This window comes from Nesoenas mayeri (genome assembly GCF_963082525.1).
Source record: "Nesoenas mayeri genome assembly, chromosome: 11".
Taxonomy (NCBI): Eukaryota; Metazoa; Chordata; class Aves; order Columbiformes; family Columbidae; genus Nesoenas; species Nesoenas mayeri.
This window is the reverse complement of record NC_137563.1, coordinates 13,027,388-13,091,958: the sequence shown is the minus strand read 5'-3', so window position 1 is coordinate 13,091,958 and position 64,571 is coordinate 13,027,388. Positions and strand designations below refer to the sequence as shown.

The 64,571-nt window shown below is 57.1% G+C and overlaps 1 protein-coding gene across 1 annotated transcript; it reads left to right on the top strand.

Annotated features, from left to right (window-relative positions):
* Positions 1–31,865: 31,865 nt before the first annotated feature.
* On the top strand, positions 31,866–64,059 carry RASGRF1 (Ras protein specific guanine nucleotide releasing factor 1; the record flags this gene model as incomplete). The annotated part of the gene is made up of 27 exons (XM_080351553.1): positions 31,866–32,141; positions 42,470–42,576; positions 43,353–43,500; positions 45,966–46,058; positions 46,456–46,709; positions 47,024–47,103; positions 47,550–47,743; positions 48,114–48,223; positions 48,952–49,070; positions 49,543–49,703; positions 50,468–50,531; positions 51,403–51,539; positions 52,546–52,628; positions 53,299–53,547; positions 54,153–54,523; positions 55,317–55,442; positions 55,986–56,156; positions 56,503–56,609; positions 57,258–57,370; positions 57,726–57,786; positions 59,667–59,770; positions 59,947–60,031; positions 60,612–60,809; positions 61,572–61,651; positions 62,408–62,525; positions 62,867–62,935; positions 63,967–64,059. The coding sequence occupies 27 exons, from the start codon at positions 31,866–31,868 to the stop codon at positions 64,057–64,059; spliced, it is 3,771 nt and encodes a 1,256-aa protein (XP_080207679.1).
* Positions 64,060–64,571: the final 512 nt, after the last annotated feature.

The window sequence follows — 64,571 nt, the reverse complement described above, 5'->3', positions numbered from 1 at the left end:
ACTGCCCGCAGTGACTGCCCGCACCCCACTGGTTCCCACCGCTCGAGCCCTGCAGACACTCCCCATTCACAAATTTCATAACCTCAGTCCCCTCCCTGCGGGGTGGGACCGTCCCCCTGGGCCCCGCGCCCGCTAGAGCTGAGCCCGGCACCCCGGCCCGGCCGGGCGCGGGTGGAACCTGCCCAGCGCTGGATTAAGCTGTATAAATCATGGGGTTTCAGCCGGGCAGATTTGTCTGACACTGCAGAAAGGCACTGACAGCTGCTGCCTTCCCCAGCCCGCTGCTGTGGCGGGGCTGGGAGGACAAGCCTGGTGGTGCCCCCCTTCCAAAAGACAAGAAACCCCATTGCCCGCTGCTGAGAAAGGTCCTTGTAACCCGTGGTGCCAACCCATCGCGTGTCCCAAGGCCCATGTCACCATGTCCCTGCACTGTCCTCCACTTCTCATGTGTGATTCCTCCTCCTTGGCACACTTGAGGGCAACGGCTCAAGCAGAACGACCAAGCCGGGTCTGTCACGGGGGGTGGGTGACCCATGGGCATGTGCCCACTCTGCATCAGCTGTCGGGACACCAGGCAGGTAAGCACCAGTCGCTGCTCGCTGGAGCTGACCCCACCGGGATGGCCGGGGGCTGTGACTGGAGCACCCCAACCCTCCTGTTTTCAGCTCCAGTGCAGCTGAGGCCGCAGCCGAGGAATCCGGATCTCCACTCCCCGTCCCAGGTGTGCGCAAGCTTGTCACAGCCGCTCTGCGCAGGGATTAGCGAGTGCTCGGGGACGGTTCCGCACTGGCATGAGGGATGTGCAGGCTAACCCAAGATCCTTTCCTGGTGTGAGTCACCCACAAAACAGCCTCCGACTCCTCCAGCTTAACCTACTCAGGGCCAGGGTCCTCCTGTCCTGTGGTCACAGGCATCCCCGAGGTGGGAGTAAGGGGTCTGGGGCCTGGTGATCGCCAGTGCTTGGCAATGATGGCAAACGGGTGTATTTGGTACTGTATTGTATTTAGCAGATGGCAGCGGCCACAGCCCTTGGCCACCCAGCGCTGGGCTGGGTTGTGGGGACTCACCACAGGTACATTTGGGCTGAAATTAGATCAGTACAACATCCAGAGGGTGGTGTTTTTCACTTCTGCTGAGTCAGGCTGTTGGAGAGCAGTGAGCTCTGGGGACTGTCACAGGTGAGGCCTCTGCAACTGTGAGCTCAGGGCAGCTGCAGCTCCCACTCATTTTTCTTTCAGTCCAGGTTTATCTGCTACCAAACAAGAAACAGTGACTGCACTGGCCAGCCTGCTGAGCCCCCCCTCGCTGTCCCCTTGGTCTCTGCAGTTTTGCAGGTAGCTTGACTGAGGCTGTCACCTCAGGGAGCAGCAGCCGTCCCTTGGGAAGGTGCTGGGGGCTCCAGGAGCTCAGCAGCGGCTCCACAAAGCCCCTGGAGCTGTGTTGAGCCCTTTTGCATCTGCTGCTCCTGGCTTGGGCACAGGCACACTCAGGAACCTGCACACGTCCCGATGGCTCAGGAGCCTGCCTCACATTCCAGCCTCCCTCTGCATGGAGAACACAGCTGGGGAACATTTCCAGTCGCTGGGGTCAATAAAAGCCTGTGGGGACAGGTGACATGCAGGGACATCCTTGCTGCCAGCCGGGAGCATGCAGCTACCTGACGCATGGGTGGCAGTGAACAGCACCGCGGCCCCTCAGCTGCGAGCCTGCAGAGCTGTCGGCCTGGGCTGTTGGACCAGAATTCTGACTGTGCTGGAAGGTACAAACTGTCCCATTGAAAACATCTGCAAGGGGAGGAGGAACAAGAGGAGACAGATGTGTCCCTGCATTGTGCCAATGCCAGCGGCACTGCATGCTGCCAGGGACACCAGGGAGAAGCACCCTCTGCCCGCAGACCCCAGCTGTGGGGTCAGGTGGATGTTCAGGTGACGATCTCACAGAGTTCCCACCTGCCACAGAACCACCATGCCCTGACCAGTGCCATCACCCTGGCACCACCATGCCCTGACTGGTGCCACCTCCCCGGCGTGGTGGGAAAACAGACTGGGCTAAGCCAGACAAAGCCCACGGGAGCAGCTGCGGCCAGAGCCAAGGCTTTTATCTCTCTGAGCGGCCAGTGGGCAAGTACAAAAAGACAGACTGGTCCTGGGTCCTCTGTTGGTTTTGGTGATTGTGCTGCTGAGTAGCTCCCAGGGATGTGAATATTTGTTTCAGAGTAAACAAGACTTGCTCCCAAAATGAGTTTCTTTGCGGAAGCTCCTCACTCACAACGTGACACTGTGGCAGCAGGACTGATGCCCCTAATGATGCCCCCAGAAACGGGGTCCCTAGTGCTGAGCAGCACCAGGAGGGAGGCGGCACCAAAGGACCTGCTGTTTCCAGCTGTGCCAAGCTGGATGTGCCCGGGGCGAGCCCAGCCTGGGGCAGGGTGACAAGGAGGAGTCTGGCAGTGTTTGATGGCACGTGGGAATTCAGACAGTGCGGTGCCAACACAGTGGGTCCTGCAGCTGCCTGTGCCTCGGCAAACGCTGATCTGTTGGAGGGGCCGGGGTGTCCTCTCAGGTCCCAGCTCTGCAGGGCTGGGGTGTCCCCTCAGGTCCAGGCTCCCAGCAAGCCCCAGGTGCAAGGTGAGCTCCCTTCACTGGTGCTCCTGTCTGTGGGTTTATTTGTGCTCACAGGCCTCTCCCACATACTTCTGTTATTAAAGTAGCTCTTGGAGGGAGATGCAAAGTGAGGTTTCTTCTGCTGCCCTCTGGAGAGGGGAGAGAAAATCCAAAATCCCCCTGGGGTGGGAGGAAATTGCAAATACCTCCCAATACACCTCACCCCCAGCAGCTCCTATCTCTAAGCAGCTGCACCCTCTGGCTGGAGAGGCTGGGGAGGCCCTGGCACGTCCACCCTGCTCCAGAGCCTCATGTCCCTGGGTGCCACGGGGTGACATGCCGGGACACTGGGCTGGCAGCAGACTGAGCTTCCCGAGGCTCCAGGTCAGGGCTGTCTTCTGACTGATTTTCACTGGTCCTGACCTCGCACAGACACCCAACTTCTCCCTGTCTCAGAGGCACCCCACGGTGGGTCCCCATCTCCTGTGCCAGCATGACTGTGCACTCAGGGTCTCCCTCCAGGGCTGGGTCCACGTGGGTCCCTTGTCCCTTTGCTCACTCAGCAGCAGTGACATGGCCCTGTGGGCACTACTGGATCTCATGGGTGGTGCAGGACAGACGAGAACGGGCTCTCCTGGCAGCTACCGCACCCCGGCAGCAGCACGGCCCTGCTGCGAGCAGTGTGGGATGTCAGCCCCATACAGCACCTGGGGGCGCTCACCGGGGAGCAGCGGGCACGGCTGGGGCTGTGCAGGACTTTGCACACTCAGCCCCATCCTGCCCGGTCCTGTCCCAGTAAGGTGCAGAGCTCGGGCTCGGCCACGCACTGTGAGGCTGTGGGAGGCAGAACAACGCTGAGCATGGGAGCGCCACACTGCCGGTGTGGGGTTTGGCAGCTCCCCACGAATCAGCCCATTGCTAGCCTGACACCCACGCAGCCCTGTGAGCAGAGCGGCCCCTCAGAGCTGTGAGCTGCGTGCCTCGGTGCGGGGGCCGGGTGTGGGGTGCTGCAGTGGCGATGGGGCTGCATTGTCTGCCAGCAGCCGCTGGATGTCACCTGCAATATGGACTGTGCGCGACCGGCACCGCACAGCTCCCGGTACAGTTCGCCATACAACTCCTCACACAGCGCCCCGTACAGCTCCACACATGGCTCCTGCACCCGCTGCGGGAGCCATGGATGCTGCCTGTGGCAATGCTGCGGTGAGGGCACTGACCCCGACCCCAGCACTGTCGGGGGATGAGAAAGGACCTTGTGAGATCCGAGGAGTCAAAGCCAGCAAATCTGCCTGCACTGCATCCACAGCTCCACATCCAGGGCTGGGACACACAGAACCACTGCCCCCTGGCACACCAGAAGGTTTCATCAGGGGTCTCAGTGTGACACCCCTGATGTGTCCTGGCACCAGGGCCATCCTGGGAACAGCCAGCTTGGGGACAGCCTTAGTGTGTGCTGGTTATTCACTGGGAAAATCGCTGCAGCATTCAGACCCAGCAGCACAAGCCTTGCCAGCCTCTCACCTGCAGCCCATGGCACATGGTGCAGCTCCCCACGGCGGGGGCAAGGAGCAGGGCTGCCCCACCAGAGCTGGGGCTGCAGCCTGGCAGCTGGACAGGGCTGTCCTGTGCCACCACGCTGGGGAGGAGCAGAGTAATGCATGGGACCTTCCTGCCTGGTGTCCTGGCGCCGGGAGGACTGAGCCTTGAGTGGGACTGCGGTCCCGTGGAATGTGCCGGGCTGGTTTGGCTGTGACACATCTCTCTGCTCAGCTCTTTGCCTGGAGCAGCCCCAGCCCCACAGGCTGCCAGGGCTTGGGAGCTGGGGTGCTCAGCCCAGCTCACCCCTGGTGAGAGATCCCTGTTAAATATTAACGCATGACCAGAGCCTAATGAGGACGCTTGTGGCAGATGCAGCATTTGTTAGCATGATTTATCAATTTCAATGACGCGGCACAAACCGAGTTGTGTCTCGCCCGGCTGCCTGTGTGCTCCCTGCGGGCAGAGCGCATGGCCGCGGGCAGCGAGGGGTCCCAGGGGACCCCAGCAGGGACGTCTGCCGGGCACCCACAAAGCTGCACCGGGGCTCTGGGTGCTCCCTGCGCTGCAGGGGAAGCGGCTTCGACAGCAGCTGGTGCCCAGGAGCCACTGGCCAGGGGACCAGGGACCACCAGCCTCCCCATGGCATCCCTGTCCCAGGCAGGGCCCCCTCCACCCCTTCCGTGCTCTGTAGATGGCAGCCTTGTCCTGCTCCCAGCCCTCCCTGAGCCCCCGGCTGAGCCCCCTCTTCTGCCTGGCAGGGCCGGGACTCTGGGGTGTCCCCTGGATGTCCCAGCAGGTTGCCGTGCGTCCAGGCTGCTAATCCTTCTCCTCTGCTGCTGACACCTCCACACATCGAGCCTTGGCTCCCTTTCTGCTGTTCCTGGCTCATTATTCCCCCTCTGCTCCTGGTGACACATTTACATTTCATTTACCGTTTGGGATTCCTGACACCCCTCCAGCAGCCCCCGGTGCGGAGAGGCTGGGGTCCCGAGGGCTGGGAGAGCCTGCTCAGGAGTGCTGCTGTTTGCGGGAGGGTTTGGCAAGAACCACAAAATTACTACATCTGTAATGACATGACTGCAAGTACAATATACTTCCCTTTGGCATCTTTTTCCCCTAGAGAGCAAATTATTCATTATTAAGTTTCATTTTCACATCCATATTGTTCTGCTGTTGTGGGATACATCCTTTTAATATTCGAGATGGGTAATTGAAAGAGCTGCGTGCAAAACTGTTTGCAGTGTGTCTTCCGCACCGAGGTGCTTTTGTAAAGTACCCAGACCCCAAGCATGTTTTACTGCGCTGCTGGTGTGAAAGGGCCTGATCCTGTGGGTCATGGGTCACCCCCCTGCCTGACAGCAGTGCCAGAGGAGGGTGCAGGGCTGGTCCTCACTGTGCATTAATGCTTTCTGAGAAGCTGTTGCTCCAAGTGCTGTTGTTTCATGAGTGTACCCCACTATCTGACACTATCTCAGCTGAGTGACACCTGTGTCCCCATGCTGGGCTGCTGCCTGTCCTGGGGAGGAAATGGGCAGGCCTGCAGACCTTCCTGGGGGCTGCCAGTGCCACCAGCCTCAGCTGTTCCAGTCACTCCTGCACCTCCCTGGGCCACCCATGAGGCTCCTCTGGAGCTGGGGCTTTGTCAGTGCCACCTGCCAGGATCCGCTCCTGCCACCATGAGCCACCTGAGTGGGTGTCAGCCTGGGGGTCACCACATGCCTCCCAGCCTCATGGGGCGGAGATAGTGCATCCCCCAACACTGCGTGCACCCCTCAACGGTGCATGTACCCCACAGCAGTGGATGCACCCGCCATCTCTTCTCCTTGTCATGAGCAGCCGAATTGCTCAGGCCAGTTCTGACTCCCAGTGTCTGCTCCCACATTCCTCACCCCTACAGCTGGCAGGACCTGGAGTTTCACCCCCGGTGCAAAATCAGCTTCACCCCCAGTATAAAACCAGCTTCATCCCCAGTACAGACCCAGCTTCACCGCTGGTACAAAGCCAGCCCTGTCCCACAAAGCCCCTGCTCTGCTGGCACACACCTGTGTGCACATCTGCTGGGGAATTAGCCCCCTAAAAGCAATTCAACATCAATAAGCGTGAACAAAGCTGCGCTCCTGAAAGGTTTCCAGCACAACTGAGGAAAATGCTGACTAAGCACAGCTGGGGATTTTCTGTGGTTTGGGCTCGCTGTGTCCCGGCAGCCCCTGGGCTGGTGGCACAGTGGGGAGGGAACAGCAGTGGCACTGCAGGAGGAGGCAGCGGTGGCACTGCAGGAGGGGACAGCAGTGGCACTGCAGGAGCCCTGCGGCAGCCCCCTCCCTGGCTGTATGCAGAGCAGATGGTGCATGACAGAGGGGGCACCTCAGCCACATTGCCACCATGGGATCCTGCCTGTGAGAGGGGAAACCAGTGCCAGGCCGGTTCAGGGAGCGTGCTGAGCTGCATGCGGAGACGCAGGTGGAGCCAGAGCCAAGTGCTGCAGCAGAAAGTGCTGGGGATTTGGGAAAACATGTTTTTTCCATCATCTCCTACTCAGCTGTTTCGGGAGGAGAGCGCAGAGCTGCAGCTCGCTGCTTCCTCCCTAACACAGCGAGCAGAGCCCAGTGGCCTCTCCGCTGCACAGGGAGATGCTTCACTCCGTGATGAGCCAGAGGGCGGCAGCTGCAGAGGGGCTGGCTCCTGCAAAGTCCAGAAAACGCAAAATAAGAGGCCCTGTGCTCTGGAGCCCCCTCCCTGCTTATCCCTGTTGTTAGTTTTTACAGGCAGGCAGCACCGTCACGTTTGCAGCCTCCTCCCTGACGGACAGCATAAGGGCATCCTTTCTGTCTCTCAGTTTTCCAGAAGAATGCAAATTGAATAAAAGATCAAAGTTCAGTGAACGAGAGAGCAGAATATTTCTGGAAAGCCCGCGAGCAGCGATTGCTTCCAGCCCGGCGCATGTGGTGGGCGCTGCCTGGGCACAGCTCGACGGGAGGGGACACGAGGGGCTGCCCACACAGCAGTGTCCCCAGCCTCCTGTGACAACGCTTACGAGGACAGACCTGTGTCACAGGGGGATCAGCAAGCCCTCGAGTGGTCTTTCAGAAAACTAGATATGATGGCAGGTCTGGGCATTGCTATGTGGCAGAGACTGAGTTTCCCCAGCCATGAGAGCCCATCTCAGCCAAGCTGTCAGGGTCACCAGTCATTTTGATTTAATTTCCTGGCCAAGAGCATCCTGGCCTCCCTCTGCCCGCATGGTAAACGAGGCCGATCCCTCCAGCTGTGCAGGATGTGGTCCGGCAGGTGACACTGCGCAGGATGGGGTGACTGTGGGGCTGCCCCCCAGGGTGACCCCCCCACATCCCACTTTCACCCCCCGGCTGGGGCACTGTCTGCGAGCAGCTCAGCCCACGGGCACCAGGGCAGCCGCGCGGGGGGATGAGCGCCTCCTCATTCCCGTTTATTTTTGGCTCCCAAGTTGTCATAAGTGATTTGAGCTCAACAGTTTTTAAAATTTGAACTCCAAGCAACTATTTAAAGCTCTGACAGGATGCAAGAGTGTATTAAAAGCTTGTTTTTAGAGCCTTTCTTAGTGCGAGAGGCTCGCTCAGTGCCAGTTTGGTCCTCCCTGTATCCCCTTAAGGTGACCTGCAAATCCCACCAGGGCTGCAGGGGGTGATGTCCTGGGGGGCACAGAGGGACCCCCTGGTTTCTCAGCACCAACAGCTCCAGACCACAGCAGAAGCAGCGAGCGGGCGCAGGGGGCAGAGTTACTGGGTTCTTTGGGGCCAGCTCTTTCAAAATAGAATGGATTTGTTTCCAGGAGGTTTTGAATCTGCCAGCGTTCGAAGTTCTCATGATGAATATAGACATTAATTAGAATATTGCAGATTTTAAAAATTCTGTTAATTAGGGGTTTATGTTGCAAAGTATCCCAATGCTTCAGGATGGAAGAAGCTTTCTGGGCAGCGCTACATTTCTGCACATGCTGTCCAATGAAAACCTTGCATGGGTCTGTCCATCCCCAGTGTCCCGCAGTCCTGCTGGCCTCACAGATTTTACTCTCCGTGGTGGATGACTGTAGTTCTGATCTGGGATATTTTTTGACCTGCACTTAATTAGTCATAATTCAGAGGTTTTCATAAGTCACATACTGCACATGCTTAAGTGATAATGAGCTATTTCCATGCTGAATCACCAACTAATGATTTACAATGATGCTTTGGTTATTAAATCTGCAACCCCGGCTTTGGAGAGCAGTGCTTGGGAGCAGCTTGTTTGCTAATACATGGGGACAGTGGAATGCAAGCAGAAAATATTATGAACTCGTCATCCGAGCGCTGACATATTGATGTGGCACCTGCACCTGCCTGCAGGGTTTTCCAAAAAACGCTCAGGAACGAGCCTGACAGATTGGGTATTTTCAGATTCGGGCTGCCTGTTTCACACACGGCAGGCGAGCTCGTCACCATTGGAGCAGCTGACATGAGGGGAACATGCTGCTGTGAAGGGCACAGTGACCCCCCAGCCCTTGAGGAAACAGGGTTTTGCTGTTGCTCTGCACCCCCTGCCCACAGGGATTCCCAAGCCCCACGATACCCCAGCACACCCTGCCAGGGAGGGGGACCAACCTGTGCTCCTGCCCAGGGGCAGCCCCGGGAGGTGGGAGCAGCACCCCAGGACCCATGGGTTATTTCCTGCTAGTGACAGTGCAGAAACACTGCCACTTGCCATCTTTTTCCTGTCGTTGCTGCTCCTTTCATGGTCTAAGGCAGAGATCTGCTCCCTGGACAGAGCCAGGAGACAGAATAATTTTGTAGGCTTCAGCAAAGCTGCTGCCTTGGTGAAATGAGCTGAGCTCTCCCCGCTGCCGCTCTCCTTGAAAAGGTGAGCGAGATGGGATTTTAAAAAAAATGCAGTAGTTATATTCACACGCGGCAGCCCAGCGGTTTCTGTTTGTGGAAACATCTCTACGGGGGATCAGGGAAGTGATGCATTTAGAGGGTTTCTAGCAAGAAATTGCAAAAATGCTTCCCCAGGGGCCAGCATAAACCATGCTGTTAGTGGTCGTGTTTATTCATGAGCAAAGCTGGCCACAGAGCGATCACTCTTTGCAGGCGCCCTGGGCACGGAGCAGCACGTTGTGCATCTCCTGGTCTCCCCACTTCGCCTGCGCTGGGCTGCGCCTCGACACAGGGACAACACCGGGGACAGGGGGTGCTGGGTCCAACACTGGCACGGCTGCAAGGACAGGGAAGCCCAGAGACCTGGCCCTGCCTTGGCAAGATGCTTGGAACAAAGGAAAAGAGCTCCCGTGTCCCTGGCTCTGGCATCCACAACTGGGAGCAGCTGGGTGGTCCCACACATGCTGCTGCTCAGCCCTAATGACCCCCAGCCCTGTATCAATTGGGCTGTCAGGGCCTGTTCTGCTCTGTGGAGCACAAACAAGGTGCCAGGAGGCTTTTAGTGCCCACCTGGGACATGGGTTGTGCATTCCCTGAGGATGTGTTGCCTGTAGCATCCAAGGAGCTGGTGCTTTGCCTTTGGCTCTATTCTCTCTGTCCCTTGTATATGTCAGGGTCACCAGCTGCTTCTCCAGCCCTGGACAATGGCACTTGCCGGTTGAATCTGCTGGTGCTGTGGATGAACCTTGCAGCCTGAAGCCCCTGAGGTATTGGTGTCTGCTGCTTTTGGGGGTTTCTGGAAGTTTTCTCCCTCCCTGCCTGGTGCCCCTCATATGCCATGGCTGTGGGGCTGCTGCCTGAACATGGGCAGCTCTTGGCTTGCAGCCCTGAAGGGAAGTGCTTTTAGCAAGAAGATGTTTGTAGAAGATTCCTGTTGCTCACTCCCAAGCTCCAGTGAGATCTTCTTGTGACACGGTACTGGGCTGGGGCTCAGGGCTACTCCTCCCATGCGGTTCCCCAGGAACCCCACTCCTGGTTCCCATCTGTCTGAAGCAGCTGCTGTTGGTGACGCGCCAGAGGTGCCATTTCTCTCCCAGGTCCCTAGCATGGCTACTGGTGCCTCCCGGTGTGGCAGGGCTGGGAGCTGGGCTGGTGCTGGCTGTGGTCCCCAGCCTGGGTTGCAATGGCGGCTGGACACAGCTGCAGGTGAGGTGGGTTGAGCAGAACCTGTCACAAATGTGTCACCTGGATGGAGCCCTGGCAGTGCCCTGAAGGAGACAGGGAGCATGAAAGGGCACCTGTGCTGCTGAAAAATAACTGGCAGCAATCAGCAAAACTTTAATGGGATTAAAATACAGGTTGCTGCTTGTGTTACAGTGTCTGACACCCCAAGGGTGGGGGTACTGCTCACTCCCAAACAGGGCCAGCACCGGGCTGTGTCCCAGCTGAATTTGCAGCTGGGGGGCTCGGTGGTCCTTGTGCTGGAGGTGAACAGGGACTCCCCCGAGGTGTTTTGCAAACTGTGCCAGCCAAGGATGGCGGCTGGTGGTTTCTGGGCACGGTTTGGAGTTGGGCACAGCCTGGCACGGAGGGTGGGAGCAGCGGGGGGACAGCACCCAGCTCAGGGCAGGGTGGGGACTGTGGTAAGCAGCAGCCGGCAGGGGTATGAGGAGCATCGCGGGGCAGGTGAGAGCTGGGGAGAGAGGGGAATCCACCACCCGCCAGTTTCCAAATGTGGCTCTGCAAGTAGAGCTCAGGATGATCAGGATTGCTGTTTCCATCTGATTTTGCAGCATCTGCTAGGAGCATAAACACCAGAACAGAAACTCTGTGTGATGCCTGATGCATCCACAGCTCGTACAGAGATGTCCCTGGGTGGATGAGTGGAGCAGCAGTATTGGGAACGCATCATCACCTGCTCCCAGTCAGCCTGCTTGAAAATGCTGCATTAGCTTTGGCCTAGCTGACTTTTCATTTTCACATCACCTGGCAGTAAAGGCTGGTTTGGATCTGCCAAGGTGTCTGCTCTGAACTGGAGGTGCTGAGGCAACTAGCGAAACAACACACTGTACCTGTAACGCAAGTACTATCCAAGTGTTCAAATTGTATTTCCCCCCTCTCATTTCCCAGGCCATATTTTTCCTGAAATAACAGCACTGAGCAGTGGAAGCTTCAAAGCAGAAGCACAGTCCCATCACTTCCCCGCGTGCCCATGGGTGGCTGTCACTGTCTGGTCCCTGCGTGCTGAGACAGGGACATCGTGTAGCTTCTGCTGTGCCAGGTGCGGGGACAGGTATACCAGCTTGAGCATCTGGGAGTGTTGTGAGCAGATTGGCATGTTGCAGCTGCTGCACCTCAGTGTCACTCAAGTGTCACTGCAAGTGACCATGACATCTGCATCTCCTGGCAAAACACATTGGTGGGTGCTACTTGCTGGAGGCAGCTGGGTGGGACCCTGAATGTGGGGCAGCAGTGACGTTGGGGTGCTGTTCCCCCTTGGGGTGCGTTAACGCTTTCAGAGCAGCCACTGGGCTGGGCTGGGCTGACACCCCGTGTGGGACACGGCTGCTGCGGCTGGGCATGCGGAAAGCACAGCAGGAATGCAGAGTGAGATGAGATGTGACAACCCGTCTTGCTGGGAACATCTCTGTAATCTGCAACAGAATGAGCTCAGCCAGCTGGAACTGCCACTTGGCTCCCGCTGGATCCCAGCCCGTTGCTCATGCTGGGCAGGTCCCCTGGTCCCCCTGCACATGTGTTGGGGGCTGTCGGGACCCCTGTGTGAGCAGGACATGTGCTGCCCCCCATGACGGGGCAAGCGGTGCCAGGTGCCTGGTGATGCTCCGGCATTGCAGTGGGTGCTGTGCTGGTGCGTGGGGCTGCAGCCTGGCCCTGTGTTGGTTCTTTGACCTGCAAAACGGGCCTGTGCTGCCTGCAGGTCACCCCCAAACCCAGAGCCCCGCACTGGGCTCCCCCACACAATGCCCTGTGGGATCGGGGACAAATCTGGCCCTGGAGCCTGGGAACCGTCCCTGCTGAGCTGCTCAGGCTCAGCTGCAGTCATGGGTGTTCTGTAGGGTTTTTTGAGAGATGAGAGTGTGATTCTGTGAGACCGTTTTGGCTGAGTAGAAATCCAAAATACAGAGACCGTAAGGATGCTTTTGTGAGGACAGGCGGGGGGTTGACCTGGATGTGTTCGCGGTTATGTTTGCTCCATATCTCCTTTCTCTGAAGAGCGTTTTCCTATTTTTGCTTTCTGTGGGGTTTTCAGCCAAGTTTCCCAGGGAAGGTGGCACATGGAGTGCCTGTCCATCTGTCCATCCCCTTGCAGGGGGACTGATGGTGCTGGGGGCTGGCAGGGGGCTGTGGAGGACAGGGGTGCTGCAGGGGTCTAGTCTGCCCACAAAGGGTTACCAGGTTTCTTTAAGGATATTCTATTTCCTAACCCTCTATCCCCTACTGTATTCAGTGAGAAATGCAATGCTTTGTCAAATTTGCATCACTTTATATTTTGCTGTATCTTTTGAAAACTTTATCTGATGCCTAAAGGGTACAATTAAATTCCTGTTTGAGCTGTGGCTCCTGCAGCACACTGGATTTACTGTGGATACGGGTTTATGTCCTACTTGTTAGTGCTGATTTTGTCAGCTGAAACAATTCCCAGTTGAGCGCTTCAGGGCCGCACACGGACCCATCACTGGGCCGGGGAAAAGGCAGCACTGTCAGTAACACATGCAACAGGTCCTGGGCTCCCAGGGTAACTGTGCTTTGGAAACAGAATAAAATACCCCGGAAAACATTGAGTGCCTGGAAAAAATATCTGAAGTTCTGCCAAAGATGAGGCAACAAGTGTTTTCCAGTCTGGGGTTTGTGCGACCTGTTTGCTCCCCACACACCTGGGTTTTGGGGGCAGAAGCAGGACCCTGGGTGTGCAGGGTGTGGGTCCTGCCCGGCCAAGCGGGTCTGGAGGAAGAACCAGCCCAGGGCAGGGGGGTGATGCTGCCCCGTGGGGTGCGATCCCGGCCCAGGGCTGTGGCAGGGGCTGGGGGGCTGCTCTCGCCTCTGCCCCTGGCTGTCAGTGCTGTCTCAAACACTTGCTGTGACACAGGGTATGTGAGGAGGGGGCTCCGGAGCTCCCCATGTCTGCAAAAGGGGCTGGAAGTCTGGGTGTAGGAATCTGCAGCTGAAGTACAAACCCTTCTTGTTGCTTTGGGATGTGACACAGACCAGGGACATGGTCATGGGTGCCCACAGTGTATTTTTAACCCAAGAGGATTATTTTAAGATCCGGAGCTCCTAGAAGTGTGGAGAACTCAGCTGTGGCATAGCCGCAGCCTGTGGACCCATGTCGCTGCTGGGACGTCGGGTGGCATTTTGTGGTGCTGGGGCCAGGCCTGGTGGCCTAGCCATGTGGTCGGCAGCAGCCCTGGCCAGGGGTCCTTGTGCCCACCAGACCCTGCTGCGGCTGTCAGGGACAGGCTGTGGAACAGGGACCCACCGCAGCTCTCGGGAGAGAAGGATGCACAGAGCAGCAGGGAGGAGAATGCGAGTTGCCATGGCAACCGGGTATGGAAACATCACCAAAATGTGTCAAATGAGGGGAATTAAAAAAAAAAAGGAATATCATGTTGATAAACATTTCAGTTTAACACTGCTGCTCTTGACAACGTTCTGGCTGCATCCTTGTGGCAGTCCTGTGGCTTCTGAGATGGAGACATCACCTGCCTGTCCCTTGGCAGGAAAGTCATCGTAAGGTCTTGGGTTTAGAGGTGTCAGTGACCCCATGGCCACCAGTGGGTCAGTCCTGCCCCATGCCCTGCCTGCATCCCCTGTCCTGGCAGCTCCCGTGTGACCCCCTCATTGGTCCCCATCCTCCTGCTGCCCCAGCTTGGGATGTGGCCCTGGAGTTGGGGATGCAGCAGGACAAGGGTGCTGTGCTCCCAAATTACCTGTCACTGGTGTGGGGCTGGCAGCAGTGGTACAGCCAGGCACTGACATGGCGCCGTGACTAGAGTTGCCATCTTGCTCGGGGGGCTCTGTGCCCTCCCAGAGCATCGCTGAGCACAGCCCTATGCTGCTGGTCACCAGCTCCTGCTGCTTCCCCTGCACACAGATGTGCCTCTCGTGTTTGTAGCTCCAGGAGACCATCAGCCTCACACAGGCACGTGCATCATCTCAGCAGCCCGTGCTGGTGTAACCTTTGTGTGAGATCTTCCCTCTATGACTAATTAATTTTTAATAACATGCAGCATGCTTGTGGGTTTTTTGTATGTTCTTTTTTTTTAAAAAAAAAAGTAAATTAATTTGTAAACCATTTGCACTATTTTATCTGTCACTTAAGCCTCTGGGATTTGCAATTTTAATGCATTACATCAGTTAATCAAAATTCTCTTCCAGCAACAGTTTTAATTAAACCCACTTCCAATTTTTTTTTTTTTGCTAATTCAATGCTGTAGCTGAAGGCTGCTAATTAGATCATGCTTCTTTTTTGTTGCTGTTTTACGTTCAGCACTTGTGTTACAAAGCTGTGAAAAGGAGCAGGGATGGTGGCAGAACCAGAGCTGCCTGTCTCGGTCCCACAGCTGTGCTCAGCTCCTGGCTCTGCTGCTTGGGCTGCTGGAGAGGGTCCTGAGCCGAGGGAAATGCCGTGGTGCTGAGGGGTCTCCAGGGGCTGTGGGACATTGGCTAAAGAAAAACTGGGAGAAGGGGGAGGCGGAAAACTAAATGTTATTTTACATGTTTAAAATGTCTTTTGAAGCTATTAACTCTGCAGAGAATAAATAATTAAGGAAAAATAACCTGAGTGTGTCTGGGAGAGTAGCGCTGTGCAGGGCTGTGGATGCTCATCCTGCAGCCAGCCCGGCCTGGGGGTGTAAGGAATGTTTACTGGAGATTATGTTTTTACGAAACTGGAGACCTGGCCCCAGCAGGGGAGAAAGGACTGAGAGACATCAGACCATGAACCCTTAATGTAAAACAAAGTCTCTTTGAACTAATCCTGGAATGCAAACTGATTATTGTATTTAAAAAGTTAAGCTAGGGAGAAGGGTAACCAAAGAGCCAGGAATCCATATTTTAAATAAATCAATAAGGAGAGGGGGTTGTTAGAATTAAATGAGTGAAACAGGTAAACTGAGGCATGCGTTGGGTAGTCTGTAAACTGTGCAGTACCAACCACAAGGGAGAGAATTCGTGGACAGGATTTGGGGGCTTATAAGTGCGGGCTTTTTGCCCTATTCCGTGTGCCTCCCTTTAGGTGGAACACCTGGTCTTGCAAAATTGTTAACAAAATATTCTTTGCTGAGGGATCCTGCCTGGGCCTATTCTACTGGCAAGGTAATAGTTTCCTACAGGGGTATGAGCTTTTCCTCACCAGCCCCTGGTCTTCAGGGACGATTTGGGACAATTCTCCTCCTTGGCACGTGTCTCTTGTTCTGCTTGTCCTGTCCCCTGCCAGGGCAGCCCCTGTGCCTGGGAAGAGCCTTCACCCCCATGGTTTTCCCGTTGTTTTCTAACTGTGCAACCAGCAGAGACTCAGGAGCAATCTGGTGTTTGGAAGAGCATTGCCCTGCATGAATGTGTTCCACCTAACGGTTAAAGCAGGAGCAGCTTTGTCAAATTATGAGCTGTAATGGCAAAAACCTCACAGAGAGCTGACATCATACAATTCTTATTACAGACACAGCTCCTTCTCTTTCAGCTGAATTTCTAAATCCATCCTCAAAACAAACAGCTCGGCAGCCATTGACACCTGATCTGTTATTCAGATTCCCCAGCGATATCTGTTCTGACAACTTGCTAACAAGCTTCCACGCCAACAGTCACCAGCCCGAGATGAACGGCTCTGACAGGCCTGTGCTAAATTAGCAAATGGAAACGCAGCCCAAACCGCGCTGGCTCTGTGGCAGGCGTTTATGGCAGAGATAAATTAAATATATGGTTGCCCTTGCAAGCGGTGCCGTGTATTTGCACCATCTCTGGTGCCCTCCATCACACAACATACCCAACCCCTGCAGTCACTGTGTCCCCTCCTGGGATGGCTGTGGCACTGCTGGGTGTCCCGGGCACTTGAGAGAGCAGGGCTGGTGTGTGCCGAGACCCCACTCCCGGTGCAGAGCAGCCAGGCTGAGCCCAGAGTGGATCCACCACAGATTTTTATTTTTTTTTTTAATAAAATACACTTTAATCAGCCAAGGTGCAGAAATACAGAGGTCATATTTACACCTCCCTCAGTTCTGTTCCAGTCCTGTTGTTCCTGCTAATTTCGTGCACATGCAGAATGGTCCAATAGGTGACATTTGGCATCCACTGATTTTTAACTTAGAAAATGGAAAAAAAATTAAATTATGACAAGCTTATTTATTTGTGCAGCCAATGCTGCCAATTGCTGTATTTTAGTGGCATTTTTTGCTGTTTACTGAAGTCAGCTGAACAGGGAGACAAAATCCAACGCTTGTGACATCTCAGACAGCTTGGAAAGGCTCCTTCGAATGCAGCAAAACTCAGCAGGCTTGACATTTGAAACTCACTGATTTCACTGCCAGGCAAAACCTTCTGCCTTTGTACAGTATTTTTCCTGCTGTTCCTCAGTGCAGGAATTCCTACTTTTTCTGATCTCATACCATTATGAACAGACCAGCTCAGGAAAAAAAAAATCTCTGCTGTAATAATAAAATTGGCTTTGCAATAGCAGCAATCTGGCTGGTCCATGCGGTTCCCAGCTCTGGAGCTCTGGGTACCCACCAGCTCTGTTCCTCTCCCATCCCCGGCAGCGGGGGCGAGCGCAGTTGTCATGTGCTCTGAGCACCTAAACCACGCCAAATGCGAAATTTTAAAGGGTTGCTTATGTTTGACTTTTAAAAAGTAATTCAGCAACTAAATAATAATCTCTGAAGCGCTGCCATCCGCACACATGGCAAACCCCCTCCCCGGCACGGCGGGGAGCGGAGCTGGGAGCGCTGCTGCCCAAACCTGCAGCTCAGGGCAAGGAGCTTTATCCACCCCCGGCACCTCCAGCCCAGTCCTGGGCACTCGCTCGTCCCGAGTCCCTTTCCGCTGCACAGAATTTGTCCCTCGGGGGTTCAGCCCGGAGCCGAAGGCACAGCCGGCACTGGGGGGTGGAACGGGGGTATTGGGAGCAACGGGAGCCCAGCACAGCCGGGCTGGGGCAGAGCAGCTCCAGCAGGATCTTGGGAAGGCATAGGCTTGGAGCTGGAGGGTAATTAGCCCTCATTAGCTGTCAACGACCAGGTGCATTGTGTGACACAAAAGAAAGGCGCAGGCAGCTGGTGGAGATGTTCCTGGGTCATTTTCGGATAAAAGGGGAAAGGGCTGCTGAGTTTGTGTTGGGAGGATTTGTGTGTCTTATATTGTGTCTGTATAGGGGCCACCCAGACCAAATGCTGGTGATTCCTCTGCAGCCCCGGCCTCGGCTGTGGGTGCAAAATGAACAGCAAAACCAGGGAATTTCTCTCTGAGGTGACCTCTGCTTCCCGATCCAGCCTGGCCAGAGCCGGGGGATGCAGCGCTGTGTGTGCCCCAGAGATGCTCCTGTCAGGTAAGAGACCGGGCAGGTGATGTGTGTCACCCACGAGAAACAGCGGGAGAGGTGCCCCAGGCAGTGGCTGCTCCAGCTTCTGATTCATGAGCAACTAGAAAGGCCAGAAAGCAGCGGGGTTTGCTGGAGGGGTTGGGCGTCCCCAGCCGGGGATGCAGGTGTGACCCCACATCCAACGTGCCCGTCCCCGTGGTGCAGTGGGAGACGAGCACAGGGCTCCTGCGGGGCTGGCTGCGGGTCCCGGGGAGGGCTTTGTCGCATCTGAGACAGACTTTGCTCGTCTCCCAGAGCCGCAGCTCACTGCTGCTGGTGCTAACTAGGTCATGCAGGACAAGACATACTTGTCCCTGTGGCAGGGCTTGGTGATCCATCAACACACTGCTAGTGACAAGGGCAGGGGACTGGTGACCTGGGTGAGCTGGAGCACCGGTGAGGACAGTGGCAGAGAGGAGCTGGGAGGGTAGGGGCAGCTGGTGATGGGACAATGCTCTGTGTGAGCCATCCATTCACCTTGTCTGCACAATAAAGCCAGCAGGGATGTCTGCTCGTGTGACTGGGCAGATCCCCAGGGACTTTTAGCAAAGCCTGTGATCATGGGGGCCTGGGACAGTGACAAAACCTGTGGCTGGATCTGAGATGCTGCAGCAGTTACTGTGGCAGCGCTCCTGAGCGGAGGGTTCTGTGCCCTTTGTGAGCTGCTGGTCTGGTGTTGTGACTTGTTAAATGGCATCTGGTGTGATCATGGGCAAGAGAATGACCAGGGTGGGAACTACTTCTGGTCCATCCCTCCACCCCTGTTCAAAGTGGGACAGCTCCAGGTTAGACCCAGCTCTAGGCTCAAGTCAGGTTTCACGGGGCCTCCTGTGGCTGAGCTTTGGGAACCACTAAGGTTGGATGGAGCTCCCCAGCTCCTCCAGCATCCCAGCTCCTGACACTGTGGGCGCTTGTTGGGATTGCTCTTACCCCACTATCCCACCTCCTCCACCGCGTGCCTCTGCTTAGCACCCTTGCTGTGCCCACCTGTGTGGCAGATACAGCAAGCAGATCCCTTCAGTCTTCCCTTCTTAGAACTGAGCAGTATTTTTGCTAAAGAGAGGAATTCAACTATTTAAATGCCAGCTTGGTGTATGATTCAGTGTCTGCTCAGGCAGACATGAAATGATAAGGATGCCAGTCTTCAGGTCTTATTCTAGAGAAAACCTCTCTCCCATGCTGGGTTTCCTCTAGTGAGAACGATGCCCTGAGCCTGCAAACCCCATGGGACACGGGGCTGGCGAGGGATAGGGACCCAACCCAGGTCTGCGAGGACTGGGCAGCTCAGCACGTGTGGGCAGGGAGAAGGTGCCTTTGGACCTGCTGGAACAAGAGCTGGTGGACCGGAGGAGACCTCAGCCCCACAGTAGGCTCACCTTTCCAAACTCCACGGGCCAATGGCCCATCTGTTGGCAAAGTCTCCAGTGTCCCTGCAGCTCCAAAAGCTTTCCAGACCTCTGCAGCTGGATCTTTCCTGTCCTATTTTCATCCTGTTGCTGCTTGTCCTTGCCCGGTGTCTCCTGTGTACGGTCTGGTCGGGGAGGTGGAGGTGCCCATGTTGGGGTGCACCAGCCCTTGTCCCCAGCCCCTCGCTCTGCCTTGGGGAAAAACCATTGCTCCAGCTGCCACCAGAGCTCCTGCATGGAGAGTGCCACCGGGAGCAATAGGATTTAGCAGAAAACTCCCTCTTTTAGATGCAATTGATTTGGGTTCCCCCACGGTCCCGGTTTCCAGGCACCAGCGTCTGCTGGAAACGCTCTCCTGGCGACAGAAAATCTATGGGAAAGCAGGCGGCCTGATGAAGTATTCATGGGAATTTTTATCATCCGTTTTCACCCGCTGCAAAAAAGCAGTCTTTATTTTTAGTGAGCTATGGATAGTGCAGTAACGTAGGGAAAATGCTCTATTTCTCATTGAGGTCTCACACGTGACAATGTGAGGCTGTGGGGTGTGTTGGAAGGGGCTGGTTTAGGGGGCTGTGGGTGAATGGGGTCCCCGTGGGGGTGTGCTGTAGTGTCACTGCGGACCAGTGATGCAGGGACAAACCCCCTGGGCCACTGTGGGGTGTTTCCTACAGAGCGGTCCATGGGTTGTCATTGTGCATTGGTGTAACTCTGATCTCCTGGTGTCTTTGGTCCAAGACAGTGGAAATTGTGTCACTAAATGCACTTTTCAATAACATTTGAGTTAAGTTTTTGATGATGTTCTGAAGTTGCTATGGGGCCACCAAGCACCGTCCCCTGAGTGTTTCTGGGTGCCTGGGGAGGGGGACATGTGCCTGGGGCTGGTGACAGGGGATCGACGCTGTGTGGAGAAGTGAAAGTGGCCATTGGGGTTAAAAAGAGCTGGGTGAATGCAATGTGTGGAGGCTCAAAATAATTGATTGGAGAAAAATGTCAAAATTAATTGGAGGACTTAGTTGTGAAGAGGGCTGAGAGCTGTGCTGATGCTGACCGGTGCCAGGCCGGCACAGGATCCCGCGTGTCCCATGGTGCTGCAGCCTGGCTCGGCTGCAAACAAGGCTTTGGCAAGTGGGCATCACAGCAGCGCTGGCCAGCAGAGCTCTGGGGTATCAGTCCAGAAAACAAACCCCGGGCACTTCCTGGCTCTGCCGGGGCAGCGGGAGGGGATGCGCGTCTGCATCAGCCCCTCAGCTGGGAGTTAATGCCTCATCAATCCTGAAACACAGAAGCTGGACAGGGCTCTTCAGGCAGAGAAAAGTAACCAGCAACATTACTCGAGTGGTTCATTAATCCTTTTGTCTTTATGGCTGAAGAAGAGTCTTCCTGCATTAGCAAATGTTTTGTTTCCGTAACCAACATGAGAACATCCCACAGAGACAGGGATCTGCTGCCATGGCGGTGCCAGCCTGGGCAGCTGCCTGGTCGCATCACAGCCAGCGGTGCTGGGCAAACCCAGCACTGGAAGAACCCTGGTAGGACACTCTCACACCTGGCTTAAAATGACCTTAAAAACATATGTATGAGCCAGCTGAGCTCAGCTGCTGCCTTCCCTGGTGTTTTCCTGCTCCGTTTCCCCTCTGGGCACTGCTCGCTGGAACGGCTGCCCTGACTCTGCAGAGATGTGTTCTGTCAGCAGCAGATGCTTAATCTGATTAAAAAATAAGTCTGTCACTCTTCTGTGACTGATGGGAATCTGTTACAGCAAATCCCATTGCAATGTGGAGCTCAGCAGAGTGTGCCAAACTTGGGCACTTTCTCCTGGTTGAGCTGCAGGGAAGTTTTTGGGTCTCTTTGCTGCAGGTCTGGGGCAGCTCCAGGGCCTCACTGTTGGCTGCGCGTTTTAATGCCCAGTTACTGACACGGCTGCAAACACCATCCGGTGAGGACAGGGAGACCCAGGGCCTCTCCTTGCTCTGCCGGTGGCTGCCTGTATGACCTTGGGCAGATCACTTTGCCTTCTGTGCAGCCTCTCTGCGAGGTGAGGATGATGACGTGTGTGTGCCTGCAACGAGTAGGGTCCCCCCCATCCACAAGTGAACCAACTCTGTCCAGCAGCCAGAAAACCCCCAACAAAGTTGCTGAGGGACTGTAACAGCATGTAAAACCTTACCCCAGCTGGTCTGGTGTTGGTCTCTTCTCCCAAGTAGAAAGTGATAGGACAAGAGGAAATGGCATCAGGTTGTGCCAGCAGAGGTTCAGATTGGATAAAATTCTTCCCGGAAAGGGCTGTCGGGCATTGGAACAGGCTGCTCAGGGCAGTGGTGGAGTCACCATCCCTGGAGGGGTTTAAAATGTGTTTAGACGAGGTTCTTAGGGACATGGATTAGTGCTAGAGTTGGGTTATGGTTGGACTCAATGATCCTGAGGGTTTCTTTCAACAGAAATGATTCTATGATTCTATGAGGAAAGTGGTACAGCTGGAGCAGGGCAGGGGGATGAGGGCAGTGGAGCAAATGCACCACAGATGTGGGTTGTGTCTATGGGACAGCCCAGTGGCAGGGATGCTGCTGGGGGGGGAGGACCCCGCTCCCCCACAGCTGCTAAATGTGCCTGGCAGGAATCTGGCCCCAACAGCTGGACTTCCTCCCAACCCAGGGCTGGTTTTGTCCCTGCACCAGCATCCTGCTGTCTGGGGTGCTCTGTCCTTCCAGCTCACCTGGATACCAGGGCTCCCTGCCCCAAGCACGGCTGGGTGCTGTGCAGAGCCCTGCCCTGCAATGCTGATCGCCCAGCGGTGTAATTACCCAGGCTCGCTGGGTGTCCATGAGGATGGGGACAACAGGGCACTGTGCAGACAAACAGCCTCCGCAGGCGGCTGTTCCCATCTGCAGAGCCCTGCCTGCAGCACGGTGTTGGGATGCAGGGGATCCGTGGGGGCTGTGGCATCCCCACCGTGCCCTTGGGGCGGATAATCCCACCCGCCCACGTAAGCTGCTCCGCAGAGCTGATCAGTTGGTAATCGTGGTGTGTTTGCCACACGGCAAGTGGGGAACTAACTGGTTTAGTGAACAACACCCGCGTCTGCCCACGGCCGCCTGCGTCGTCTGGCATATTTATAGTGTTATCAGCTCTCAGGGCTTGTTTCATCCACTCCAGTCGAGTCCCGTAGCTCCTGCATCTCCTTTAACCATCACCTCTAGGCAGATCCAGGAGTGCTTTGTTGTCTTCCAAGTATGCTGGTAGAGAGATAGAGAAACAATTTCTCCATGACAATAAGTGATTATTTGCTTCCAGAGCTTCAGTTATTAAATTCTTAATTAAAGATGGGCTAAAGGGCCTGATAACTTTAGCCGGCAGGTCCCAGAGCAGCCACAATGTGCAGGGCCCACTGCCAGGGGCTGATCCCTGGGGATTACCCACCTGGGCACGGCATGTCCAGCCCAACGGATTGTCCAAGGTCATCCAGCCGTGTCCCCCATGTCCCCAGCACCTCCTGCACTGGCACACACTGAGCTCAGCAGCACCCAGCTCAGCAGCTGCTGTCCTCAGAGCTCTGTCCCAGTACCTGCTGCCAGCGCCTCTTGGGGCACTAACGCAGCTCGTCTGTCCCAGGCTCAAAGTGGGCAGAAAAACCCTGGTCTTAATTTCCAGTGTCTGCACTGTGCTGAGGGCGCAGAGCTGCCTCCCAAATGGGCTGCACAGGGCACAGCCCAAGGAAGGGTGCTCGGGCACTGCTTTGCCCCTTCTCGCTGTGCCCTCCAGGGGAGCTGGCAGCACCGGGGAACAGCCCCAGCCTGGGGGTCAGGTCTGCCCAGGGTGCAGCTGTTTCTTTCCTCCCAGCTCCACTGTCAGAGCTGGGTTTTCACATGTGTCCAGGGGGATGTCTAAAATAGACTTTGCCAGATCTGCTTTTAGGGTGCTGAATAAAGGTCTGATGGGCTCTTGAGAGACAGGTGGAAGGATTGGAATGCTCTTCAGCCTTTAGTGAAAGCACTGAATTGGAAAAAAGCCTTTTTAGAGGTGTGTGTGTGTGTGTGTGTGTATATATATATATGTATATATATATATAAATATCTTATTTTGGGGATGTTTGTGAGTTTGCTGGGATTGGAAGAATGCTCTTTGAGTGCTGCTCAGCTCAGACCAGGTGCTTTCCACACGCACACCCACATGTGTGCCCACACGTGTGACAAACCTGCACACCCACACATGTGTGCACACAGCCATGCACACGTGGGTGCATGCAGGGCTCCCGAGGCTGCCCCACTTCAGACAGCCTGGTCTCTTATTCAGCTCCTTGTCTGTTCCTGCCTGTGTTGCATTTAACAGCTCATCAAGTCTTTAATTGTTTGTTTACTCGTTGTTCTTTGCTAGTAAGATGCAATATTAGTTTAATTAGAGAACAGAAAGTAGCACAGTCCTCCTTTGGAGAGCTGGATTCAGGGAAGTGTTTAAGGCTGGCTTTATTCCCCAAGCTCCCACCTCAGCCAGGTCTCACCCCGGGGCAGATCCTCGGGACTGGGACCCGTGGGTAAGTGCGGGTCACCCAGCACCAGCCAGGGGCCTGGGCACCACTGCATTGCTTTGGATTTCAGCCTAAAGAAGGTAATTCTGTGTCCCTGTGGCAGCAGCTTGGAGTAGCACAAGCCTTTCTCCCCAGTGTGGTGTTGATTCTGAAACCTAAGAACAGAAAATGTGCAGAGCTGTTCTGTCTGCAAATGTCACTGTGCCATGTGCTCAACAGGCTGGGGGGGCTGTGCAGGGGCTGGGTGCCCACGGCACAGCCCGGGTCCTGCTCTGGTCCCTCAGCAGCGGTTGGCAGTGCTGAGACCTGCAGTGTGGAAACTGTCAGTCAAAGGCAGAGTAACGAAGTCAGGCAGGCACAGGGTGAGCGGGGATGTTTGTACCCAAAAAATGCTTTGTACCTGTAGGGACAGAGAATGTCTTTAAAAGTCTGCAGCTGTGATGTTCAGGGGAGGTTTCAGTGTTGTCGTGTCTATAATATGGCGAATATTGTACGTAACAGTAGGGACCTCTGGCCTGTGAAGTACAGGATCACACAAATATATAGAAAACATTTTAGCTGTAATACATTCAGAGAGGCTTGTAAAACACTTCAGTTTGTCTCAGAAATGCCTAAAAATAACTTTTGGTTGCCAAATCACTGCTGCATCTGCAATATGTGAGCATGCCCACGGCAGCCCGGGAAGCCCAGCCTGGGGCTGCTCTTGGCACAGGGCAGCAGCAGGGGCTGAGTCCCCGTCTCGGAACAGCCCCCGTCACTGATACCGGCACATGGTGCTGCCAGCAGCCAGGGGGTGGCAGCCCTGGCCCCCGCAACGACTGTGTGCTCCCTGGGGAGCTCTCCATGGAGATATCCATGATTCATGCTGTGCGATGGCACCTGCCAAGCGGGGGGCTGGCCATGCACGTCCGCACCAAGGGGCAGCACTCGGGTGCTGCAGTGGATTGGGGTGCTGCAGGGAGGTTGGTGCCTCCCCCTCTGATTGACCCTGCCATGGGACAGGGACAATTTTTGTCTGTGCCTGGTGCTCCTGCTGGGCTGGGCAAACACTATGTCACTGTCCCAGCAGAGCCAGGTGGCACTGGGGATGGCTGAGGCTGGCCGGGACACAGGTGCAGGGCCAGGCTGGTGTCCCCACGGGACTGGCTGCCCCTGTGGTAACCAGAGCTGCCCATCACTGCCAGGAGATGTGCTGTCGGCCTTGGAGCACTGGGCAGGCAGGGACCATCCCAGCACCATGGTGGCTCCAGCGAGCACGGTGGCACCATATCACCCGGCCACTGTGCACTACTGGCACAGCTCAGCAGCAGGTGGCACTAAGAAAGCCTGGGGACACCCAAAGCCGTGGCCATGGCACTGCTGTCCCACTGCTGAGCCGTGAATCCTGGAGCTGCTGTGTTTATTCCCGTCAGTGCCGTTATCCTCCTGGCTGCTCCATCGGCTGCAGGGCTGGAGAAGCTGCAGGGTTTGGTGGCCTCAGAGCAGCTCCCGGTAAATGCAAGTCCCCAATACATAAAAAGCTGCTCTGCAGCCCTTCCAGGAGGGGAAGGACCTGAGCAAAGCATGACTTGATGAAACGTGGGACGGTGGCTCTTGCCCACAGCGCTCAGGTGCAGGAGCTGCGCCAGCAGCCCCTTTCTGCGGGCTCGGCATCGAGCAAGAGCTGCCGGCATAAATTGCCACCTTGTCGTCCCCGGTGCTGATATTCCCAGGGAATAGATTAGCAGTTCAAAGGGCTGTTGAAATAATTTTGCACAGCATAATAGCAGTCCTTAAGCTTTCAATCTAAAAAATGTCAACAAAGACAGGATTTCTGCAGTGTGGCTGACTCGGTGGCACCCGGGGTCACATGCAGCCAGCCCCTTCCTGACACCCAGTGCCCAGAGTTTAGTTCTAAGTGACAAATTAGCCTAATGAACTCACAGCATCTTAGTGCTGGTGAGCAGCCCTGATTTGTACATCCCCAAAGCACTTCATGCAAGTGTTGCTCCTCCATCTGCTCTGCGCCGGTGGCCAGGTGCTCGTGGGGAAGCCAGGTGAGAAGGGAAGGAACATCTGTGCCGGTGACCCTCACCCTGCCCGTCATGGTGGGTGCTCTTCACCCTGACCAGGCTGCACCGAGGGTTTTTATTTCAGCCACTCTCTGGGAGAACCCTTTGGGTCAGGAGCACAGCCCCTCAGCCCAGTGTGCCCAGCATCCCTGAGAGCACTGGGAACTCCCTCCTGACCCATCCTGTCTGAGCCCTGGCTGATGGGAGCCCTTCACCACCCAGCCACATGCACACAAAACCTCTTTTCTGTGCATGTCACCGAGTAGGTTCCAGGATGACGATGCCAGCCCAGGCTGGAGGTGGGTCCTTGGCACTGGAGTGGTGGGCAGGAGGGACATCTCTGCCTCGCAGTGCGGTGCGATGAGCAGAGGCATAGCCTGGGAAGGGCACTGATTGTGTTGCTGCCTGTCCCAGCCCCAGGAGGTGGCTGGAGGAGGGCTCAGGCAGGTGGTGAGGCTGGGAAGACACAGCTCCATTCCCCAGGAGCCCTGCAGGTGTCCATGGGTCAGCCATGGGGTCCGTGGGGTACCTCATCCCTCCTGGAGCCCAGCCCCCCACCAGGATGACAGCATGGAGTCCCCCAGGAGCCACCCTGGGGCCAGGACAGGGTACACTATGTGTCACTCTGCTGGGAAAGGCTCCAGGCTGGCAGGGTCTGGCTGGGGAGAGCTGCAGCTTCACTGGCTGCGCTCGGGGCAGGGAACAAGAGGCAGAGCCAGTAGCAGGAGGAGGTTACGGCTGAGGGCTCTGCGATCACTGAGCTCTTGATCTCCACACTCCCTGGGCAACTGGGACCAGTGGGGCTCAGTTTGGGAGAGGGGGTCTCTGCTCCCTGGAGAGCCTCACACGCCGCTGGCACTGTGCCCTGGTGTGACTGTCCCCAGGCGGTACATCTGTGCCACCTCCCTGTACCCCCTCCTGCCCCCATCTCCCTGTCCCCCTGGCACACACAAAGTTCCCCCGCTGTCCCTCAGCTCACGCTTCAGAAGAGCAACAATTTCCAAATACCTTATGGGCTCCTTCAGCTGAGGACTCCACGGGCAGCTCTTACCAGTGTTTCAGTTTTGCAAACCCTCCAAGTGCTCATGAGCTGTGAGGGAGATCATGGCAGTTGGCCCGGTTGTCCCCGGCACACCGCTCATTAGCGCGGCGCAGCAAAGGGCCCATTAGGGCCGCTGAGCGCACATTGTGCTGCAAGCGCCTGCAAACCGAACTGCGCATGCCTGTGATTCACACGCGGCGGAGCAACGGGCTGTTCCCCACCGGAGCGCTGTGCTGGGCACTTACGGCTCTGCAGCTTCGCGTGGACACTATTTGCATTTTTACATAATATTATGAGTTGCCTTGCAAAAGAAGGAGGAGGTTGCTTCAAATCCATCGTGTTTGTGGAGAACATCTCTCTGCAGGGCTGGTTTTCTGGTTTCACCAGCCACTGAATCAGTGACATTCAAAATAGATGAGGTGCCTGGTAGCTTTCCAGAACCATTTGCTTGTGAAACCAGTTACTACTGAGGGATTTATAACATGGGCGGAGAAGATGCTTTTCCCAGACAAACCGCTTGGCAAATCTATGCTCATCCTACTGTTTATTCCCAGGTGAGGGGCACATTCTGGATTGAAGATCAGCATGGGGCGGTGCTGGGAGCACCCTGTCCTGCATCCTGGTTGTCAGCTGAAGGAAACACAGGTGGCAACGGGCAGTGTCGTGGGTTCTGGAGGGGCAGGGAGCAGCCCCCGGGTGGGCTGTGGAGCTGCCCTGGGCAGCAGGGAAGGCTGGAGGGGCCGGGGGGTGATGGGAGCAGTGCTGCTCCGGGGGGCTGTGGCTGCACAGCTGTGCTCGCTGTGCCCCGGCAGCCAAGGTTTACCTCTCCCCTGGACAGCCCTCTGTCAGGTAAGGTTAAATGTGGAATGGTGTAATGGGCACCTGGCCTGCCAAAATGAAACACTGGATGGGGCCAATTAGCAGAGAACTGTGCAAAAAAGTGCTGGGTCCAGCTCTTCTGATGCAGGTGTGTTGGGGAGGGCATTGCTGGAGCACTGACGTTTGTGTTAACATAACAGACACTGACTTATGCTCTGAAAAATCTCTGTCCTGCTATTGGCCTAGCAATGTTTCTGAGAACACAAAGGACAGAGCACCGGAGCTGCTGGGGAACTGGATGAAGACCAAGGGCACGCTTGAGAGCAGCTCTCAAGGAGGGTGCTGGTGCCTTTCAAACCAGGTTGCTTTGTCCTGTCCACAGATGAGCTGGTACCATCACCTCTGCCAGGCTGCCTGGGAACTGAACGTGAAGTTACTATCCCAGCTTCTTCAAAGTTTCCTGCTGAGCAAATGGAAGAACTTTATTTTTGCTCCAGCCCAGCAGGTTTTTGTCTCTGTGTAGCCCATCCTGGCCCAGGAGCAGCCAAACGCCCCAGGATCCATGGCAGCGACCACCTGCTGCAGCGGAGTTGTAAGCATGTATTTAACCTGCTTAGCCAAGGATGGGATTTTCAAGCTTGCTGCTGTGATTTAGGAGCTGAAGCCCATGGACTTGACTTTGAGTACTTTGAGTGCTCAGTACTGACTGTGAGTGTGTGCCCAGCTGTCAGCAGCCTGGAATGATGCTGTGTCCTGGGAAAATACCTTTTAATGACACAAATGTCAGCACTTTCCCTGGTGGTGCCTCAGCCCTGTGTTGATGCCTCTGAGCCTGACTGGATAAAAATGCCCATTTTTAGTTCCTATTCCAAGTGAAGGAAAGGAGTGTCTCTTCCCAAGAGATGTCACCCCTGCGGGTGCTAAGCCAGCCCTGCAGGAAACGTTTGCGCCCAGGGATGGGGAATGTCTGCGCTGGGGCAGGATGAGCCATCGGGCAGCAGCCTGTGCCCCACCGGAGCTGGTGTGAGAGTGGCAAACGGCTCCTTCCACCCCAGCCTGAAAGAGGAGACTCTGCAGAACGGAGCTGGTGAGGAGGCTGCTGGCATATAACAGAGCCTGTCGCCAGCTGAGTCAACACGCGCCCTGCTCACGCAAGAGGCTGAAGCACGGGCTGAGCGCAGCAAGGGCCGTGCTCGCCACAGCTGATTATTTTATCCTGGAAATCACAGCATGCGTTTCACAGGGAGTCAGTGCACAGCAACCAGCTTCACACCTGCCTGGTGCCAGCAGCAGGACAGGGGCATGGACACATCCCCGCGGTGCTGAAGAAGTGAGCAGGCTGCCTGAGACCTGTCCTGTGCTGCACCGCAGGTCAGGGCTGAACCCCCCAGCCCCCAGCTAATTCCCCTGCAGTCCGATAGCACCTGTACACGGGTGCGGTCACCCACTGTCCTGTACCTGTCTTGTCACTCAACGGATGTTCTACCCTGCTCCCTCAGAACCAGTCACTGTGTGTTCAGAGCTGTCAGGAGCGATATGTCCCTGCTGGTGGCTGTCCCACTCCTGGAGCTCTCCTGCTGCTGGTTTGTCTCTCTGCTGCCCCTGCTGTCCTGCCCGATGCCCCTGGGCAGCGTTCCCGGTCCCCCAGCTCTCCCTGTGTCCCTGGGTGCTGCTGCAGCAGCTGCTGCTGCTGCGCATGATTCTGCTGGGGCTTGAGCCTCGGCTTTGTGCGGGATGCCCACAGGAACCACTTTGATGTTTATTAAACACTTAAATGAAGAGAGAAGAAACCAATGCAATTAAAATAGTTGGAAACTCTGGGAAATGTTAACTCTGGGCAAATTCCCTGTCTCACCGCAGCAGCAGCAGCGGGTCTGGCTCAGCTGAGTGGCAGTGCTTGGGAAAAGGGACGAAGGCTTTGCCCCTGCCTTCCCAGAGCAGAAAGGTCACACTGCAAATACCTTAGAATCAAGTGAAGCAAACATCACATGTAAAAAATAAACCTCCCTTTGCTTTAGAAATCAGTTTCCCCATCTGCTTGAGCCTTGCAAGCTGTTAGATGATATGGAGGGTAATGGAAAAAATAGCTAAGGGGAGCCCAAGCTAAACCAACACTTATCTGGGGACAAGAGCCCAGCTGCTTCATCTAGAACTGACTCTACCTCATCTAAATGCCACTTGTCCTTGGTGCCAAGTGCTGCTGTCCCCATGGCAGCCTGCTCATACCAGCGGGCAGCGGGGACACCACATCCCCGAGCACCCCATGTCCCCAGGCACGGCCCACGGCTGACCCGATGGCTCAGCAGCTCCCAGGGCATGAAATGGCCTTTCCACTTTTGCCCAGTATGGGAATTATTGGTAGTGCTGGTTTCCAAGTTATGATTTGATCCAGGACTTTGGAGGCTTTCTCGGTGGATGTCTCTGCACCATCTCACGTGCAGCAGGTCCTGCCTGTCCCTGCCCTCAAGCTGGCAGCTCTGCCCCGAGCTCACTGTCCCATGAGGAGCTGCCAAAGGCTCAGCTCATGGCCATGGCCACTGCTGCCCACCTGGCTCCGGCTCATCTGCAGAGACACAGAGGGAACAGAGGAGGAGCAGGAGCTGTGCCGGTGGGGAGAGTCCTGGAGTCACAGACCTGCTCACAATCAGGGCGGCAGCGGCGTGTTCGGCCAGGAGGGCAGCAGCCCGTCTGCCAGCGGGAGGGACAGGCGGGCGCAGGGTGCTGGGGGCAGTGTGCGGCCCTGCTTCCCCTTCACAGCTGGGGCTGCTCTGTCCCCAGATCAGCACCCAGTATGTGCTCAGGTCGTGTCCCTTGAGTGTATGTCCTGGTAAGCAGCTCCACCCTGGCAATGCCAACACCCTTCCCAATTTCAGCCTGTTCCCTCCTGTTGCCATGGCAACCTGTGACCTCGCTGAATTCCTTGGAGACCTGCCAGCATTTTCAGCGGAAACAAAGGTAATTAACACAGTTTTCCTGATGCCCTCCCTGTCTGCAGGGTCTTGGTCACACTTGGGGCTGGGTCCTGTGGCACCGCAGGATGGCAGCTGCCCACGGGCAGTGGGGTTGTGTGCCACCTTGCAGCCACCCCAGCTGTCACGTGTGCCCATCCCCGTGGTGTCTGACTGACCCAGCGCTCATGGCTGGATCCTCTTTTCTCCCACGTGGGATATCTGGGAGCAGCTGTGGTTCCTAGGGTGCCCTAATGAGAGGCGGGGGGTAGGAAGGGAGAGGCCAGTGTCAGGGGTCCCGATGCTGCTGCACGCAGAGTAGCCACCCAGCCCAAGGGACTGCAGCAGGAGGGATTGCAGGGATGGGATCAGCACTGCATGGCTGGGTTGGGAGGTACAGGCTGTGTGTGGGACCTGCCACTGGGAAGGCCACAAGTGGGGATGTCCCATGGTCAGCAACACATGCAGGGCTGGACACAGGGGGTGCTCCCCTGGGATGGTGGGGGAGTTGGTACCCAAGGCTGGAGTGCCCAGGGCAGGTGCCCAGCTGAGGACACCCCCACACCGAGCTAGTGTAGGTTGGGGGTCCTGCTCAGTCTGGGGCTCATGGCAAAGCAGGGTTTGTGCCAGCTCAGGGTTGATCTCAGATTTGGGACCCCCACTTGGTCTGGGGGGTCCTCCCTCACCCAGGGGTCCCTGTCTGCACAGGGTACTTCTCTGCCTGGGGGTCTTATTTGTCCCAAGGTTCTTCCTGGCCTGAGGGTCCCTTCTGGCCTAGGGCCCCATTTCACACAGGGCTCTCATCTGGTCTGGAGGTCTCTCTCAGCCTGGTGCTCCAGCTGTGGCTGCAGGTCCCATGTGCCCGGTGGTGCTTCCTGGCCGGAGGCTCCAGCTGCATGCAGGGGCCCATGTGCCCGGGGGTCCCTACTGGCCCAGAGCTCTGGCTGTGCGCAGGGGTCCGTGCCGGCCCGGGGGTCCCGGTGCCCGGGGGTCCGGCGCGGTGCGGGGCAGCGGCCGCGCTGGTGGCGGGGGCGGGCGGGGGCACCGGCGTCCCGCGGCCTGGGGGGCGGCCCCGGGGAGCGCAACGCGGCGCGGCCGCCCCCGCAGCCGGCGGCGGGGCAGGGCTAGCCCCGCGCGGAGCGGCTCGGCACGGCTCGGGGCTGACGGGCTCCCGGTGCCGCCGCCGGCTCCGGCATCACATGACTCGCCCGTCCGCGGGAGACGCGGCTCCGGGACGCGGCGCTCCCCCGGCAGAGCCGCCGCCGCCGCGGGAGGCGAGCGCTGCGCGGGCAGAGCGGCGGGGCTCGGCCGCGCCATGAGCCGCCGCGGCGGCCGCCGGCTCTCCGGGGGCAGCGGGCGCCGCTGATGCGGGCGCGGGGGCTGCGGCTGCTCGCCAGGGACCCGCCCGCCGGTCACCCGGCGGGGACCATGTGAGGAGCTGGCGGTGCCCACCAAGATGCAGAAGGGGATGCGGCTCAATGACGGGCACGTCACCTACCTGGGGCTGCTGGCGAAGAAGGACGGCGCCAGGAAGGGCTACCTGAGCAAGCGGAGCTCCGACAACACAAAATGGCACACCAAGTGGTTCGCGCTGCTGCAGAACATGCTCTTCTACTTCGAGACCGACTCCAGCTCCCGGCCCTCGGGGCTCTACCTGCTCGAGGGCTGCGTCTGCGACCGGGCGCCCTCCCCCAAGCCCTCCCTCTCGGCCAAGGACTCCCTGGAGAAGCAGGTGGGTGCGACGGGGGCCTGGGACCGGCGCCCCGCTGCACCGGTCGCTGTCGGTGGGGGATGATGCCCCGGGGCCGCCTCTGTCCCCGCGGGGGTCTCAGACCCGGTCCCGTCGCCGCACGCAGCCCCGTTCCCCGGGGCTCCCGCCGCGGAGCGGACCTGCCCCGCACCCGAGACCTGCCCCACGCGTGACCGGGGCACGGGATGAGGCAGCCTGTGCCAGGGGAGGGGGGTGCTCTCCGGGGCTGCAGTGCCGGTGCCTCGGCCGCGCTGCCAGCGCACCCCGGGGCAGCGGGTGAGTTCATTATGGGGGTGTCGGGCTCTGCGGGGAGCTCCCCCCCCCCCACACACTCCGCGGCTAATTAGCCGGCGGTAATTAACGGCGGGGCTGCGGCGTGGGGCGCCCCCCGGCGGCCGCGGGCCGCGCTTTGCGCAGCGGAGCCCCGCGCCCCACGCGTGTCCGCGGCGCGGCCCCGCCGACCCGTCCTCGCGCCCCCCAGCGAGGGTTTGGGACTATGGCCCGGAGAGGGTGTGGGAGAAGCGGGGTTCCATGGGGCTGCTCCATGTGTGCTGCCACTCGGCCGTTCGCCTCTGGTATTTCCCAGCTCCACGCAGCTCCCGTGTGCACCCCCGGGGTTGGCCAGGGCGCTGCGGGGCAGCCCGGGTGATGTGTGCACGGTGCCAGCGCGGGGAGGCACAGGGCCTTGTTTTCACAGAGATTTCACCCCGTTCTTGCTCCCTACACATGTGGTTTGTGTTCCTGTCTCAGCCTTGGCTGGGAACGCTGCACATCCCTCCCCAGGTGGGGAGAAGAGGAGCCGGGGCCCCCCACAGCACAGGCAAGGCTGGGACGTGTCTGCAGCACTCCTTGCCAGATGCTAATGTCTGCGGGTGGAACGGCGCTGGAACAGCAAAGCCCTCGTGAGACCCTGGGAGAACCCCGGTTCCCCCCAGCAGCACTGGGGACCCGGCTGCAGGGATGGCAGCCCCCGGAGTACCCAGGGAGGTTTTCTCTCCCTGGCTGCACCTTGCTCAGGTGGGCAGGGTGGCACCGAGCAGCACGATGTGCAATGTTGGCAACCTCTGGCTTGTTTGTCTGGTGTAATTTGCTGGAGCTCGGGGAGCCTGATAGGGAGGAAGGACTCGGGGTGCAAATCCCCATCCGTCGCTGCCGTAGCTTCCAAAATCACCTCCAGTCTCACGAATGGGGAGAGTAGCCTGTTGCGGCTGTATTCGCCCCTTGACAGCTGTACGTGGAGCGCAGCCACACACTTGTGGGGTGCCCATGTCGCAGAGGGCACCAGGAAGCCCCTGGCAGGCGGGAGCGGGGGCGGTTTTCCCAGTGCAGGAGGCCCTGGCTGGTGCTTTCTGAAGCCACTCTTCGTTTTGGGTCCAGCTCTGCAGGTCTTGCATAATTTCAGGCTGAGCAGGCTCTGGGGAGGTGGTGACGAGCAGTGCCGGCGGACTGCAGGATGGGACCCGCTGGGGCATGGGGCAGTGGGAGGGCAGTGAGCCCTTTCATTGCCTCTTGCTCATCTTGGCACACTCAGCACCCCAAAAAGCCCTGCCATGAGAGCAAGGTAGCGCAGCAGCCCTGCTCTGTGGCATATCTCCTTGCTGCTGGCAGGGATCATGGGAATATTTCTCTGTTTGGATCAAAATACCATTTTTTTGCAACAGCTGAGGCTCCTTGCAGCCCTGGCTGTGGCACTGGAGCAGCCCCCTGTGTGTGGCAGGGTCAGCTGTGGCAGCAAGAAAGGGGCTGTGTCTGTGGGGGGGTCACGCTGCTGTCCTGTTTTGTCAGCTGTGGCCCTTTGGGTAGCAGCCTGATAAATATCGTTGCTCGTTTCTGGTTTGGCTTAAAGCAGGTTTGCTAGCCAGGCCGTGGCTTGCTCACCATGTTCTGACTTCTCGTGTTTGTGCAGGAGGGGTTTTTCAGCAGATAAACGTTAAGTGGAGGATGTCACAGCCCCTCTCTGTTTCCAAATGCACCTGGAAGATTTACCCTCTGTAAATGAGAGGCTGCTGTCATGGCGCAGTGAGATCCTGCCACACTAAATATTTACCAGGCCGATGATCTGCTCCGACTTACCAAGGTTTAGCATCTGGCTCATAATTTTGTATAATTCACTAGGACAAATTCAAGTGAAAGCGCTCAAGCGCTTGGATGCCCACTGCTTTGCAAACTGATTAATGGCACGCCAGATGAGATAAGCAGCAGAATATTGATGGTACAGACCCGCAGCGGAGTCTGTGCGGGACGCCGAATGGCAGCAAAGCCGGCAGGTCCCTGCGAGCAAGGTGTCAGGTTCTGCAAACCAGACACAGCCTTTTCTTCAGCTCAGCCCGTACTGAGCTGTGCTCAGTATCACCAAACCGTCTTTTGAAAGGAGTGTGCCAAGGAAATTTCTAGCATTGTCTGTGATCACCATTAATTGTTTTCTGAGGGCATTTATGTCCCCGGGCGGTTACCACTGGAGCTGGAGGACAGTGTTCCCTTCAGCAGGGGAGTTTTGGGTTTAGATTCCCTCTTCACTGGAATAAAACCTGAGAGGTTTCAAATTCTCCACAAGGGAGAAATTTTAAACGGTGGGTCTTTTTTTTTTTTTTTTTTTTTTTTTGCTAGGAAAGCAGTGTATTTTTAGCATACAGCACATGTGAGAATAAAGCAGCAAGGTTTTTGGAAAAACTGAAATGTCCAAGAGGGGATTTGGACACCTCCAGAAACTTTTTCTGTTTTTGTTAAGTTTTCTGCAAATGAGCCTTTCTTCAAACCAGCTTGATTTGGAAGATATTTGATTGTTGAGTGGACTTCAGGCCGTGGCCTGGGGGAAGGGACTGCAGGGTTCCCTGTGCTGCCCCGCTTGGGTGGGAGGTTGGGGTTTGGCTGCTCGGCGTGGGGGTGGGGGTGAACCCCCCCTTTTGTTCTGCCTTGTCTGCAGTGCTGTGCTTTCCCCGGCCCCCGAGGGTGGGGGTTCTGGGAGGCGCTTTCAGACATCTCCTGTCTCTGGGGGGGGAACACAGGGGTTCTGCTGGGACTGCATGGGGGGTGCAGCCAAAGGGGGGCCCCGGCAGACGAGCCGAGCAGGCGTGGGGGTGCGGGCTGACGTGTCCGTGTGCTCCGTAGCGGGAGGGCCCTGGCGTGAGGCGAGGGCTCTACATGGTGCGGGAACCAGGCAGCAGGATCCCAGCTGGGTTTGCTCCATGGATCCAGCCTTCAGTTGGATTTGCAGACCTGTACCCCGGTGCCATGAGTTATTCTCAACCAGCCGCCCTCTGTGCCTCAGACAAGAGCCAACGTGGTGCTCAGTCAAGTGGTAGCACTGTGCAAAACCCTTGATGTGAGACTCAGCAGCTTCTGAAGCTCCGAGTTGTTTTTTCCCACAAAGCCTGGGTTACTCTAGTGAACACGCAGCCTATGACAGGAGACTTTCTTCCCCATCTCTGAAGCATTTGCCAGGGCTGGGTGTAAAATTTATCGTCTGTGGTGCTGTTGAGGGGCACTGAAACATTTTGTACCGTACTGCAAAACTGAGGGCGAGTGGTCAGCGGGTGAACGTGCGTGGCCATAGTCTCCCAGTGGGATGGGAGAAGGTTTGTGGAAATGGTTCCTACCAGCACGCTGGGGAAGGAGTTTGTCTGGAGCGTGTCCAGCCCTGGTACTGCACATTGCCCTGCACAGCTGGGGAGGGAATGAGGGAACCACGGCCCTTCTCAGCACCAGCAGCACAAAGAGAAGTGAGTTCTGAGCAGAGACAGAGCATGGTCACTGAGGGCACCCTGTCCAGTGACACCAGTCCCTGAGGCACTGGGAGAGCTGGAGGGAAGCGGAGCTGAGGGCTGGAGCACAAGTGTGATGGGAGCGGCTGAGGGACCTGGGGGTTTCAGCTGGAGAACAGGAGCTGAGGGGAGACCTTCTGATCTCTGAACTGCCTGAAAGGAGCTTGGAGCCAGGGGGGGTCAGGCTCTGCTCCCCAGGAAAAAGCGCCAGGACCAGAGGAAATGGCCTCAAGTTGCGCCAGGGTTGGTTGAGGTTGGATCTTGGGAACAATTTCTTCCCCAAAGGGCTGTGGGGCATTGGAACAGGCTGCCCAGGGCAGTGGTGGGGTCACCATCCCTGGAGGGGTTGAGCAGACACGGAGATGAGGTTCTCAGGGACATGGGGCAGTGCCAGGGGTGGGGGAAGGGTTGGACTCCATGATCTTGAGGCTCTTTTCCAATGGAAGTGATTCCATGATTCTGTGCTTGGGTTCCTCGGGGACACCTGTCCTCACGGGGTGCTGGGTGTCCGCAGCAGCCCCAGCCAGCCCACCTCCACTCCAGGGGCGTGGGGCAGGGGGTGCGGATGCTCCTGTGCGCGATGTGGGGAAGGGGATGTGGATGCTCCTGTGCGGGGTGTGGGGCAGGGGGTGCGGATGCTCCTGTGCAGGGTGTGGGGCGGCTGCCACCTGGCAGAGCCCAGCACCGGGGCAGGGACACAAATCAGCAGGTCCAGGTTGGTCTGACTGGGCTGCCTGGAGCAGCCCCATGCCCAGGGCCATCCTGCGTTAGCCGTGCCCCCAGATGGGTCTGTGCCAAACCTGCTTTGCACAGGCGGGTAACGCGACTCTTGTTTTCTAGAAAAGTCTGTTTATTCTTCGGGGTGTCAGCCCGAGCGTACTGCTGCCTGATTGCCATCTCTGATTATCCACAGGATGCTCATTGAAAGGGCAGGATAATGTGGTGTGATGTGTGAGTGATGTCGATGGAGTGGTTCCACTGGGCACAGGACACCGTGCCTCTGCGGGAACTGCCTTTGTCATGGGGGAAAAACTATTCCCTGCATTTGGCCTATAAATCCAAATAAGGCAATCTGGGGACAACGTGGCCTTATTACCAATGTTCTGTGGACACAGGAGCTGAAGTCGCGGCAGGGATTGTTCCCCAGCAGCAGCTCCCTCTGGGCAGCGGGAATCCTGCTGGAGAAGCTGTCGGGTGTTGGATGGTTGAAAAAAGTGGGTTTGTGCATCTAAACTCTGAGCTGGAATAGTAAAATAGTTATTGGAATATTTTGCTTGCCGAAGGGCAGGCATCAGCAGAGGTTGGTTTCTGATGAAGCAAAAAGGCCAAGAGCATTTTCACCTGTGAGACAAAAAATCTGAAAAATAACATAGTATTAAAAAGTTTAAAAAACCATTTTTCAATGACATTTTTTTTAATGTGTGGACCAGTTCTGATTAAGAGATCTCTTGGCTTAAGCTGTTTGACTCTTCCCATCAGCTTAATTTGCCTTGATTTGCTCACATGGGTCTTTGCCATGACAGCTGGCCTGTTGTCCTGTTGGATTTTTATAAACTTGAAATGGAAACTTTTTTCCTAAACTCAGGTACTTTTAGCCAGGCTTTCAGCACTGGGCTGAATGCAGCAGTAACTCATGCCAGCAGCATAGAAACCTACATGTATTTACATACAATCTGATTTTTTTAACATAAATCAAAATTTGTGAACCTAAACCTGAACTACTCATAAATTTGAAGATTATCCTGATGGGGTTTTTTGTGTTTTAAATGTGATGCCAGTCCATCCCCTTTATTCACGTGTTCTCATCAATGAAATCTGTTAAAGAAGCAATAGGAGACACGACAGAAACCTTCCCCCAGCAGCCTCAGGTACATTTGCTCAGCTGTGCACATAGAGTTTTGCAAGATTTCTTGCAAATATGAAGGTGCAGAGTCATCACAGTGATATTCATATGTAAAATCTGGCTGAGGTATGAATGTCCAGTATACCCAGGATTAGGATAATGCTGGTTTCTTTATTAATTACTACACAGAGCTATGTATTTCCAAGCAGGGGGAGCTGTTCGTGATGTATATACCATGGAGCCTGTGTGGTACAGGCGATACCTGTGTGGTACTGGCGTTGCCTGTGTGCCCGTCTGCCAGCATCACTGCATAATGTGCCAGAGAGGGGAAAACTTGATTTAAAAAAAATTTTACAAGTATTTCTGCCCAAGACTTGGGGTGGGATTCTCATGGGGTGCAGCATCCTGCTGCAGTGAGTCCCCAGCTCAGCTGGTGCTCGGCTCTGGTGCCCATGCATGAGCATCGTTATGGTCCTTCCTGAAGTAGAGGACACAGATTTCTGCTTCTGGGATTTTTTTTCTTGTTGCAGGAAGCACAAGAGCTGCTCGGCCACCCATCTCCTGCGTCCCGCTCCCAGGTCTGTCTTCCCAGCGCACACGCTATGTAGGTCAGGGAAGTTAAAAGCTGCCAGTGCTGGCTGTGGATTTTTCGACTCATCCATCCAGAGGAGGAAAATTCTCCTCTCTTGCCCTTTCTGTCAGCTGCAATAACCATCAGCTTTGTGAGCAGGCGGCTGTGTACCTATCTGCCATGGGCAGAGGGAGGGGACGCGTATCTCCAGCGCGGCAGGGAGCGTCCCCATTGCAGGGGGATGGCGGGGGACATCTGCTGCGGGGCAGAGAGGCCCCTGTGAGAGCACAACAGAATGGCTTTGTGTGGGAAAGGGTGATGATCACCTCTCCTGTGTTGGTAGCGTTGCTGGGGATGTCTGTCTCAGTCCCCCCAGTCTCACTGGGCACTGTCACCAGCCACCTTGGTCACAGCATCCAGAGTGGTCTGGTGTGGTGCTCTGGCTGAAAAACACCCTGCTCCAGATTTTAAAGAATTCTGGAATCGGTTGATTGTGTATTTTGGAAATAATGCATCATTTTAAAGCTTATTGGAATGTATTTATTGTTTACTTAACAGGAGGCAAAAAGTAAAACCCCTCAAGATCAGCACGGGGCATCAGATGGACACAGGAGCGGGTGAAGCGCATCTTAGGCTGCACAGGGACCCTCGGCTGGGCTGCCCACGCAGGAGGTTTTGCTTCCCCGGCGCTGGGCAGGAGGGCAGAGCCAGCGCTGTGCTGGGCGTCACACCCTCAGGGACAGTTCTGGGAGACAGTCCCTGCACGTTAATCACTTGGGTTGTCTCCTTCACTAATTCAAAGCCAGTTTTTGAGGTTCTGGAAGCAGAAATAGCTCCTGAGCGGTGTTTTGCTGTTGTACTCAGTCAATATAGCTAGGCTGGTGCTGGGGATTTTTTTCAGAAAAAGCAACAGTGTGAGTGGAGTTTGAGGTGTGGGCTCAGGGGCTGGCGCTGCAGTGGGGGCCAGGCCGGGTCCCTCCCAGCTGGGCCACCCTGAGCAGAGCCCCAGACACGTGCTGGCTGGGGCACCCCGGGAGCAGCTGCTGGAATGGGCTGGAGCTGCCGGTGGGCGCTGGCCCGGGTGGTCACGGTGCTGTGGCTGGTCCTGGGTGGGTGTTTGAGCCTTTCCCTTTGGGACCTGAGATGCTCCTGTGTTGTTCTTTCAGGCGGAACCGCTGTGTTCCCCTGAGGTTTGCTGAAATAAAACCCTCACAGCACCGGGGTCTGTGGGTCTGAGCATCCTGCAGCACTGGTGGCTGCGCATCCCACGGTGCATGCTCAGGTGGCACTGGGAAAATGGGGGAGGCTGGAAAATGCCCTGTAACAAGGGACGTCAGGAATCACGTCTGCTGAGTGTGCCAGGAGCAGAGTAAGAGGTGGTGTGAGCCCGGGGTGGCACTGAGCTTTTCAAATGAGCAGAGATGGGCAGAAAAGCAGCAAACTGAAGCTGTGGGTGCTTTGTGCTCTGCACCGGGCAGGGCTGGCCCAGCAGCTCCAGCTGCCCTGGAGAAGCTGCTCTGGGGCAGGGTCTGATCCTGCTGCTCTCCATCCTCTGCCTGGTGCCATTGAGCAGGGAGTCCCGGTGCTGGTGAGTGGGGGGTCCCGGTGAGCGAGGGTCCAGGGTCTGTCCCTGCCCAGCTGGCCGTGCTGCCACTGAGCGTTGGCCCCGACACGGCGAGCGCGGCTGGAAGTGTTCCTGGGCTGTCGGGTTTGATGTGTCACTGCAATGACAGAGAGGGATCATAATTTAGGCGGAGATAAAAGGTGGTGGGAGTTTTATTATTCAAATATAAAATAACTTCCTCCTTTCAAGTGTGCTGCATTTCCTGGGTATTGTGTGGGGACACATCAGAGTGACAGGCAGTGTGCGTGTGTGCTCACAGGAACCGGCTTTAATTGCAGCTGGAGCCGTGGTCAGGACCAAACCGTCCTGCACAGCCCCGCAGCAGCTGTGGAGCTGCCCCCGCTGCAGGACGAGGCTTTTGGCCCCACGTTGCCTGGCATCACTGCTGACAGTGCTGGAACTGCTGCTGGCAAAACATGCAGGAGTTTCTGGGTTTAGAAGAGATGAGCCAGGAGCCACCTGACGAAATGTTTTTGGTGCCAGTGTGTTGAGAAGTGCCTTGATGGACCCAGCGGGTGAAGCAGGGGGGACGCAGCCCCTGTGCCAGCCCTGGTCCCTGTCTCAGTCTCTGCCACAGGCTCTGCTCCCCCTGGTTTAAAACCCAGCAGGTCCTGGGGCTGTGTGAGCTGCTGCTTCTGCAGGGCCCTGGTTGGGATTAGGATGCTCTGACCAGGTGTGATGCGGGTCCTACCCATGGGCGCAGGGCTCTGGGCACGTATGATCACCCATGGGAGCACAGGCAGGTGCTGCATTGTCACCTGCATCCCCTGAGGGACCTGCAGTGTCTGGGAAGCTCAGCCCAGGGTTCACCGTGCCCTCCTGCTGGCCAGGGTCAGTTTGGGGGAGCCACAGAAGCATCTCCCTGTGTTCTTGATCCTGTGGGGACCTGGCCGAGCACGAGCTGTTGGCATTGGTGGAATGTACCAGGGTGAATACATGTGCTGTGGCACATGGTTGTTTGACCCTGCAGCACCAAGAGCTCGTGGGGGCACGGGGGCTGAGATGGGACTTTGCCAGCCCTGGTGTCCTATGTCTGGGACCCCAGGCTGGGGAGTGAGTGCTTGGCAATGCGCTGGCACGGCTGGTGACATTCCTGAGTCAGTGTGTGAGGGGGAGGGTTTCCAGGCTTGCCAATGTGACAAGCTCTTTTGGATGCTGTTTGCCAGGGAGGGGATGTCAGAGAGATGGACATAAAGCAGAGCGACATAACTGCAACGCAGTTTCGGAGACCAAACATTCCTGCTGAATTTTCTATCCGACATGTCTCATAGCCAATAAAAACCTTCAGGGGTGGAAGGGAGAAGCAAAGGGGATGAGAACCGAAGGGCTGTGGAGCTGCTGCAGCCCCAGATGTGTCCCACAGACAGGCCGGCTGCTCCCTAGCTGCCTGGAGCTCTTGCCAGCCTGGCCACAGCGGGACGGGCTGAAGGGGAGATGGACGGTGACACAGTTTATCATGGGAAAGGCTCCCTGAGGAGAAAACTTGTCTGCAGGATCAGCGATAAACATATTTCATTTAAAGGCTCCTGGACAGAAGGAGATGCACCTTCCCAGGGTCACAGAAACAAACTGTTCCCCCAGCCTGCAGCCCCACATCGGGGCAGGTTCCCCTGCACATTCCTGCCTGCCCCGCAGTGCCCTCTGCGTGTTCATGGTGTGCCAGGGTCTGTCCTGGGCAGCAGGGGTGCACACGGGGACCAGGCAGCTGCTGCAGGTTGGGTTTGTTGTTTTGTTGTTGTTGTTTGGTTTTTTTTGTTGCTTTTTTTTTTTTCCAAGATGCCTGTTAGTGCAGATCCCTTGTTAAACCCAAGAAAGGAGCAGAGAATGTCAGGATGAGCTTTTTCTGGTGGGTTTGGCTCCAGCCCCGCTATTCTGGGCAGTACCCAGCGCTGCAGCGTGGTCTGTGTTTCCTAGGAGACTGCAGGAGCAGCGCAGAGCCAGCCGGCGCGGGCTGTGCCGCACAATTAGCACAAATACTGCAAATGTCAAGGGAGGCTAAATATAGCCCAGCGCCCGGTCCTGCACCCCGCGCCCAGCAGAGCCGCCGCCTCGTGCTGTGGGCATGTGGGGCTGGGGGCTGCCAGGGGCTTCCTTTGGGTGCCAAGGATGGTCCCTGCCCACGCAGGCAGGGATGCAGGCAGGGATGCAGGCAGCCTAGTGCTGGGTCCAGCTAAATGCCCTTGCTCATCTGTCCCTGTCCCCAGGTGAGAGTTGTCCCCAGGGCCATGGCCGCAGGCTCAGCCTGCAGCCTGCTGAAGTTCGGTGGGTTTGGGTTTATCTTGGTGGTTTCCCCTCCGGCGGTTCTCAGCCTCGTCCTCCCCCGCCGTGTGGCTGCACGGCCTCCATGGCGAGGAGCAGCCTGTCCCCGAGTGCTGAGGGCAGTCGGTTCCTGTCGTGCTCCTGGTGTTTCAAGACTTTTTTTTTTAATGAAGTGACCTGTGGTGGACCGTAAAGTGCTTTTCTAATGGTCCTGTGTGCGGGAGCAGTAACCTGCCCATTTTCTCCCCCCAGCATTACTTCACCATTAACTTCAACCATGAGAACCAGAAGACGCTGGAGCTGAGGACCGAGGATGCCAAGGACTGTGACGAATGGGTGGCAGCCATCGCTCACGCCAGGTATCGCCCTCCACAGCCGCAGACTGGGGACGGGGGGGTCGGGGGTGAAGTTATGCCCAGGGGCACTGCTGGCAGGCGGAGCAGAGCACCTTTGGTCCCCAACCCCATGTCAAGGACCGTTGTGCAGAGCAGGTGGCTGCATTCAGGCACTCCCGGTCCCATACCCATCCACGTCCCACACAGCACAGCTCCCCGGCAGGCTGGCACTGCCTGTCCCAGCCTGGTGCCAGGGGGATGCCAAATTCTGTGTCAGGTTGAAAGGCCCTCAGGAGGGGTTTCATCTGGAACAGCAGAAGTGGTCAGAAGGAGGTTTCTTCTGCTAATGTTTTCGTGCTGTGCGATGCTGGCCCAGCCTGGGTGTTACCGCAGGCAGTGTGGTCAGGAGCCGGCACGGCAGAGGAGTGTGCCAGGCTGGCAGCGAGGAGGGGCCAGGTGAGTGTCGTATGCAGGAGATTAGAGAAATATCATCTGCTGCTGCACCTGAACAAGAGCAGATGTTCGTGAGAGCTGGTGCCACAAGTGTCCTTCTCGTTAAACTTTTTGGGATGTGGTAGTTGAGAGAGCTTTTATTTTTTTTAAGTCTCCTACTGTTTCCTGAAAATTGGTGTTGTCTCTTCTGTTTGCACCCTCATGGGGAAGCTGAGTCCTCTCCAAACTATTTGGTTCAGAGCAGCAGCATCCCGACCTGCTAAAGCCATCTACTGTTCCATTCACCCTGTGGGTACCCTGAGCAGGGGGAAGGGGAGGAGGGTGCTCACTGCCCTGTCTGCCCACAGCTACAGGAACCTGGCGACGGAGCATGAGGCACTGATGCAGAAGTACCTCCATCTCCTGCAGATCGTGGAAACAGAGAAGACAGTTGCCAAGCAACTCCGCCAGCAGATTGAGGATGGGGAGATCGAGATCGAGCGCCTGAAGGCTGAGGTGAAGACCCCAGCATCACCCCACGGATGTGATACTGCTCCCTGGGGCAGCCCATGGGCTGTGGGTGGGCAGGCGGCATCACTGTGCTGGTGGAGACCGGGGACACGGCAACCAGTGTATTTGTATTTGCTTGAATGATATCGGGCTGCCCCACTGTCTTGCAGAGAAGGGTGAGGGCATCACCTTAGTTGGAGGTTTTCTTGCAGGAGCTGTGCAGTGTATGCAGGGCCCGGGGTGGTCCCCAGCCCCAGGACGCTGCCACCATGGGGAAGGGATCACTCTGGCGCTGGGGAACGGGCAGTGAGCTGTTCCCTCCTGTTTAGAAGGTGCTGGGGGACAGATGAAGACTCCCTGTCTTACTGTTTCACCTCCTTATTTCCACCCTGCACACTTTGATTAGACCCCTCTGTGTGGTTGGCAGTGCTGTGTGCCAGGCAGTGCAGAGCTGGAGCAGTGACTGACACAGGGACTGGCTGTGGCCTTGGGAGGGGACTGGTGTCAGCTGCAGTGTCCTGACAGCTCCTGTACATTGGGGAATTAATGCGCATGGGACTATGAACAGAACGGACCCTTCACTGAGACGGGAGCGTCTCTTTGATGAGCGCAGCCCAGGAAATCTGATGCCCGCAGCTGCTCTCAGAAGCTCTCGCAGCAGTCTGTGGCGTTGGGTTGTAGGAAGGGTGACATGATGCAGGTTACTGCAGACAGCAGCAAAATGGAAAAATGACTCAGCAGTTGGTGCCGAGGGTAGCTGGTGTCCCTGGGGCTCCAGGCTGGGTGCTCCCCGTGCTGCCTGGCTGCCCCCTGTGGGGCTGCACCCGCCCTGGAGACGCTCTCCTGCTGCCCATTGGGCTGAGTTGTCAACCCTGAGTCAGTCAAAATCTCAAAACTACCATGAAGGAGGCAACTGGGGAGGCAGTGAGGGCAGGAGTGGGTTGGTACATCCTTATGGTGGTCTTTTCTTTCGATTTTGAATTTTTAAGTTAAGAAGTGCAGGTCAGTAGCTAGTCCCGAACCATGGGTCATGGGGCACTGAAAACTGCTCTTGTGGATCTGGGGAGCCCCAAGCCTTTCCCAGGGGTGGTGTCGGCACTGCTGTGTTTGTGCGCTCTGAGAGAATGGAATTGGCCCCAAAGCCTCACTGTCTGCAGCCCCAGCACCCACTTGGTGGGGGTTTCTCCTGGGACCCTGGTTGGGTGCCGGTCAGGAGCCCCCAGCTCCGGTGCAGCCCCCGGGTCAGGGTGAGTACGAGGGACAGGGGAGGCAAGCAGGGGGGCAGGAGCATCCCCATGAGCTGTGGGCCAGGGGAGGTGGGAGACGTGTTGTGAACCTGCAGTTAGCAGAGGGGTCGGGTTCCAAGATGCCGGGTAGAGCTGCAGCCCGTCCCCTCCCCTGTGCCCGGGTGCATTTGATTTTACTTTGCATTGTTTTGTTGGTTTTTGTTTTGTTGTTGGTTTTGTTTTGTTTTGTTCCACATGCTTTGAAGCAGAGATCAAATAATCAGCTCCTGCTTTTAATGTGCAAATTTTACTCAAGCAAACCAAAATAAAACCATGGCACCAGCAAACCTGCTCCGTGGGTTGCAGCCGAGATGGTCCCAGAGCTGGCATGGAGAATAGCCTCAGTGCTCGCAAACGTCTAAAACCGAGGGGTGCAGGCAGTGTTTGGTGACTTGAAGCTCCATGGGAAGGTACAGAGAGAGGGAAGAATGTCTACAATATCTTCTAAAATCTGATCCCATGTAACAAAAACCCAGCATACACTGGGCAGGTGCTGCAGTTACTGGTGCTGTCAGTCCCCAGCACCATGGGGAAGCTGTGTCTGCAGCTGAAAAAGGTCTTAGCTCCTTTCTCTCCAAAACTTTTTGGAAAGTACTCTTTAAAATCACAATTCAAATCACATTTTTCCCAGTTTCAACTTCCTAGACGGTGCATTTGCTGTTTTCCTGCCCTTTCTGTAGCTCCGTATGCAGCTGCAGCAGTGTGGGGGGGACACCACAAGGAGCAGAGGAGTGATAAAAAGCACAGGCGAGAAACAGCAAAAATTCAGATGCCTGAAACTAACGAGATCTGATCCAATTTGTGCTGGAAAGCTGTGCCTGGTTGAGAGTTTGTCCTTGTCTGCAAGATTTAGGGTGCAAAGAACTTGAGATTTTTCTGCCATTTTCTATCCAACTCGTTTTTTAATGACTCGCCTGTGGAGGCTTCCTTAGGCAACAGGGATGCAGTTGGGTACCCGGCAGGATTTGTAGGTCCCCGTCTTATGTTTAGGTGCTTGGGAGGCTGGGGAGCCCTGACAGCTCTGCAGCCTTTTTGTATCTGCTTCATTTCCCATCTCCCATTAAGACAGAATCAACATGTGTCCCTGTGTCTCTGGTTAAGCTGGTGGCACGTGCCATTCCCCGGCAGCAGGGTCTGGGCTGCCGGGCTGTGCCGGGGTGGCCGCTCACCACTCTGTGCCCACAGATTGCCTCCCTGCTCAAGGACCACGAGCGCATCCAGGCCGGGCAGAGCAGCGCGCCCAGCGATGACGACAGTGACATCAAGAAGATCAAGAAGGTAGGTGGTGATGGGGACATAGAGCTGGCACTGGCGGGGACCCAGCACTTGTGCCATGGGAGACATGCTGGGTGCAGGGCTGGCGGAGGCGGGGAAGTACCTGGTGTTGTGGCTGTGCCAGGGGAAGGCTGAGTGAACACAGGATCTTTGCTCCTCACACGAGTCCTCCACGCATCCCTGTGAAAGGGAACAGAGGACATTGTTGGCAATAAGCAAGTGCATTTCCATGAGTTATTGCTCGTTCCCAGCTGGGGGTGTTCGGAGCAGCCCCAGTATTGGGCACCATCACACACCCAGCAGGAGCCAGGGAACCCCTGACAGTGCCGTGACCTGGCACTGTGCTAAGCATGGGCACCGGCCCCACAGCTGTCCCTGACGCTGCCATGGCTCCCGGCAGGTGCAGAGCTTCCTGCGGGGCTGGCTCTGCCGGAGGAAGTGGAAGACCATCATCCAGGACTACATACGGTCCCCGCATGCCGACAGCATGCGCAAGAGGAACCAGGTTGTTTTTAGCATGCTGGAGGCTGAGGCCGAGTATGTCCAGCAGCTCCACATCCTCGTCAACAACTTCCTGCGGCCGCTGCGCATGGCAGCCAGCTCCAAGAAGCCGCCCATCACACACGACGATGTCAGCAGCATCTTCCTCAACAGGCAAGTGCCGGGCCACAGCCCGTGGGCAGTGTGGGTGTCTGCTGCCCACCCTGGGAACGGGTGTGGGGATGTAGGGTGCTGGGGGTCCCTGGGAGCTGACAGCGTGGTCCCCAGAGCCATGGGTGGAGACTCGCTGTCCCCGTGGACACCTGCACAGTGGCTGAGGGCTCGGCAGTGACACAAGGAGGTACCGCGGGGGTGGATGATGCTCCAAGGCCTTGGCAGGGCAGGGAGGCAGGCGATGAGATTTCATCTAATCCCTCTATATTTGCCATTTGTTTATCTGTCTTTTCACCCCTTGGTTTATCTTTCAGTGAAACCATCATGTTTTTGCACCAAATCTTTTACCAAGGCCTGAAGGCGAGGATCTCCAGCTGGCCCACGCTGGTGCTGGGTGAGTGCACGATGCCTCCTCGCCACCCGCCCTGCCGCTCGCTGCGGGAGCAGTTCCGCAGGCACTTTGCCGACCAGCAGCGGTGGAACGCATCGCACAGCTCATCACTTGTGCGTGCTGGCTGGGGGATCGAGGACCTGAGCAAAAACCAGAGAAAACCAGTTCCTGCGTTGCTGGTTCTGCCAGGCGGTGGGAGGGGAGGGCTGGACCACACTCAGGAGAGCTGGTGCTGAGGAGCATCACTGTGTCGGATGGGAACCTCAGCTGCTCCAAACGGTGTCTGTGGCACCCAAACTGGTCAGACTGGGGCTTGCACAAACAGGACATGGTCCTGGGGGGTAGCCTGGGTGGAACCCAGGGAGGAGGAGGGTCCTGAGCCAGGGGGCTGTGCTGGGAGCCCAGGACACAGGCTGGCCCAGCGCACCCACCACACCCCCTGCCCGCAGCCGACCTCTTCGACATCCTGCTGCCCATGCTGAACATCTACCAGGAGTTTGTGCGGAACCACCAGTACAGCCTGCAGATCCTGGCGCACTGCAAGCAGAACCGTGACTTCGACAAGCTGCTCAAGCACTACGAGGCCAAGCCTGACTGCGAGGAGAGGACCCTAGAGACCTTCCTGACATACCCCATGTTCCAGGTGACTGCTGGCACTGAGAACGGCCGTGGGGATGTCACTACAGTGCCGGCGGCAAGGGTTGGGCTGAGCAGCGCAAACCGCAGCCCCGAAGTGGCATCAGGTGTGGGGTACAGACAAGTGCAGATGGGCTGGGGCTGAACCCCGTGGGTCCCACGCTGCTCCTGGGACCTGCCCAGGCTGTTGCTGTGTCATTGATGCTGCAGGAGGACTCTGGGTGAAGCTGCCGGGTTTGCAGTCACCCCATGCTGCTGAGACACGGATGGGGCAGAGCCAGGTCCTGGGCAAAACCTCACACTGTTCCCCTCCTCGTTAGGTTTTAGCACAAGGAGCTTTGAGGCTTTTTTAACCTCACAGATCTGTTGTGCCGCAGATCCCCCGGTACATCCTGACGCTGCACGAGCTGCTGGCTCACACCCCGCACGAGCATGTGGAGAGGAACAGCCTGGATTACGCCAAGTCCAAGCTGGAGGAGCTCTCCAGGTCAGACCCACACTGCCCATCCCTGCTGGTCCCTGCGGCCAGGCTGCGGGGATGGGGGCAGCTCTGGGGCCCGCTGGGTTTGGGGTGGTAGGGAGACTTGTGGGACGGGAGCCCGGCTGCTTCTGGCCATGCGCTGTGTTTTCCAGGGCTCCTTAATGATGAAATAGGAGTTTTGGGGGACTGGGATGGCTCTGGTTCTGTCCTCCTCCGTCTGGCATGGTGGTGCTAGTGTCCGCAATAAGCACCCCGGTATCGGCCGCAATTCCCCATTTCCCAACCTTTATCCTGCGCATGCCATGGACTGAAGCGTTCCCTGTGTCCTGTTGCCAGCAAATTGCAACAGTGCTGAACCCATCGGTGCTGCACAGTCCTCGGACGATCTGTACAAAGAGTTTCCATCCCTTTTCCCACCCCTCAAGGAGCAGGGATGTTGGAGGGGGCTGCTTACGGGGAGGGTCTGTCTGCCCTAAATCTGAATTTAGTGATTTCTGAGCAAGAAGCACTTGTGTTTAAATATTTAGAGATCTGGAGGTACAGACCAGGTTGATGTGTAGGCTAATTCCCAAGCTCCTGGGTCCATACGGATACATATAATGCTGTGATCCCTCAATATTGCTTTGCTTTTGACCTTACCTTGGTGCAGCCCCTCCAGTCTGTTTAAAGGGATCTTCTGGGAAAACTCCTGCAAATCTGATCTGAGCTCAAATTTTATCTTCTTTCTCCTTCAGGATAATGCACGATGAAGTGAGCGAGACTGAAAACATTCGAAAAAACCTGGCAATAGAGCGGATGATTATTGAAGGGTGTGAAATTCTGCTGGACACCAGCCAGACTTTTGTAAGACAAGGTACTGTGTTTGTGTCAATGTCCCTTCCCTCCGTGGTTAACGCAGAGCCCCGCAGCCCCCATCCCTGTGTCCCTCCACAGCATGGTCTGCTGAGCTGGGAAATTTAAAAATATAGCCTGTTTCTGAATTTCCTGTGCTCCAAAGTGCCCCACTTTAAGTCTCGGCTCTGCATTTCATTGTGTCATGGAGCAGCATGAGCATTTTGGCCATTACTGATCTCCAGACGCACCCAGCCCCCCGGCCACAGGTGGTCCTGGAGCAGCACCCCATAGGTGGGGGCAGGGTGGACTGGGGGCCATAGCCTGTGCCCCCCATAACCTGCACAGCTGGGGGCTCCTGGTCCCAGCCCTGGCACTAGAGGACACGCTGGCCACTGCCCCACATGGGACACACGGCGATGTCCCACTCTGGAGACCCTGCCCGGCACCGCTGAAGCCGACACTGGGACAGGGCTGGGTCTCTCCCTCCACAGGGTCCCTGATCCAGGTGCCGATGTCGGAGAAGGGGAAGATCCCGCGGGGGCGGCTGGGCTCGCTGTCGCTGCGGAAGGAGGGCGAGCGGCAGTGCTTCCTCTTCTCCAAGCACCTCATCATCTGCACCCGCGGCTCAGGGGGCAAGCTGCATCTCACCAAGGTGTGGGGACAGCGGGAGGGTGATGGGGCTGGGGCTGCTCCTGGGGTGCCGGGTGTGGGGAGGGGGCAGGGGCCGGCACTGCTGGCTGTCCCGGTGACACCGGGGTCTGGAGACCACCGTGCCCTCCCCTGGCCGCAGCCTCGGGGGGCCTGGCTGGAGCAGGCAGGCAATGGGGTTTATTGTGTGTGGTCCAGGCACCTCATCAGTGACGTGCGGAGCTCCGAGTCAAAGACAAGAAATTGCAATTTGTTGATAAAAGAAGTTCTCCTGATCTGCAGCAGGAGCCTTGACAATTTATTCAGTGCGAAAGTTAAATTATAGCCTGGGACTGTACATAATGCTCACAGGCTGCTCCAGCCGCTCCCAAGACTCATGCTTTTGTTGGTGGAAGTTTCGCAGTTAATCAAGCGAGAATCTTACAGAAATTGCTCATTACTGGCATTAAATTATCAGTTTGAAAAATTACAGTCCGTGGCAAAGAATTGATAATTACACCAACAGACTTTTGGAAAATTTAATTTAAAGCTGATATTAAATAATTTATAAACAAATTAGTTGATTGGTTCCACAAGGAGATCCGTGCTATCCCTGCTGTCAGGAGTTGTTCCCAGTGAGGCAGAAACTGCACTGGCCACGACCGCACCAAAACCTCAGAGCGTCATCCCCATCCTCATCCCTGGGGCGGTGGGCTGTGGTGTGGGGGGGACCAGGGCAGCCCCCAGACCCTGGAGGGATTGTGCTGCTGAGCCCTGATTCCCCCACAGAATGGCGTGATCTCCCTCATCGACTGCACACTGGTGGAGGAGCAGGAGAGCACTGATGAGGACGGTACGTGCCCCACGGCCCCACGCTGGGCAGAGCCCCTTCAGGACACAGGCAGGGCCCTGCTCAGCCCCACCTGTGGGTGCGGGGTTGGATTGTGCATCTCCTGGTGGATGCTGAGCTGATGGGCACTCTCAAGGAGCCAAGTGACAGCTGCTCCAGGAGCCTCTTTGCAGAGGTCCCGACACTCCCTGCATGGCAGAGCGTCCCATGCAGGGCGGGTGATCTGGGTTCTGCAGCATCGTCACCCCATGTGGGGAGGACAGAGCCCACAGTGGGAGTGCTAGGGGGTGCTGGGGGTGTGGGTCCCATGAGGGCTGCACTTAGTGTCAGACCTTGACACGAGATCACTGCCAGCCTAGGCAGTGCCAGCCTGGGCTGCAGGAGCTGCCCTGTCCTTGCCTGGGGACCGATAGCAGCATGGCCAGCACTGCCCATGTCCCCTGTCACAGGTGTGGCGTGACCAGCGCTGCCTGTGTCCTCTGCCATGGGTGCAGTGTCCTGGACATTCCTGCTGTCCATCGGTGCAAACAAGTGGGAAAAGGCAAAGATACTGGACATCCTCAGCCATGCCCACTTGCCTGTGACTTGTGACAAAGCCCAGGCTCCTTCTCTTGTCTCATTACGAGTTTTCTGACACAAGCCGCTTCCCCTGGCACACGGTGCGGGGTCCCAGCGCGAGGCCATGCCATGCTTCGGGTGTACTGACTTTATTTTGCAAATGTGGAGCCTTTGCCCAGCAAATCTGTCCTCTCCTCACCGCAGACAACCCGCAAAGTGGAACGGGCTCCTTAAAACCTGGATACACCCTGTGCTGGGGGAGAGGGCGTGGGGAAACCTTTTCACCATCACTGTGTGTGGTTTTTCTGTTCCAAAGCAAAAGCATCAGGCCAAGACATCGACCATCTTGACTTCAAAATCGTGGTGGAGCCAAAAGATTCCTCATCTTTCACGGTTATCCTGGTGGCCTCGTCGAGGCAGGAGAAGGCTGCGTGGACCAGCGACATCAGCCAGGTAGGACAGACCCGCAGGGTCGGGGGCAGAGTCCTGGGGACGAGCAGCCCCCGAGGGTTCCTGCTCAGCTGCGCCCATGCTGGCTGTGGCTTTGGGCACTCAGTGTTGGCTGTGACTTTGGGCACTCAGTGTCAGCTACGGTGCTGCCCTCAGGCTGTGGCTGCGGTGAGCAGCACGGGGGGCACGGAGCACCGGGCACCCAGGGACAGCAGGGTCACACAGAGGGTGACTCATAGCTGCGGGGCACCCAGAGCCATGGCCAAAGGCCTTGCGGTGTCTGGTAGCTCAACGAGGAGGAGGAAGGTGCCACGGCAGGGTCTGTCCCATCAGTGCTCTGCCTGCACATGGAAGTACGTGGCTTGGATTTCTCCTTTGGCTCAGACATGGGGCACAATTCACACCTACTCTGCATTTGCTTGATGCAAATGACTTTGAAGATATTTTCCTTGATGGGAGGAAGAGAAAAAAACCATTAGTTAAGTAGGGGTTGCCTCCTGGCCACCGCTGTTGTACTGTGTCCCTGCCCGCGTCCTCTTGCCGAGCATCAGTCCATGGGAAGCGCCCCAGGGAGGTGGCAGCTCCTGGTCCCAGTCCCACCTGCACAGGGACCACAGCCCAGCCCCCAAGAGAGCCCAGCAGCGCGGGCTTGGGGGGAGGTTAATGAGGGCACTGATGGCTGAGTGGGGGTTCTGCAGCTCCCACGGTTCCTGTATCTGCCAGCAGAGCCCAAGCATGGGCCGGAGAGCAGTCCTGGGCGATACCTCCCCCAGAACAGGGATGCAGGAGCCATCACAATGCTCCTGTTTTCAGGCAGAAGTTCTTGCTCTTCCCAGCTGTGCACCCACAGTTGTGGTCTCCTGTCAGCAGCGGCAGATGCAGCTGGCGAGGATGTGTCTGGTCTAGCTAAGCCTGAGCTCAGGCTCTCTTAAGTCATGTCGCAGTCTGGTGGGCAGTGGGGCCATCCTCACGGCTGCCGTCTCCCACCTCCCACCTGTGTCACTTGCAGTGCGTGGACAACATCCGCTGCAATGGGCTCATGATGAACGCCTTCGAGGAGAACTCCAAGGTCACGGTCCCGCAGATGATCAAGTGAGTGCTACCGTGCCGGGACCCCCATGGCGCACCCCCCGCTGAACCCTGCATGGTGCTGAGACCCAGCAGCTTCCCCGTGTGCACAGCACAGGGTGTGCTGCTTCCAGCACGGTGATTAGCAGCGCTCGTTAGCTGGGAGAGGAGGTTTGCGTGGGACTGGGCTTGGGGAGATGGAAATCTCAGAAAGGACAGGTTAGAGAAAAAATAATAATAGTGAAGAGGTGGGGGTGATACCCCTGGAGAAGAGGGGCATGGGGCTGTTGTCCCCAGGGGTGCTGGGTGCAGGGCCCATCCCCGACACTTGTGGCATTAGGTGGCTGGGCAGGATGGGGTGTCCCTGCTGCAGCCCTGCTGTGGCACACAGGAACAGTCTCGGTTCATGGGTGTCCTCAGGAACAGTCCTTCCACATTTTTTGCACAAACCTCTGCCTGTTGAACACCGTGCAGTGTTCCCACCCGTTATGGAGTACGGATTTCCAAGCCTTCCCCCAGCAGCCTTCTCACCTGGTTTTTATGTAGGGACACCTGCAGGAACAAGGCTCCTGCACTGCCAAGGACCCTGCGCTGTGTCCCCTGCGCCCCGTGTGTCTTGGGGGGAAGCTGCTCGTGCAAAGCAGCTCTTGGTTTCGTTCCAGGCTGGAACCACAGATGTCTTGTTTCTCTGCAGGTCTGATGCCAGCTTGTATTGTGATGATGTTGACATTAGGTTCAGTAAAACGATGAATTCCTGCAAGGTCCTGCAGATCCGCTATGCCAGCGTGGAGCGGCTCCTGGAGAGGCTGACAGACCTGCGGTTCCTGAGCATTGACTTTCTGAACACCTTCCTGCACTCCTACCGCGTCTTCACCACTGCCCTGGTCGTCCTTAACAAGCTCATCACCATCTACAAGAAGCCGATCAGCGCCATCCCTGCGCGGTGAGGCTGTGCGCGGTGTTGTGGCGATGCCCGTGTTGGTGACCTGTCCTCTCCACAAGGGACTGGTTGGGTTGATGGGGGAGCTGTGGCATTGCTCCCCTGTCCCCTCTTCTGTCCTGAGTCAGACCTCTGCTCCCCAGGCCTGCCTGGCCCCAGTGCCACCCCAGGGCTGTTTCACCTGGTCCCCATGGGCTGTGACATCTCCAAATGGTTTGTCAGCATGGGAACAGGCTGCCCAGGGCAGTGGTGGAGTCACGGTCCCTGGAGGAGTTGAACAGATGTGGAGATGAGGTTCTCAGGGACATGAGGCAGTGCCGGGGCTGGAGTAATGGTTGGACTCGATGAGCTCGAGGGGCTTTTCTGACCAAAATTATTCTGTGATTCTGTGAAATCGGGGAAGCAGATAAACTCAAGCTCTACTCGTGCCGGTGTCCCCACTCCTGGGAGGGCCAAGTGGTGGCAGCGACGTAACGGGGCTCTCACTGGCTGTGCTGTGCCGGGGGATGCCCTGGAGACCCAGCGCTGCTGGAGCTGATAGTGGGGATCACACCAACCACTCTGGCAGAGTCAGTGCGAGCTCGGCCTTTCCCCATCTCTCCGCCAAGGTCCCTGGAGCTCTTGTTTGCAAACAGCCAGAACAACAAGCTGCTGTACGGCGAGCCCCCCAAGTCCCCCCGTGCCAACCGCAAGTTCTCCTCACCTCCCCCGCTCTCCATCAGCAAGTCCTCGTCCCCCAGCCGGCGGAGGAAGCTGTCCCTCAACATCCCCATCATCACCGGCGGGAAGGCGCTGGATCTGGCGGCGCTGAGCTGCTCCTCCAACGGCTACGCCAGCATGTACTCCTCCATGGCTCCCTTCAGCAAGACCACCCTGGACATCAACAAACTGTACGTGTCCAGCAACTTCCCCAATAAAATCCCCGATGAAGGAGAAGCGGCCACAGAAAAGCAGGAGGAGTCGGCGCCGAGCAAACAGAGTGAGTGCGGGGGGTGGGTATCTGGCTTGAGCAGCAGGGGTGGTGGCTTCGGTGGGTGCTTTGCAGGGGGTACGGGGACATGTGCAGGGGGTCAGGGACACTGCACCCAGGGATTTGCAGAAGCTGTGTGCTGGGAGGGATGGCACAGAGAGCCCCTGCCCCATGAGCAGGCACACAGCTGTCCCTTGTGTGCTGGGGAGAGTGGTGGCAGTGGCAGTGGTGGCAGAGGTGGTGGCAGCGGTGGTGGCAGCAATGGAATATTGGGGGAAAAGAGCCGGAGGCAGGTGAGTAAAGCACCGTAAAGGCCACAGGTCATTGTCCCTCTGTGCCCTGCACCAAGGTCCCCGGCTGTTAGCACAAAAGCAGCAGCAGATGAGGCACCTGCTGCCACAGCTGAATTCAGCAGTGGAGACCCCAGGACCCCCCGTTTGCACCCCAGCGTCATCCTGCCCCCTGCTGCGGGCTATGCCACCCCCTCCTGTGCCCCCTGCCCTGGGCACAGCCCCATGCTGGCAGTGCATGGCATGGGAGCCTCCCGTGGGCTGTGTGCTGCCCAAAAGCTGCAGAACCTGTAAGAACAAAACAACAACAAAAAAGACACCCCCAAGACCCCCGACCACAAAAAAAACATCCAAAAATTCCTGTGGTAGTTGCAGGACTCTGTACCATTCCTATACTTGGTTGCTGTGTCTCCAGTGTGTTCAGACCTTAGGAAAATCCAGAAGAGTTAAAATGTGGCTGCAGTGTACAGGTGCCCAGTGGTGATGGTAACTGGGTTCCTTGTTCCTCCCAGGCTCTGAGGTGTCTGTCAGGGAAGAGTCGGACACGGATCCCAACCAGAGCGATGAAGCAGAAGCTGAAACTTCCCCAACAAAATCCCCGACAACTCCAAAGTCCGTCAAGTGCAAAAATTCATCAGGTAACAAGTGAACCATGACCTGTCCTGCTCAGGGCTGCTGTGACCCTGGCCACGCAGAGCTGCTGGTGGTGCAGGCGTAAAACTGAAGCAGAAGTGAGAAGGAGCTGGACTTTACCCTTTATTTTCCTGTGAGCGGACAGGAAAATGCCAAACTCTCTGGCTCGTATCACGGACCTGGTCTGCGTGTCCGACCAGGTCTCCTCACCCCTCCCTGTTCTGGGGCTGACCTGGTGTGTTTGGAGCAAGTTACGTGAGTCTGGGCTGGCACCAAGCAGCGGTTTATCTGCTGCAGTCTCTCCTGCAGCTCCTGGTGGTTTAATCCTGCTGGAGCTGTGCTGATCAGCTCTCATGGTGTGGTGCCATCACACCTGCCTGTCTCCTTGGCCCAGCCCCGGGGGGAAATCAGCCCCATGTTGTCCCTCTGCACCTCTCCTCCCTGAGCCCCGTTCCTGGTGTCCCTGACCTGGGGGCTGCAAGGGGCTGGGGGGACCTGGCCGGGCTGCAGCAGCCAGCCCAGTGCCATTGCCTTTCTTCTCCCCCCAGACTTCTCGCTGTTTTCTTACAACAACGGCGTGGTCATGACGTCGTGCCGGGAGCTTGACAGCACCCGCAGCGCCCTGTCCGCTGCATCCGCCTTCGCCATCGCCACAGCGGGGGCCAACGAGGGGACCCCCACCAAGGAGAAGTACCGCAGGATGTCCCTGGCCAGCGCAGGTACCTGCCCCGGCTGCTGGAGGAGCGGGGTCACATTTTGAGGTGCCCATTCCCACCATCCGTGGGGGGGTTGTCCCCAGGATCCCCCTGGCTGGGAGGGGGCAGGGCACCTCCAGCCCCACACCGCTCTGGGCCATGTCCCGGGAATGCCCGAGCACCACGGAGGCTGCAGCCAAACCTTGGCCCCTGTGGGTGAGCACCCTGGTGACACAGAGCTCCTGGCGCTGGCAATAGAGGCAGCTTGGGGACTCTGGGGACATGGGGCTGCTCCTGCCAGGCACCCTGAAACCCCTGGGAGCGGCTCCTGACAGGGCTGTGCTGCACTAAGGGCTCCCCACAGTTTCAGGCTTCCCGACGGACCAGCGGAATGGAGACAAGGAGTTTGTGATCCGCAGAGCGGCCACCAACCGCGTCCTCAATGTGCTGCGACACTGGGTCTCCAAACACTCGCAGGTGGGTGGTGGGGGGTCCCTCCCTCCCCGCCAGTGTGAATTCCACTGCGTGCCGGGTGGCTCAACGAGGCTCCATCTAGAAAGACAATCTGGCACTTCTTTTTTAATTAAGTGATTGAGTAGACATAGGGAGGAGATGAAAACACAAAGCAGGGGAGTGGGGAACCCATGGGGTGGGGAGGCAGGCGTTGGGTTGCTGCATTTGCATGTTCGCTGTGTGAAGGGGAGAGCAGGACCCATGGTCACCCATGCAGGGTTGGGGGAAGGGGAGCAGCTGGGTTTGGTGCCTGTGAAGGGGTTTGGGGCTGGGGTCGGGGTTAGGAAACCATGTGGCTGTCCTTGCTGTCCCTGTCCCTCTCAGTTGCTGGTGGCACTGGGAGTGGTGCTGTACTGGTTGTCACTGGGAAGCCCCCATGCGAAGTGCTGCCAATGCAGCTGTACAGAAGGAGCCTGGAGCCTTCCTGGCCAGTCCCTGTGTGCTGGGATTTGGGGGGCAGAGGTAGCTCCTGCCCCGGCCAAGCAGCCACCTGCTCCAGCACCGTGGGGCTGTTGATCTCGGCCAGGTTGGACGGCAGGGAGCAGAACTGCTGGGAATCAGTGTTAATTTAAATTATAGACCATTAGCACTGTGACTGTGCTGCTTGGGCAGGACTTTGAAAGCAATGAGGAGCTGAAGTTCCGGGTGATCGGCTTTCTGGAGGAGGTCATCCACGACCCCGAGCTGCTGACGCAGGAGAGGAAGGCGGCCGCCAACATCATCAGGTGCGGGGCCGGGGGAGCTGCTGTTCCTGGCACTGGGCCGGGCTCTCGGCAGCCACATCTTGCTCTCACCAGGGACAAGAGCTGGCACAAGGTGTCGAGGACGGGCCAGGCAGGAGCCAGGCAGGAGGACGGGCACTGTGGGGTGCGTCCGTCTCCCCTGGCACATCGGGACCTGAGTGGGACCACGGGTGAAGTGTGACCCCCACCCTTGTCCCCACATGCAGGGCCAGCTGTGACCTCCGTTAAGGGGTTTTTCCTCTTTAAAACAGGAAGTGTGACTTAGAAACATTCTTACACCCACCAAGAGTTAGGTCAGTGCAAACGCACTCAATAACACTGTCTTTTCCTGCCGCAGGACCTTGACGCAGGAGGATCCAGGAGACAATCAGATAACGCTGGAAGAGGTTGTACAGATGGTAAATACCCTTCCCCATCAGCACAGCGCCTGGTAGCTCAGTGCGGCAGTACGGGATCAAAGATCCGCGCCCAGAGCAGTTCTCCAAGCCCAGTGTCCAGCATGCGGCTGCACAGCAGGGGAAGGTTCCCGGGGATTGTAGAATCACAGATGGTTTGGGTTGAAGGGACCTTCCCAGCTCCCCCAGTGCCCCCCCTGCCGTGAGCAGGGACATCTTCACCAGCTCAGGTTGCTCAGAGCCCCGTCCAGCCTGGCCTGGGATGTCTCCAGGGATGGTTCATCCACCACCTCTCTGGCCAACCTGGGACAGGCTCTCACCACCTCCAGTGTAAAATGGGGACAGGGCCAGCAGTGAGCACAGCCACATCTGTTACGGGCAGGGGCAATGCCAATCGGCCCACTGTCTGCTTAGTCCTCCTGCACTGTCAGCAGGACCACTGGAGTGGAAACATGGATATGCCTGCTGCTGCCTGAGGGGCCAGGAAAACCCTGTGGTCTCCACCATGTCCTTTGTGTCCCCAGCCCTGTGCCAGAGCAGTCACATGCTGATTCCAGGTGACAGTGCTGGCCCAGCTGGTGCTGCTCCCCTGGAGCAGAGCCCTGGGAACATGCGATGGATTTAAAACCATCAGGGTGACTGCGGTGTGTTTGCCACCTTCCTGCATTAAAAAAGCTCTAAGTCTGCTCCCAGGAAAACCCAAGAGCCACTTCAGATTGGGCTGGTGCACCTGAAACAACAGCAGCTCTGTCCCCTGGCACGGCTGCTGAAGTGGCTGGAGCCCCATGGGGGTTTTAAGCTGTTGTGTAACCGTGGGAACTGGAAACTTCCCCTGGAGACGAGATGACAAATAAACCTGAGGGTTTCTGTCTGTCCCGTGGTGGAGCAGCCAAGCAGCAGCGAGCTGTGGCTAGAGGCGTGGAGGGGACACAAGGGAGCCCTGGGGTTTGGGGTGCACATTGGGGTGGTGGGGGTTGGAGGTCTCCCAGCGCCCTCCTTGTGCCCTGGGGGTATGTTTTGTGCTGCGCCCCCGGCCGGGTGTCCCCAGGGTGCTTGGAGCCCTCCTGCATGGCCCCACTGCTGCTGGGTGCCACCACTGCCACTTCCCACTTCCCCCCTGGTGTTCACCCACCCTCTTGCTGCCTGTACCCTCTGGTGTGCACCCACCCCACCTGCCTTCCCCCCCTCACTGTGCACCCACCTTCCTGATGCCTGCACCCCCTCACCGTGCACCCGCCCTTGCAGCCTCTCCTGCAAGCCCAGCTGGTGTTTGCTCCCAGGAGCCCTTTTGCAACCCCTTCCTGTGGCCAGAAGGGGATTTTGCAGCTGCGGGTAACTGGTGCTGGCGGGGGGGTTCCCGGGGCCGGCTCACCCATGGGTGTCTGGGCCCTTGTGCTTCCCCAGCCCGCTTTGCAGAGGGTGCCGGTGGCACTGGCCAAGCTGCGGGCAGGGGTGGCCAGGCCAAGGCAGCAGCTTGGTGGAGCTGCTCCAGCTGGGATCCCTGGTGCTTTGTTATAATAATTAAACAGACATAGAACAAAAAGGCAGTGGCTGCAGAAGTCGGCGTGCAGGGATCTGTTCTGTAGCTCACACCTAATTACTTAATGGAGAAGATGAGTTAAGTTTGTGTCTGTGCCTGTGCACAGATGATAACACAACTCAGACCCTCTTGTTCGCGGGGCTGTGGAAGCCGGCACGTGTTGGCGCTGGCAGGACATGGTTCCTCTGGACTGTCAGACCAGCACAGAACTGCACGTGCCAGCTGCATTGGGGAGAAGCTTTGGCTTGGGAGCCCGACTTGGGCTTTGATTTTATGTGAGTGAAATGTGGATGTTCTCACTGTGCTCTTAACCCACGAGCCTCGTTGTTGCTTTGTCACTCAGGCTGAGGGAGTCAAAGCAGAACCTTTTGAAAACCACTCGGCGCTGGAAATAGCAGAACAGCTGACGCTGCTGGATCACCTGGTCTTCAAGAAGATCCCATACGAGTGAGTGATCCCCATGAGCAAGGAAGGGCTGTTCTGATCACCCCAGACTCTGTGGTTGCCCGTTCCCTCCCACCAGACTGGCTCAGGCTAAACCCAGGGCTGCAAACCCTTTCCACCTGCTGGGACATCCCAGCAAAATGGGAAGCAAATGTTGACCTGCACATTGTCATTTGCAGAGAATTCTTTGGGCAAGGCTGGATGAAGCTTGAGAAGAACGAGAGGACTCCTTACATCATGAAGAACACAAAACACTTTAATGATGTAAGTGCAGCCATGGGGGGGACGGGCAGAGGCACCGCAGCCACCTGCAACTGGGAGGGACGAGCATTGTCTGCCCCCACCCACGCTCCATGGACGTGCCCTGGTGAACTGGTGCAGGTGGAGCATCTGGTGCAGTTACAGGATCACAGAATCACAGCCTGGTTGGGTTGAAGGGTCCTTTGTAGATCACCCAGCCCCAGCCCTGCTAACGCAGGGTCACCGGAGCAGATTGCACAGGATCACTTCCAGGCGGCTTTGAATGTCTCCAGAGAATGAGACTCCACACCCACTCTGAGCAGCCTAGTCCAGGCTCTGGTACCTCACAGCAAAGAAGTTTGTCTTCATGTTCAGATGGACCCTCCTGTGTTTCAGTCTATGTCCGTTGCCCCTCACCCTGGCATTGGGCACCACTGAACAGAGTCTGGTCCATCCTCTGACACCCAAACTTGAGCAACTGCAGTTGCTCTTTCTGGGGCTCCTGCAGCGAATGGAAATAATTTGAAAACATGTGGTGATGTGGAGGGTGAGGAGCTGTGTCCACATCCCCCTGATGCGCAGGGCGCCCGGTGTCTCCCTAAAGGTCAGTAACCTGATTGCGTCGGAGATCCTGCGGAATGAGGAGATCAACGCGCGGGTGAGCGCCATCGAGAAGTGGGTGGCAGTGGCCGACATCTGCCGGTGCCTGCACAACTACAACGCGGTGCTGGAGGTCACCTCCTCCCTCAACCGCAGTGCCATCTTCCGCCTCAAGAAAACCTGGCTCAAGGTCTCCAAGCAGGTGAGGGCATAGGGCTGAGCCACCCTGGGGGCTTTGCTGGGGTCAGTGTGATGGTGTTGGAATAGCAGGAGACATGTGCATTGACCAACACAGTTAGGAGATGGAGGAAGGTTCTTGTAGGGCTTTCCCAGGAGGGAGGTGACATGCCAGCAGCTCAGCCCCTGCAATGCTGTTGGGTTTGTTCATCCTGCAGCTCAGATGTGCAGTTAGAGAAACCTCCGAAGGGTCATTGTAGCTGGGTACACACACACACACACACACATCTGTGAACTGGCTTTCTGGGCTTCTCAGACCAGTTATGGATGAGCAAATTGAATCCTTGTGTTGAGCTACTTGGTGCAGAAGGAGGTGGTACCTGCACGGTGCAGAGCCTGGCACAGCCCAGAGCCGCTGTGTGGGCTTCTCAGAACTGGCAACACCATCTCTTTTGCTGCAAAGTGACAAATCTGCACATTGAAAGAGGCACTGGTGAAGGTGGGAGGCAGGGGACAAAAACAAGTGCACAGCCTTTGTTATGCACTGGAGGAATTATGCTCCTAAAGCCTGCTCAGCTCCCCTGGCTGGCACCAGGCGCTGCAGTAATGGCCAGGGCAGGATTTGCACCCTCAGAGGTGTGGAGCAGCCGCAGGAGTGACGGCTGTGGTGGTCAGCGCAGCAGAGCGGGATGGGGTGACCCCGTGGCACCGCAGGTGTCACCCCCTGGCTACAGGGCTGGGGTTTCCCCCAGGGCTTTATCCAAGTGACGCATTGTGTTTCTTGCAGACAAAGGCGCTGATCGATAAGCTGCAGAAGCTGGTGTCGTCAGAGGGCAGGTTCAAGAACTTGAGGGAAGCACTGAAAAAGTGAGTGAATGGGTTCTCCTGCGGTTGCTGTGGGGGGTGACAGCCAGCTGGGGCCCGTGGTGACAGGGAAACCAGTCCCACCCCACTGCCCTGCTTGGGCTGGGGTTTTGCTCACCACCTCATTGCAGAGCCCACACCGAGGAGTGTGTTGGGCAGCAGCAAAGGCAGCGGTTTGCAAAGTGACCCCGAGTAATGAGCTGCTCCTTTGAGCAGCAGAGTGAAGTGAATAAAAGGAGTTGCTCAGGGGGAAACCATTGTGAGGCACCAGGAAGCCTTTTTGTTTTCTCATTCTTCTTACAGGCTCATAGTTTAAACCCTCAAGTGTACAGTATTTAGCTGGGGTTTCCTGCCAGCCAATGCTTGTCACTCCAGCCAGCTGGACCTTTGTGGCAGCACTGGTGCTGTGGGTGCAGGGGAGCGGAGTCTCTTTGGTGCAGGGGAGCAGGGTCTGGTGCGTGCAGGGGAGCAGGTGCTGTGGGTGCAGGGGAGCGGAGTCTCTTTGGTGCAGGGTAGCGGAGTCTGGTGCAGGGGAACAGAGTCTCTTTGGTGCAGGGGAGCAGGGTCTGGTGGGTGCAGGGGAGCAGATGCTATGGGTGCAGCAGGAGGTGGGCGCAAGGAGTGGGGCGCTGAGCTGCCCTGGAGCTGGTGCATCCCCACGGGCTGGTGCATCGCTGTGCAGTCCCACCCTCCTCCCTGCTCCAAAGCTGCTGAGTAAGGCAGTTTTCTTTCTTATTTTTTTCTGGTTTGCTCCCAAAGTTGTGACCCTCCATGTGTCCCCTACCTGGGAATGTACCTGACGGACCTGGCGTTCATCGAGGAGGGTACCCCGAATTACACTGAGGACGGGCTGGTGAACTTCTCCAAGATGCGGATGGTGAGTGTCCCAGCCCTGCTGCAGGCGTGCAGGGGCTGGCTCGAGGTGATACGGCTCAGTGCTCCTGTGCTGGCTGGGTTCTGTGCCCCCTGTGCAGCCTCTGCAGTCCATCACCCGCCCAACCCCAGCCGCACGCATCCCCCCGCACCCAGGTACCAGCCGGGGCTGCCTCTGGCAAGAAATGTGTGTGGAAGGAACAAAAAAACCCTTCACACGGTGCTGTGGTGGGAGGCGGGAATGGAGTAAGCTCCACCGCTGCCCGTCACCCTCCTGGGTACTGGGACATGTTGCCGGTGATGATAGCTGTGCTGTGAACAGCTTCTGTGGTTTCTCTTGGACAGATTTCCCACATCATAAGAGAGATCCGCCAGTTCCAGCAAACTGCTTACAAGATTGAGCACCAGCCCAAGGTACGGCCTTGTCCCCAGCACCACGCGCTCCGTCTCCTTCTCTCCCACTCCAGTTGCAGGGTCTAAGCAGCCTTTGATTCATGGCAGCTCCCTTGGGGAAGATCTGGTGCTTCTGTCAGGAATTTAGGACAGAAAATGCTATCAGAGCCAGTGCAGGTGGGACATCTCGTGACAGAGGGGGACAAGCACAGGAGTCAGGTAGTGACCTCCCTGCTCTGGTGCTTCTCGTGCCACACAAACTGTAAAGAGCCCTCCACCTGCCCAGCATTGCTGACAGAGCAAAAGGACACGACTTCTCGCTGTCCCAGCCTTGGCCAGAACATGTCACTGCTGTCCCTGCCTGTCCCCAGCTCCGCTGCTGGTTCTCCCCAGCACACAGGACCATCCTTTCGCTCTGGGTCTGTCCGCATCCACCATGATCATGGGCACGGACCAGCACGGTCCTGCTGAGCTGGGGCTGGTGTGTCGCCAGGGTCATGCAGCACGGGAAGGGAGCAGCACTGGGGAGCGGGTGGGCGCTGGGGATGGAGCTGGCCCTGCCTGAGCCGCTTTTGGACAGACGTGGGCCGAGGCAGAGACCTGTGTGCAGTGAGAGCGGGCGTCCTGCCGCAGAGCTTCCTGCAGCTTCAGGACTTGAACCCAGTTTTACGTCAGCGTGAAAGGAGAAGATGCACCTTTCCCCACCCCCAGGGCCCTTCCACGGGAAGGAATGACAAGTGTCGGTGGCTCCTGGGATCGTTGCCCTCACACCCTGCGCTCCCTTGCCCTTTGCTGCCCGTCTGCAGGAGTGTGGCCGGTGCCGGGGAGGAAAACTGAGCAAGAAAGTCAGAGAAGCAGCTGAGGACTAGGCAGGACTTTGCAGCCCAGGGTTTAGATGCAGGTGCAGGGCCTGGTGGGTTGGCAGGAGCTGCAGGTGTTGCTCTGCCACTTGTTCACTGCTCTGGCCTCTATCACCTCCCAGTTCCGGCATTTATGGGCGGCTGTGGCAGAGGGGAGTCCTCTCTGCTAGCGGCTGGGTTCTCCTTCTCCAGGTGACACAGTACCTGCTGGACCAGTCCTTTGTGATGGACGAAGAAACCCTTTATGAAGCTTCTCTGCGAATAGAGCCCAAACTGCCTTCCTGAGGCCGCGCGGTACCTGGCGCCTGCAGTCGCACCCACTATACCATACTGTATATAGATATCTCCGTGTTTCTGTTGGGCGCCCTGGAGTGACCTTCACGTCTGTGCTTCTCCAAGCCAACCGTCCCCCTCGTTCTTTGGCCGCAGTAGCCCTCGCGTAGGATTTCCCGCATCGTTTTAAGGTTTCACGCATTGACACTTTGCTGGAGTCCCAGTTTCTTTTCAATTACGTTCTTCTTGTCACTTGTTCTCCTGGAGGAGGTGGCGGCCAGGCAGGTGCCCCCCATTCTGGGGGACTGGGCAGCGCGGGGCGGCTCTTGCTCAGTGACATCCCTGAGCATGCTCTGGAAGGTGGGGGACAAAACACGCTGGAGTTTCCCCCTGCAAGAAGCCGCCCCCTCTCCGTGCCCCGGCGCCGAGGGTCCCTCGGCCGCTGTCTCCCTCCCTCCCACGTCGGGAAGATGAAACCGTCCCTGTGACTCCTGCTGCGTGCGGCTCATGCCCAGCTTCTGTTG